This window comes from Saccostrea cucullata, unplaced genomic scaffold (genome assembly GCF_032062105.1).
Source record: "Saccostrea cucullata isolate Sc308-1 unplaced genomic scaffold, CSIRO_AGI_Scuc_v1 ctg724, whole genome shotgun sequence".
Taxonomy (NCBI): domain Eukaryota; kingdom Metazoa; phylum Mollusca; class Bivalvia; order Ostreida; family Ostreidae; genus Saccostrea; species Saccostrea cuccullata.
In genome coordinates this window covers 1-64,898 of record NW_026917996.1, presented here as the reverse complement: position 1 = coordinate 64,898, position 64,898 = coordinate 1, and the positions used below count along the sequence as shown (strand labels likewise).

General features: G+C 33.3%; 2 protein-coding genes, 1 long non-coding RNA gene and 1 pseudogene across 5 annotated transcripts; 3 read left to right on the top strand and 1 right to left on the bottom strand.

Moving 5' to 3' along the window:
• Nucleotides 1-20,282: 20,282 nt before the first annotated feature.
• Nucleotides 20,283-24,672, top strand: LOC134283517 (astacin-like). Its single transcript, XM_062766042.1, has 12 exons — nucleotides 20,283-20,352; nucleotides 21,401-21,413; nucleotides 21,537-21,569; nucleotides 21,659-21,705; nucleotides 21,881-21,959; nucleotides 22,321-22,459; nucleotides 22,552-22,727; nucleotides 22,876-23,184; nucleotides 23,510-23,530; nucleotides 23,630-23,767; nucleotides 24,075-24,322; nucleotides 24,553-24,672. The coding sequence occupies exons 1-12, from the start codon at nucleotides 20,296-20,298 to the stop codon at nucleotides 24,634-24,636; spliced, it is 1,344 nt and encodes a 447-aa protein (XP_062622026.1). The 5' UTR covers nucleotides 20,283-20,295; the 3' UTR covers nucleotides 24,637-24,672.
• Nucleotides 24,673-29,971: 5,299 nt separating this feature from the next.
• On the top strand, nucleotides 29,972-35,658 carry LOC134283441 (zinc metalloproteinase nas-6-like; annotated as a pseudogene).
• Nucleotides 35,659-37,130: 1,472 nt separating this feature from the next.
• On the top strand, nucleotides 37,131-64,137 carry LOC134283694 (atrial natriuretic peptide-converting enzyme-like). 3 transcript variants are annotated; one of them, XM_062766357.1, is made up of 20 exons: nucleotides 37,131-37,226; nucleotides 48,819-49,053; nucleotides 49,245-49,304; nucleotides 49,429-49,559; nucleotides 54,924-54,991; nucleotides 55,090-55,253; nucleotides 55,588-55,623; nucleotides 55,877-56,113; nucleotides 57,031-57,117; nucleotides 57,200-57,466; nucleotides 57,668-57,811; nucleotides 58,012-58,119; nucleotides 58,513-58,629; nucleotides 58,968-59,100; nucleotides 59,371-59,484; nucleotides 59,619-59,668; nucleotides 60,184-60,364; nucleotides 61,421-61,686; nucleotides 61,893-62,054; nucleotides 63,673-64,137. In XM_062766357.1, exons 1-20 carry the CDS (start codon nucleotides 37,191-37,193, stop codon nucleotides 63,861-63,863), a joined length of 2,787 nt encoding a protein of 928 aa, XP_062622341.1. In that variant the 5' UTR covers nucleotides 37,131-37,190; the 3' UTR covers nucleotides 63,864-64,137. The 3 variants fall into 3 exon arrangements, with proteins under 3 accessions (XP_062622341.1, XP_062622255.1, XP_062622191.1); XM_062766271.1 differs by lacking the exon at nucleotides 37,131-37,226 and adding an exon at nucleotides 43,032-43,296; XM_062766207.1 differs by lacking the exon at nucleotides 37,131-37,226 and having other exon boundaries at nucleotides 48,601-49,053.
• On the bottom strand, nucleotides 49,908-55,934 carry LOC134228340 (uncharacterized). The gene is made up of 3 exons (XR_009983976.1): nucleotides 55,863-55,934; nucleotides 50,696-50,786; nucleotides 49,908-50,354 (listed from the first exon to the last, which is right to left on the bottom strand). It is a non-coding gene; the product is annotated as an uncharacterized LOC134228340 (long non-coding RNA).
• Nucleotides 64,138-64,898: the final 761 nt, after the last annotated feature.

The window sequence follows — 64,898 nt, the reverse complement described above, 5'->3', positions numbered from 1 at the left end:
CGTTGTTCCTCTTCCCAGTCCCTGAAAGTATAAAACTGGCACAATGTTAGTAAAACTTCAAAAGAATGCAACAAATCACGAAAAGTTACTTACCACTTTGGGCCATGTTGGCTGCTGTATAGAGATGGGAAATGGACTCGTCATCTCGTCTTCCTCTGTTGGTCGACCCTGCTCCTCCATCGTTGTTCCTCTTCCCAGTCCCTGAAAGTATAAAACTGGCACAATGTTAGTAAAACTTCAAAAGAATGCAACAAATCACGAAAAGTTACTTACCACTTTGGGCCATGTTGGCTGCTGTATAGAGATGGGAAATGGACTCGTCATCTCGTCTTCCTCTGTTGGTCGACCCTGCTCCTCCATCGTTGTTCCTCTTCCCAGTCCCTGAAAGTATAAAACTGGCACAATGTTAGTAAAACTTCAAAAGAATGCAACAAATCACGAAAAGTTACTTACCACTTTGGGCCATGTTGGCTGCTGTATAGAGATGGGAAATGGACTCGTCATCTCGTCTTCCTCTGTTGGTCGACCCTGCTCCTCCATCGTTGTTCCTCTTCCCAGTCCCTGAAAGTATAAAACTGGCACAATGTTAGTAAAACTTCAAAAGAATGCAACAAATCACGAAAAGTTACTTACCACTTTGGGCCATGTTGGCTGCTGTATAGAGATGGGAAATGGACTCGTCATCTCGTCTTCCTCTGTTGGTCGACCCTGCTCCTCCATCGTTGTTCCTCTTCCCAGTCCCTGAAAGTATAAAACTGGCACAATGTTAGTAAAACTTCAAAAGAATGCAACAAATCACGAAAAGTTACTTACCACTTTGGGCCATGTTGGCTGCTGTATAGAGATGGGAAATGGACTCGTCATCTCGTCTTCCTCTGTTGGTCGACCCTGCTCCTCCATCGTTGTTCCTCTTCCCAGTCCCTGAAAGTATAAAACTGGCACAATGTTAGTAAAACTTCAAAAGAATGCAACAAATCACGAAAAGTTACTTACCACTTTGGGCCATGTTGGCTGCTGTATAGAGATGGGAAATGGACTCGTCATCTCGTCTTCCTCTGTTGGTCGACCCTGCTCCTCCATCGTTGTTCCTCTTCCCAGTCCCTGAAAGTATAAAACTGGCACAATGTTAGTAAAACTTCAAAAGAATGCAACAAATCACGAAAAGTTACTTACCACTTTGGGCCATGTTGGCTGCTGTATAGAGATGGGAAATGGACTCGTCATCTCGTCTTCCTCTGTTGGTCGACCCTGCTCCTCCATCGTTGTTCCTCTTCCGAGTCCCTGAAAGTATAAAACTGGCACAATGTTAGTAAAACTTCAAAAGAATGCAACAAATCACGAAAAGTTACTTACCACTTTGGGCCATGTTGGCTGCTGTATAGAGATGGGAAATGGACTCGTCATCTCGTCTTCCTCTGTTGGTCGACCCTGCTCCTCCATCGTTGTTCCTCTTCCCAGTCCCTGAAAGTATAAAACTGGCACAATGTTAGTAAAACTTCAAAAGAATGCAACAAATCACGAAAAGTTACTTACCACTTTGGGCCATGTTGGCTGCTGTATAGAGATGGGAAATGGACTCGTCATCTCGTCTTCCTCTGTTGGTCGACCCTGCTCCTCCATCGTTGTTCCTCTTCCCAGTCCCTGAAAGTATAAAACTGGCACAATGTTAGTAAAACTTCAAAAGAATGCAACAAATCACGAAAAGTTACTTACCACTTTGGGCCATGTTGGCTGCTGTATAGAGATGGGAAATGGACTCGTCATCTCGTCTTCCTCTGTTGGTCGACCCTGCTCCTCCATCGTTGTTCCTCTTCCGAGTCCCTGAAAGTATAAAACTGGCACAATGTTAGTAAAACTTCAAAAGAATGCAACAAATCACGAAAAGTTACTTACCACTTTGGGCCATGTTGGCTGCTGTATAGAGATGGGAAATGGACTCGTCATCTCGTCTTCCTCTGTTGGTCGACCCTGCTCCTCCATCGTTGTTCCTCTTCCCAGTCCCTGAAAGTATAAAACTGGCACAATGTTAGTAAAACTTCAAAAGAATGCAACAAATCACGAAAAGTTACTTACCACTTTGGGCCATGTTGGCTGCTGTATAGAGATGGGAAATGGACTCGTCATCTCGTCTTCCTCTGTTGGTCGACCCTGCTCCTCCATCGTTGTTCCTCTTCCCAGTCCCTGAAAGTATAAAACTGGCACAATGTTAGTAAAACTTCAAAAGAATGCAACAAATCACGAAAAGTTACTTACCACTTTGGGCCATGTTGGCTGCTGTATAGAGATGGGAAATGGACTCGTCATCTCGTCTTCCTCTGTTGGTCGACCCTGCTCCTCCATCGTTGTTCCTCTTCCCAGTCCCTGAAAGTATAAAACTGGCACAATGTTAGTAAAACTTCAAAAGAATGCAACAAATCACGAAAAGTTACTTACCACTTTGGGCCATGTTGGCTGCTGTATAGAGATGGGAAATGGACTCGTCATCTCGTCTTCCTCTGTTGGTCGACCCTGCTCCTCCATCGTTGTTCCTCTTCCCAGTCCCTGAAAGTATAAAACTGGCACAATGTTAGTAAAACTTCAAAAGAATGCAACAAATCACGAAAAGTTACTTACCACTTTGGGCCATGTTGGCTGCTGTATAGAGATGGGAAATGGACTCGTCATCTCGTCTTCCTCTGTTGGTCGACCCTGCTCCTCCATCGTTGTTCCTCTTCCCAGTCCCTGAAAGTATAAAACTGGCACAATGTTAGTAAAACTTCAAAAGAATGCAACAAATCACGAAAAGTTACTTACCACTTTGGGCCATGTTGGCTGCTGTATAGAGATGGGAAATGGACTCGTCATCTCGTCTTCCTCTGTTGGTCGACCCTGCTCCTCCATCGTTGTTCCTCTTCCCAGTCCCTGAAAGTATAAAACTGGCACAATGTTAGTAAAACTTCAAAAGAATGCAACAAATCACGAAAAGTTACTTACCACTTTGGGCCATGTTGGCTGCTGTATAGAGATGGGAAATGGACTCGTCATCTCGTCTTCCTCTGTTGGTCGACCCTGCTCCTCCATCGTTGTTCCTCTTCCGAGTCCCTGAAAGTATAAAACTGGCACAATGTTAGTAAAACTTCAAAAGAATGCAACAAATCACGAAAAGTTACTTACCACTTTGGGCCATGTTGGCTGCTGTATAGAGATGGGAAATGGACTCGTCATCTCGTCTTCCTCTGTTGGTCGACCCTGCTCCTCCATCGTTGTTCCTCTTCCCAGTCCCTGAAAGTATAAAACTGGCACAATGTTAGTAAAACTTCAAAAGAATGCAACAAATCACGAAAAGTTACTTACCACTTTGGGCCATGTTGGCTGCTGTATAGAGATGGGAAATGGACTCGTCATCTCGTCTTCCTCTGTTGGTCGACCCTGCTCCTCCATCGTTGTTCCTCTTCCCAGTCCCTGAAAGTATAAAACTGGCACAATGTTAGTAAAACTTCAAAAGAATGCAACAAATCACGAAAAGTTACTTACCACTTTGGGCCATGTTGGCTGCTGTATAGAGATGGGAAATGGACTCGTCATCTCGTCTTCCTCTGTTGGTCGACCCTGCTCCTCCATCGTTGTTCCTCTTCCGAGTCCCTGAAAGTATAAAACTGGCACAATGTTAGTAAAACTTCAAAAGAATGCAACAAATCACGAAAAGTTACTTACCACTTTGGGCCATGTTGGCTGCTGTATAGAGATGGGAAATGGACTCGTCATCTCGTCTTCCTCTGTTGGTCGACCCTGCTCCTCCATCGTTGTTCCTCTTCCCAGTCCCTGAAAGTATAAAACTGGCACAATGTTAGTAAAACTTCAAAAGAATGCAACAAATCACGAAAAGTTACTTACCACTTTGGGCCATGTTGGCTGCTGTATAGAGATGGGAAATGGACTCGTCATCTCGTCTTCCTCTGTTGGTCGACCCTGCTCCTCCATCGTTGTTCCTCTTCCCAGTCCCTGAAAGTATAAAACTGGCACAATGTTAGTAAAACTTCAAAAGAATGCAACAAATCACGAAAAGTTACTTACCACTTTGGGCCATGTTGGCTGCTGTATAGAGATGGGAAATGGACTCGTCATCTCGTCTTCCTCTGTTGGTCGACCCTGCTCCTCCATCGTTGTTCCTCTTCCCAGTCCCTGAAAGTATAAAACTGGCACAATGTTAGTAAAACTTCAAAAGAATGCAACAAATCACGAAAAGTTACTTACCACTTTGGGCCATGTTGGCTGCTGTATAGAGATGGGAAATGGACTCGTCATCTCGTCTTCCTCTGTTGGTCGACCCTGCTCCTCCATCGTTGTTCCTCTTCCCAGTCCCTGAAAGTATAAAACTGGCACAATGTTAGTAAAACTTCAAAAGAATGCAACAAATCACGAAAAGTTACTTACCACTTTGGGCCATGTTGGCTGCTGTATAGAGATGGGAAATGGACTCGTCATCTCGTCTTCCTCTGTTGGTCGACCCTGCTCCTCCATCGTTGTTCCTCTTCCCAGTCCCTGAAAGTATAAAACTGGCACAATGTTAGTAAAACTTCAAAAGAATGCAACAAATCACGAAAAGTTACTTACCACTTTGGGCCATGTTGGCTGCTGTATAGAGATGGGAAATGGACTCGTCATCTCGTCTTCCTCTGTTGGTCGACCCTGCTCCTCCATCGTTGTTCCTCTTCCGAGTCCCTGAAAGTATAAAACTGGCACAATGTTAGTAAAACTTCAAAAGAATGCAACAAATCACGAAAAGTTACTTACCACTTTGGGCCATGTTGGCTGCTGTATAGAGATGGGAAATGGACTCGTCATCTCGTCTTCCTCTGTTGGTCGACCTTGCTCCTCCATCGTTGTTCCTCTTCCGAGTCCCTGAAAGTATAAACTGGCACAAGATTAGTAAAACTTCAAAACAATGCAACAAATCACAAAAATTCAAGTGAATAAAATCAGTACAACACAATTCATTGAAAAATCAGAAAACAATGACAGTGAATTCAGGAAGACGAATGAGGGGGAAAGGGAAGGGGATGGTTAGTTATGTTAGAGTCAGCAGGGGCCAGGGGGTAGGGGAAAGAAGGAGAAAATCAAAAATACTTCCATATAAGCTTCCTTTGCTGTTGCTGTGGCTTCTGGTGATGTTTCTTCTGAACTGTCTCAGCATTTCTGCTTCCTGTCAATTCAAAATCAATAGGTCAAAGCCTGACAAAGCCAACATCAATTGGAAAGCCAAAATACTGGGAAAAGGTACAAAGAGGTCAAGTATGAATCTTACCCCATTTTCTGCTCATGAATGCTCCTCACTTCAGGATCCTGGTCAGCCTCAAATTTCTTCTGCTCTTATAAAGAGAAAACAGACACATCATAGGTGAGACACTCTCATTTCACATGAAGTATGAAACTTCATTTAAAAGCATAGATAATCAAAGATTATGAAGCTCACCTCGACGAATGTTATCAGTTTAAGTAATGCAAATCTCACATCATATTTCCTTAACAGTCAGTATTTATCCTGACAACAATATTCAAGCAAATTCTGTTTAAATAGGTTTTAAATTCATTGGGATGTCAATTTTCCTCAACGATTTATTCTTTCATGCTACAAGCATTACAAGAAAAAAAAAACCTGGCAAGTTTTATTAGAAATTGAATCATGTTTGTACAAAATAAAAAAAACAACACTCCTCTTGGATTACCTAAAAGGTGTGAAGAGTGTATATCTATTAAAGTAATTTATTTATTTGTTCACTTAATTAGTGGTATAATAGTGTCCAGTACTTATAATCGGCTGCATTTCATTTCCGGAATGTTTGGTAATTATCAACTTTTCATTTCCGACATTTTTTAGTTTTCATTTCCGACATTTGTTTCCGACATTTTTCAAACGCATAAGTAGTACCTATAGTAACAAATTAGATAACTTTACCTATAAAAAAAATTAAAGGAATAAATCATTAAAATCCAATTTTGTAAATCTATCAGTGACTTGGACATAAGTATGGTCAAGTCACTGACATTTAATTTAGTGCAAATTACATTTGGTGATTTTATGCTTCATTCAACTCTTTTATTTAGATTAGTGCTATATGTATGCATATATGTAAGATTTTTTTTTTCTATTTTGGCATAAATATTTTTAATTCCATTTCCTTTTACATAAAAACATTGAATCATAAATTCCGAAATGAAAAAAAAAATATGTTGGAAATGAAAACAAAAAATGTCACAATCATAGTTTTCCGGAAATGAAATGCAGCGCTAATCAGCTTGTATTGTTGTAAAACAGTTTTACAGTATACACACGGACCCTTTGTTTATGTAAATATCATTAAAATCAATCAGGAAATTAAAATTAGCAAAAAGTAATTGTTTTAAATATTTCACCGTTAGGTAGTTGTTCTGCTAGATATAAGTTTGTAGGAGTTATCGATGTAGACTTTAGTAAGACATCCTAAAGAATCCTTTGAATTTTCAAAAAACAATCATTACATTTTGGATATATACTATTCAATAATTTTAAAAAAATGTATAATTGCAGTGCATTTACCGAACTCTACATGAGTGTTTTTATTCCAAAATAATGCAACAAATATTCAAAAACTGCAAATTCTGTTTAAATAGGTTTTAAAGTTCATTGACAATTTTGACATCCCTAGTTTTAAAGTTAATTGAGGATTGACATTTTCCAAATACTTGAACCTGGTCACTCGTTTGAAGAATGCAGGTCAGATCCAGCATCCGAAGCAAGTTTCAAATGTCCATCTTTAGATGCATCATCCATGCAAGTTTGGTCAGGGTAGAGCTGAGTTGGGAATAATTTCATCACTCATCTGGAAAAAGTAGGTCAGATCAAGCATCCGAAGCAAGTCTGGTAGTGTCCATTCCTAGATGCATCATCCATGCTTGTTTGGATCGGGTAGGACTTACAGTTTCTTGGGAATGGACCTGCTCCAAAAACCTTAACCTGGTCACTCATCTGGAAAATGTGGGTCAGATCCAGCATCCGAAGCAAGTCTGGTAGTGTCCATTCCTAAATGCATCATCCATGCAATTTTGGTCCAGGTACGACTTATACTTACTAGAACATGGACTTGCTCCTAAAACTCTACCATGGCACAAATGCTAACCCTGAGGCTGGTGTCAGGGTATAGCATAACTACATCTTGACTTTGTTGAGGTAAGTTCAAGTTCAAAATAAAGCTTTAAGGTAAAAAAAAATTTTGCATTTGAATAACCTTCATCAATATCTCTAATTTGATTGTGATCATTCAACAGGTTAATAGTTATATTAGAATGACTATTTCCAAATATTTCCTTGCTCCAAAAATTTTGACTCTTTCACTCATCCATAAAATGTAGGTTGGATTCAGAATCTAAAGCAAGCCTGGTAATGGATCCATGAAAGATTGGTCAAAATAGGCCTTATAGTTACTTGGAAATGAGACTAGCTCAAAAAACTTTTAACCTAGTCACTCATATTAAAAATAAAGGCCAGATTCAGCATCCGAGGCAAGCCTGGTAGTGTACTTCCATATATTTTATTTTGGATGTACATGTTCGATTCTTGTAAGTTTGGTCAAAATACTTGGAAATGACACCTGCTTCAAAAACATTAACCTGATCATTCTTTTAAATTAGCTGAAATTGCAGTCTCTGAAACCCTGGTTGGTACAATGAAACATACTTGAAGCATCTTACATGCATCCCTTAGGGGCTAGGGCATAGATGTACTTAAAAAGAAGTCTGCTCCAAAAACTTTCATCTGGGACACCAACACTTGCACTGATCCCATGGGTGTTACTAATATTCCTGTCCACTTCATATTGGTGAGCAAAAAAATGATTAAAATGCATATTTTTTATGCCATCTCTGATTTGATGAATAAATTTATGCAAGTAAAATGTCATGCCGACAACCTCATTTGATTTCCAGCAGAATCCGGAAAGGGGGCAAAACATCAATTGGCTGGGCTATTCCATTTGAGAAAAAAGTGACATTTGGTTGAAATTTAAAAAAAAACTATAATTTTGTCATTTTTCTATTTATGTAAATAAATAATAGTTTATCTTTTATTTGCAAGGTACTCATTGACTTTTTTACTTGCATATGATGTATTAAGGTACAGGAGTACCTCCCTCTTTTTCAAAAGGGAGGGGAGTTTAGTGTGGTATGAGTGTGTGCAGGTATGTGTTAACTTGACACTGTGTGCGATGCGCAAGTGTGAGTAAGTTGTCATCTGTTGTGCATGGTGGTGTGTAGATCTAGTCACTTGTATTGCAGGAGAGATTGCGTATTATAATATCGTAAGTCTTGTATGATTAATGCTGAATACAAATATAAACAATTACTATCATTGTCAGTTTATACATACAATACTTCAACATTCACTCAATCAGTATTTGGAGCACGTCGTTTATATATTTATTTGAACATCAATTAGATTATACATTACAGAGTCCAAATATTTTATAACCAAATTTTGTTTGTTTTGATTGTCTGTTGGAAATTTTCTTTGGTGAAATTGGGAAAACACATACTTATGAATGGAGCAAAAAACAGGTCCCTTTGACACCCTAAAAATGCCTGTCAGTAAAAATATTTGCATTAACAATACACAGTTGATTCAGGGCAAAGTTAACCCCACTTAGGATCTGATGTCCCAAACTAATGCAGAGTCTAAAAGCACAATACATTTTCATACAGTATTTCACTTTTTTGTTTTATAGATTAATTCACCTGTAGGTTTTAAGCTGTCCCTTTCCGCAGCTTAAAAATACTTTATCAACGTTTTATCAATACGTGCATCTGAATCCGACAAATGTTATTTCAAATAATGTTAACTGTTTTCCCCCAACCAACTCACCTGACCGTCCACTGACGCCAGTTTTGCTGTTCGCGCCACATGTCAAAATTTAAAACTCACAATTTCGATCCCGATGCAAATAAATTACAAATGCATGCAAGAAACAAATAATAAATTTATGTATTAATCAATCCCCCAATTATAAAACAATTTTAGCAGTTAATCTAGAATATGCTCTACCTCTGGGCAGGACAAAATATTTATGTCTCAAACCTGTCTTGTTATATAAGCGACATTGCTAGGTTACTGGAAGGGGGGGGGGGGTCTGAGATAATTTTTTTAAAGAAATAAATGCGTTTCAATTTTTCATGTATTCGGTTGATTTTTATGGATTCTATTGCATTTTGAAAATGTGAAAAACCTCTTAACCGAAAGCCTTTTTTATTTTAATGCATATTTGCAAGATTAAATGCGACGAATATATCCTGTCCTATTTATTCCCTTGTAACTACATTTCCCCTAAAATTGCAGACTATTTTGTGTCATTTGTAAAACTATCTACAGCTGTCTAAGGAGATCTGGAAGTTGTGTCGTTTGACCACTGACCAGGGAAAATACCCTTTGAAAATGGCGGGGATGTCAAAATATACAACCTTCCTCAGAGAAATTAAACAAATTCTTAAACATTTTTTATTACAACAGCTTTAGAATATTTACCTCAATTTTTGATCATCTCTGGGCTCCTGTAATGCACTTTCGACTGAAAAATGTAATGAACTGATCTGAAAGTCTGCTGCGCAGTTACCTGTTACTGCTTTGTGAATTCAGTTGTGAATTATGTTCAAACATCATGCTCACGTGATTTAATTACGTATTCATCATTCATTACACTACTGCGGTCATTAAATCGTGAAATATAAACTAACGCTGCGACTACACAATTTTTTTATTACATGTATATTGTAAATTTCAACAGAAAATCTTGTGCGTGGGTATTTTAATAAACTTTTTAAAATTACAGTCATGAATTACATTTATATGTAAAAGTTCATTCTCTATCCAGAGTTGTCGTTCCCGCTACGCTCCCACATACACCTCTTTCAACGCTTGTTTTACAAGATACTTGGAAAAATTGTAAATGATTAAAAATTGTATTAATAGTCGTTTATAATTATATTTCTCATCGGAAAACAATATTTTTTATAATTTGTTACACCTTAAAAGGATTTTTTAATTAAGATTTTAATTTTTACTCCGCAAAATAGTTCCCTTAAAACTTTGAAAATAAGTCGTTTTGAGGGAATATATGTTTGAAATAAATGATGAATTATCATCTTTATCAATAATTACACCAATTAATTACGAGTATAACTTCAAATTTTCACCATTTAAAATTTGTACAAGAATCTCAACGAGCACCCAGAGGTGTAGTGAGCTTTGCGGAAGTTCTGGTTAGAGAATGTGTAACAGTTACAACGAAGCGCATTGAAGTGGTAAAATTTTCCGTTTGGAAGAAACGTTCTGAGTCATATTTGGAACGTCAATTATAACATAATGACACGCCAATCGCATCATCTCGGGTTTTTCCGTCAGAGGTCGGAAAAACAACCTCGAATGTATTAACATCACCGGATATTAAAAATTTATACATTTCCTGTTTATTCAAATACAATGAAGCGCATAGAAGTGGTAAAATTTCCCGTTTGAATGGAACGTTTTGAGCTATCTTTAGAATGTTGATTGTCATACAATGACACGCCCATTTCTTAAGAAAGGAAAAACCGGTCAAATGGTTCATTCGAATACCTGTAGAACAAGTATTCCATAAATATAATAACCAATCAAATTGACGGTCTACATAAACACAGAATTAGCACGTGTTCGACCAATACATTTGTTATGGAAACTCCAATAAACATGATAAATTCATAATACAGAAGCTGTAACTCTCTAAATCTCTCTTATAATTTTAAAAATCTCCATTTCAGTGAAACTCATGTTGCTTTTTTGTCCTAAAATATTAAGACGAATACTAAAGAAATGGGCGTGTCATTCTGTAATAATTGACGTTCAAAACATGACTCAGAACGTTTCATTCAAACGGAAAATTTTACCACTTCAATGCGCTTCATTGTATAGGATAGACTGAGTTAGAAGTCCCTTCTATGGTATGTTTTAGGTAATATCATTACATTGAATAAAGTTAAACTCCATATTCCACAGATAAAAGGTCTCCATGCATTTATTTCAAAGATCGTGAAAAGGGAGGGTTGTAATGGCGTCTACCATATACATTCGAGGTCGTTTTTCCGCTAGTCGGAAAGGCCCGAGAAGTTGCGATTGAATGACACGCCCATATTTTTAGAAACAAGAAAGAAATATTCGTCGTAATGTTTTAGGGCACCCCATTCTTCGCGACAAGCAACATAGTAAGTCACACTGAAATGGAGCTTTAAAAAATTAGAAGAGAGAGTGAGAGACTCCCCGCTTCTGTAATACTCAAATTGCAACGAATATGTAGATATTTTTGAACTTATCATGTCTATTTAAGTTACCACAACACATGTTTCGGTCGAACACGTGTTTACTCGGTGTTTATTTAGACCGTCAATTTGATTGGCTATTATATTTATGGAAAACCTGTTATACAGGTATTCAAATAAACAAATTGACCGCTTAATCCATTTCTAAACATTTCTAAAGGAAACGGGCGTGCCCTAAAATGACAATAAACGTTCTAAAGATAGCTCAAAACGTTCCATTTGAATGGAAAATTTTACCACTTCAATGCGCTTCATTGTATATTTATTCAAAATAATATACCGGTATAAACATACATTGTAGACGGTAAAATATTCATGAATATACTTTAATATATATGGCATATCAATCTATAATTGCTTGCATGCTTATTTTGAGTGCAGAATACCAAGTCATAATTATATTATATTTCAAGATTAGAACATAACCTACTTATTCAGCCAATCAAATGCTTCTATTTCTCGCGAAGAATCGATTCTTCATGGTGAAGAATTCTTCTATTTCTGAAATATTTAACGGTGTCTGATTGGTTCAGTTGACAGTTACAGTTATTTGACCAGTTCCGAATAAGAAACGGAATCGGCGGTGCTATCAATATACGAGGCATTATTTCAAAATTTACATTTTCATATGATATTTCACTTTTTTGTCAAGGTAGTTCAGTGAGTTGTTGAATTAAATATTGTTTAATAAAAGTTCAGTCTTCCCCTCCAAAAAAATTTTTCGCAAGTTAACATAGGTGTCTTTTTTACCAGTTACGAATAAGCCGACGAGTTCCGAATAACCCAGCGGTACCCATTCAATTTAACCCTAAATTAACAAATATACTTCCCACACATTATCCTTTGGAATGCCTAAGAAAAGTTAAATTAATTGCTTATCAATAAGTTATTTGTATTTCCAAAGGATAAAGAAAACTAGGGGTACTGTGAACACTGAACTCGCTGATACATGTACCTCACGCCTCCTATATGATTCTTTGGCAGACTCGAAATAAGTGTCAGATCAAAAAGTCAAAATAAGAGGTCACATGTACAATGGCACAATATGTAATAAAGAATCCATTATAGTATCATTAAATTTTATTAAGTGGAATGGAGGAATTGCGGATAAGAGATAGATATACTAGTACCCTTCAATATTAGAAAGAATGGCAGTATCCATGGTATGCTAAGGGAACCCAAATTATGTGCCATATCAAAAAATAAAAACAGAAGGTGTCTTTTGGCACTTTTTAACAAAGATTGTGTGAAAGTTTCATTAAAATTCTGTGAAGCCTCATTTAATTTCATTCAGTGGTAGAAGAGGAGTTGTGGATAAGAAATGGGTACCCTAAAGCCTATCAAGGACGGACGTACAGACAGACGGAGGGACATACAGACGGATAGATGGGCAAAAATAGCATCACTATATACCAATCCCACTGCTTGCCAAGTGGGGTATAATAAGTCACGATTTCAATGAAGAAAACAACGAAGAATAAATTAATGATAGTGTTTAAAATGGGTATCCGGAACTAGTAAATTGATTACACAAAAATGTTCCAATATCTTCCAGTGTTCTAAATATTTAGTTTAAACAAGCTTTTAGTATTTGTTAGAGTACATATCAAACTTACTTTTGATACCTAGAATGTTGTTTTGTGTGAAAAATTGGTGTCTCTACAGAGGTCTTTCTGCAGACTTACGCGTCGCGATGATTCATATTTCTTGCATCGTAAAAGTATGTCGACTCTTTCAAGTACGATAACGAAACCAAACTGACAGCAAAAAGTCAAAACTTGGCATAATTCAAACACTAATAAATAAGCCTTCTTACTATAGGTATCAATTTATTTTTACACCTTTGAATGTATTAATCATCTGCTCTTAAGTTTATAATTATTCGGAACTGGCCAAACGACTGTATATGGGTGTGTCTTCGTTGGATTTTGTTCAGCACACAAAAAGAAACTATTCAAAGCCACGTGCTGTTTACAATGATATTTAAACTTTCTAGGCCTTGCTACACTTTTTTTCCACTGTAATCTTTTGCCGCCTTTCTGAATATTATTTTTTTCACATTTCGGTACAAACAGAAAATACAACCATCGTCATGTATATAAGAGATGAACTTTGTCTTTGAATACAGATTTAAGTCACAATTTTCATCAAATTTTTATTTGACCCTAGACAGCGATACCCTATCCTGCTGAATAGGGTCTTGTCATCTTAACACAATCATTTTTCAAAAATATAGATTCTTGTTACAAGGATATTCATTAGTTCAGTAGCTTTAATATCTTCCCTATACCATTTCCCCAGTTAATCACTTACATAGCATCGTTTTTTTTTCAATACCAATTTCTTCCAGTTCCATTTAACCCCGTACAAAACTACATTACCTTCATATTCATATACTGTAGTAAAAAGTGGCAAGGGGGGTCAGCCTTTCAATGAACATTTTCGATAGTAAAAGTTATGTCTAGAACCCCCCCCCCCCCCCACCCTGTTGCTACGTGCCTGAATCAAGCTATTTCATAAAATCCCGTGCTAACCTGAATAGGTTGGGAGTCCATTCTGAAACCGCGTGTGTTCGATTTTGATTGCGCGCTCGATATGTACAACGAGCGGTCAAGTTGAGCCTTATATCTGACACAGCCGTGGGAGGAGTTTATTTTTAATCCATTCAATTGATTGGCTGAGGTTCTGTTCTAAGTCAGTAAGATCATATGAAGAGAAATCTTCGTGAAAATATAAACTATTCTTCGTGACGAAGATTTCTCTTCATATGATCTTACTATTACTTAAAAGCATGGCCTAGACTCCCAATCATAGTAGGACTAGGACACAATAAATAGGCCAAGATTTTTCCTCAAATTCAATTTTTCTGAAACTTTGATACCAGGTATTTTGTTCTAGGATACAAAATCTCTCTTTATATATGATATGAAAGAAATTCAACCACACATTTTTTGCCTACATAGTCTGAAATATGACCTATCATTTAGTAAAAAAAAGTATTTCTTAAAAAAAAAATAAGTGGTCCATCCGGGACCTGAACTCAGGACCTCTCACATGCGAAGCGAGAAACATACAATGAAGCGCATTGAAGTGGTAAAATTTTCTGTTTGGATGGAACTTTTTGAGCTATTTTTAAATACGCCCATTTCTTTAGAAAGGAAAAATCGGTCAAATGATTCAATCGAATACCTGTAGAACAGGTATTCCATAAATATAATAGCCAATAAAATTGACGGTCTACATAAACACCGAGTAAGCACGTGTTCGACCGATAGATGTATGATGCTTACTCCAATAAACATGATAAAATCATAATTATGTACAAATTCGTTGCAATGCGTGTTTTACAGAAGCGGGGACTCTACATTTAGCTCTTTCTTATTTAAAAATCTTCAGTGTAACTCGTGTTGCTTGTTGTGGAAAGTGGGGTGTCCTAAAATATTACGACGAATATTTCTTTGGTTTATTCCCCGAACGTCTAAAACCTATATAAACAGTATAATTATCACACTCAATTAAGAGGCCCTCTGAGGGGCACAGGTAGAGTTTACCTGTGTTATCTTGATTTGATATTCTAAGTCAAATATATTTATTTTTCTGAGAAAGTTATCTTGATTTAATATTCCAAATCAAATATATTTATTTTTCTGAGAAAGAATATGAACCAAACCATAATTTATTTGATTAAATAACTCTATTTCAAGACACCAAACAAGTGTTTTTTTCATATGAATATTTTTATTTCAGTACATTTCTTTACAAGCACTATGACACAATGTATGTAAAGTGATGACAAGTTTATTATTTACAAATATTTAATTTTTAAAATTCATGAAACACTTTGAGCACTCTTCATTAAAATCACATTTTAAGTACTATTTAATACGCTTTTCATATCTTATATTAATATGGGAAGCAGAGTTTATATCACTTCGGTTCTATACATTTATTAGCACTTTTTTCACATTTTTTGGGTTTAATCTCTCATCTCATAAGCTCAGATTTTGAGGCTGGGACAGGTGTAAAATGAGCCATCACAGAAAAAGTCTTATCTAACTTTCAAAGTGAACTGATCTAACCAGTCTCAATACCAATTATTCATAATTTATGTTGTTAGTTGAAATTATATTCAAAATTCACAGTAGTGATTTGTTTTCAAATTATTGAATGCTACATGTATGCTTCTTTGTACATTTTCACAAATGCATAAAATAAAATTAATAGTCTTAAGATTTAAGTTTTATCATGGAGACTTAAAACGATTTTGAAAATGATAAATTGTTATTACATTAAATGTATTCAGAGTAAATGCTTAAAACTTGAGCTAAAAACGGACATGAAAATTATTAAGTACTATAAAAAAATAAAAGAATTCAACGGATGTATTGAAAAAAATTAAATAAAATATATCTATAATGTCAAGATCAATTAGCACAATAAAATAAACTTTCTTCTAATTTAAATGAAGGTAGTTTTATGCTACAAAATTAAAATAAATACTTTAAAAATTTGAGTAGAAAAATATTTTTAACATTTGAAAAACATTTAATTCAATTTATAGGAATTATTGGTAAGATTTTTGAAACATTGATTAATATAGATTGACCAAAATACCTTGTAAATACTTTGAAATTTGAACAACATTTAATTCATTTTATAGGACTTATCGCTAAGATTTTTCCAATATAACTTACAAGTCTTTGAAACAGTCATATAAATGCAGGTAGTTTATTCATACAGTTTAAGACACAGGTAACACAGGTAAACTCTACCTGTGCCCCTCAGAGGGCTTCTTAATTGAGTGTGATAATTATACTGTTTATATAGGTTTTAGACGTTCGGGGAACACACCATTTCTTTCTCGTTTCTAAAGAAATGGGCGTGTCATTATGTTATAATTGACGTTCAATACATGACTCAGACCGTTTCATCCAAATGGAGAATTTAACCACTTCAATGCGCTTCATTGTACCACTAGACCACGGAATCGCTTTACATGGCATTAAGTATATGTAGAAGTGAAGTCACATACATGTAGATATTCATGTTCGGTATTGTCAAAATTTTACACAAGCCATGGTGTTTGATTTATTTAGCCTTTATTAAATTAAACAGTTCTAATAGATGTAATAAGAACAAAATGTCCGCCGAGAACCTGTTTTATACGCAATAACTCTCCTCATGCCCCTGTGCTAAAAATAGCGACATGTAATACTATAAATACTAATAAAACAAACGGAGCGGGGCACTTTGAGAGGGGTGAGAGAGGTCCTAGGGAGTTTTGGTATAAAATTACATTGCATAAGCTCAAAATCTTCTTGAAATATCGCCCGGAAATGATAGTGTTACACACAGACAGAATGTATAAATACGACCCTGAACTTTGACCTTTTGACCTCAAAATCAATAGGGGTCTTCATTAGGCCACAGGGAGTTGCTATGTAAAATTTCATTGCAACAGCTCAAATGGTTCTAGAGATATCGTGTGGAAACGAAAGTGTTACAACAGACAGAATTTGCTTATTTATGACCTTGACCTTTGACTTTTTGACCTCCAAATCAATAGGGTCTTCTTTAGTCCATAGGGAGTTGCTATGCTAAATTTCACTGGAAAAGCTCAAAGGGTTCTCGAGATATCGTGTGGAAACGAAAGCGTTACAGACAGACAGAAAGACAGACGGACGGACAAACCCAAATTAATATCCCCCACATTTCAAGCGGGGGACAATAATTGGGATGGGCGACCAAGCTCCAAGACCATATAAATTGAAAATAGACTTAAGTCAAAATTTAGATTTTGACTATTTTAATTATTATTAAATGAACATGCCTAAAAACTTTCAAGTTTGTTAGATATTTGAATACAAATATACCTTGAAAATTGTGTTTCACTTTGAAATTTATTTTAAAAGTTACACTTTACACGAAAGGCACTTTTTGGACTAAATCGAAATATTCAAATGTTTGAATTTAATGCAGAAACACATTGTCAATTGTTTGATACATATATATTAAGTGTTTTGAATTATGGTTGTGAAATTTGGGGTTTCCACAAATCACCTGAAATAGAGCGCATACATCTTATGTTCTGTAAAAATTTGCTAGGAGTTAAAAGATCTACATGTAGTTATATGGTTTATCGTGAATTGGGTCGATATCCACTAATCATATCGAGAAAAATCAGAATAATGAAATACTGGTGTAAATTGCTTCATACAAATAATTGTATATTGAAATCTTCCTATGAATATCTATTGCACAATGCAGAAAGTAAATTACATTCTAAAATTAATTGGGCAAGGGATGTTAAAGATGAATTGTTTAGAATGGGACTTGGAAATTTTTGGTTTAAGCAAGATTCTATTAATACAACACAGTTTATATCTTTGTACAAGGAAAGACTGTTGGATAATTACCTTCAAGATTGTAATGCTTTTTTTCGAAAATTCAACAAAATGTTTTTTGTACAAACACATTGTGTGTGACAATTTTTCAAAAATCCATGTATATTTGACAAAATCTATTTATTCTATATTGAAGAAAAATATTACAAGAATAAGGCTTTCTTCCCATAACTTAAGTATAGAAGCAGGAAGATATCAGAAAACTGATAGAAGCAATAGATTATGTCAATTTTGTAATAATCACTGTATAGAAGATGAATATCATGTTTTACTTGAATGTCCTAATTATGAAACTTTAAGGAAAAAATATATCAAACCATATTATTTCAGATCACCAAATATGTACAAGCTTACTCAGTTACTCAGCTCTCATGATGTTAGGGTTTTAATTGGTTTAGGGAAATTTATTCTCCATGCCATGAAATTAAGAAATAATGAATAATATAATCCATATGTATTCATGTATTATATACTATAATAATAGTATTTTTTCATTTAAGAATTGAGAATTAGAAGCATATTGTATATCTGTTACAAGAAACAATGAATAATATAATTCATATATATACATGTACTATATGCTATAATAATTTTTCATGTAATAATGGAGAATTGGAAATATATAATTGTATATCTGTTACAAGAAATAACGAATAATATAATTCATATGTATTCATGTTTTACTGAGTATATCATGCTATAATAATTTTTCATATAATAATGGAGAATTTGAAATATATTGTATATCTGTTGGTGTACCAGTATGGGAGTCAGGCAGATGGAAAGGGGTTCCACCCCCCGAGACTCTCACCTCTCGTTCATTATGTATATTTGTTTATATAAACTGATGAGCCGTATGGCTTAAAGTTATTGAATAAAGAATTATAAAATGGTATTTGAAATTTTGACTTAAGTCTATTCTCAGTTTATGGTCTTGGGGCCAGGTCTGTCTTTGAAATAATAACCAAACATAAAATTTTATTGAAACAATACAAATTTGGACTTTAAAACCACGAGAAGTGGGATTAGGTGCCAGGGAGGAGTTAGCATCCCGTCGACAGGTCACACCCGTCTTTTGCTATTTCTCACGGTCGGACAAACAGAAAAATTGATGAACAATTCAGTGTGTTTAATGATCTAACAATTTGTATGAAAAACGTCAGTCAGCATTTGTTTAAACGATAGTTTGCATTTGCCAAAAATGTCATTGTATCGCCATGAGAATTCGTAGACCATGCTCTTGCGTATTATATTGAATCAATTTTTTGTTTTATTTTTCCGAAGAGCTACAGTTCTGCAGTTAGCTGTTTAAACCTTGGTCTAAATGTCTAGCATGACGACATCGCCACATATTCTTTGATATAGTTCAAGGTCTACTTTTCAATACATTTCATTGTAATGGAAAAAAAATTGACAAGGCAAAATTTCCATTAGAAATAAGATAAATACAAGAATAATTTATAGTTACTAAAACAGCAAGAAAAAATAAATAAATAAACCAGTACAAGGAAATAACTAATAATAAGTTAAGCAATATTGCAGAATTTTTATGGAGACACCTATAGAACAGTATGGAAACATTATCTCGTCTTTGTAAAAAAAAAAAAATAAATAAAATAAAATCAGGAGATATCTTCCAAAACAAAACTAACATTGCAATGGGAGATCTCTTTAACCAATCTTTATTATTCTTTTGGTATAAATAAATAGTAAAATTCTAAGTTATAACCCCCCCCTCCAAAAAAAAAACCGGAATATATTTTGTTTTTAAAATTCTTCATGTGTTGTGAAATACCGAATGCATGGAGTAAAGATTTTCGCATATATATATATATATATGTACTTGTTTCCCACAAGGAATTTGTGCTTTAATCAACAAAATAAAGTATCGTGAGATTACGTTATATGTCATATGTCAGGAATGGAGATGGGATAAGAATATGAATGTTATAGCTCTATTAAACGTGTACATACGGTTAATTGATATTAGTAAGAATTAAATCTTATTTCATGAAGGAACCAAAATGTTGCACATTGTACCTATTAAAAATAAATCCTTGCAATAAAAAGGTCTAAAAGGTGCTATTCATTATAAAAAAAATATATAGCTGAATACGTAGACTAGCCTTGAAATTATTTTAGATTTATTTATGAAATATTCAACTACTACATGTATTATCTGATTATTTACAGAGACCTTTTTATCGCATCTATCCGACTGTAAAATATTTGGGTATTGAAAAAATATGAAAATCTAAATTTTTCAAAAGTCAGATTAAAGCAATGCATTTATAAATCATGTCTGTGTTTCTTTGTTTTTTCTTTTTTGTATCCGAAATTGCATTCTAAAAAAACTCCAACATGTCTAAATAGCCCCTATGTTAATCTAACCATTAATAATATAGCAAAAATAATCACACACTCAAAAATCATGCATACATCTGCAAAGAGCTCTCATACAATCGGGTTTCCATACAATTGCATATCATTCAAAGTGCACTAAAATTTTTACCACTTGGTCATATCGCACACAAGTATGCAGTTGTCTCTGGTAGCAATCGTGATCACTCTGGTGAACGCCAGGCCCCAACTAGTAAGTGCGTCATGGAAATAATTTAACTTTTATTAAAATTAACATTTCAATAGAAACCGATCTTTGTGTATATTTTTTTAATATTTCACATTAATTTTTACACTTTTTGAAACTGTAAATGGGATAAAGTTATGTTTTGTAAATTTAAAATGATTTCTTTAGCATTTTACAAAGAATATAATAGTTTCATTTTAGCTTATTTTATATGTGTCAAAATATTTACCGATTTATTTTAAACATGTCAAGGAGTTACACTCAAATCACATTCTAAAATTGTTCTTACAATATTATTTACATTTTTTCTTTTCTACAATTTTGATAAAAGACTCAAAACAAATAAAAAGAAACATGTTTAATACTAATAATTTTCCCCCTTACCTACCATTAGCTGCACGAGAGTTATGGTTTAAAATAAAGTCTTTGAAATAACGCTATTAATCCCGTAACGCAAAAAAGGACATTGGATTAATATTTTTTGTGACTTTATAGGGAGATTTCTTAGAATATTGGTCAATGACTACCTTTCACTCCCTAATTTTGACACATTCTGTAGCCAATATGTATATCTTGATGTGCCTCCCAACCATTTATATTTCTCACAGGCAAACATCGCTTGAGGTGAATTTTTAGCAATCTAACAAATAATTTTAATCAAGCGAATTTATCACATGTATAGACAATTAACTATAAAGGGTTGGGAGGTGGATAAAACATAAAGATTAGTTAAATAATTTTACAATTAAGGAGTGAAAGGTATTAATTGACCGATTTCTGGAAAGTGGAGAAATTCTAACGAAAAGTGACAAAGAATCTTGCGCCGTAAATTGCACATTTTCTGCATTACGGGATCTGTAGCGTTATGGTCAAAGACAAATATATAAAACCATAACGCTACAGATCTGCAGCTAACCTACCATTAACTTTTAATTTACGATAAACATATTAAAGATAGGGCTATCACAGGGGCGTTGGGGATGATGATGTATGTATGTGGAAAAAAAATGATTTTACGGTTTCATTTTTTACAAAATGAACTTTTATTTTAAAGGAAGTTCCAGTTGGTAAGTTTTTATTGTCTTCTTTCATATCAATAGACTTTTCATATACAATATATTCCAAATGTTATATAAGTTAAGGAAAAAGCAATAAATGTAAAATAATTATTTTTCTTTTCTACTTCGTAGGCTTTGATCCTGCTTATCCAGAGGAAAATCCAGGTTTGAATTGATTCAATTATATTGTGAATACTTGGAAGAATCCAAATACAAATAAAAACAACATTTTGACATCGTTTATTTCTTTCCAGGCTTGTTTGAGGGTGACATTGAATTACAACCTGAACAAGAATCAAATGTGAGTTTCTTTTAAAATTTCCCGACAACCATAAAGGATATACATGTAAATCTATAGTATGGAATTTGCATTTTGAAGATGAGTTTGAATAGAACATGACTGAATTTTCAAATAGTTCATACTTAACTTTCTCCAATATGTAGACATCCTAAAACCATCAACTTTAATTTTACAGTTAAGAAATGCTATAGGTGACACAAGATACCTGTGGCCCCATGGACTGGTTCACTATACAATCGATGCTCATCATGCAGGTAAAAATGTACTTTATAAAACAAATTTTGATGTGCATTTTTTTGTGGACACAACCATGTAAAGCGGGAAAAGTATGTACTTTACTTGTACCGCATCGTCGTAGGCCACGGGATTGCTTCCAATTTCATTTCCATAATAGCAATGTCTTTCCACAAATTTAATTTAAAAATAAACTTTGTTGTTATGACTACTTTAAATAAAATTTGTGGAAGGGCAGCAAGAACACAAACCAGTGTTTTGCAATCAAGTTTACACCGATGTAACTAAAATACAAGTAGCTAAAATTTCATTTCTCTGTTCCAAAAAATATAACAAAAATTGGATAATATCGCAAGTGATCGTCAATGCATTTATTTTCAGCTATTCCATCACATGTTCAGATATTTAAGTCTGCCATGCAGGAAATCATGGATAAAACCATGGTTAATGGCAAGAAGTGCATCGACTTTCAACCAAGGGGAAGCGAGAGTGCCTATATTCAGTTTTCATATGGATCTGGGTATGGTATACATGTATACATATATTTCAGAATAAATTTTCCACTGGCACTTTAAAGGGAATTTGAACTTACAGATACTTTTCTTCATTAAGATGTCATACACCTGTTGGTTACCATGGCAGACGTTCTGACGTCACATTAGGAACAGGATGTTTAAGGAAAGGAACTGTGATGCATGAAATTTTACACGCTCTCGGTTTCTGGCACGAACAAAGTAGAGCCGACAGAGACAACTACGTCAAAATTCACTTTGACAACATTCAACATGGTAAGAATGCATGAAAGTTCAAGGGTAAAATGAAAAAAATAAAACACTTAGACAGAACACTTGCCGATATCAAAAAGTTTTCGAATTGTTGCCATCTTGCAATGTTTTCCCCTCATATATTTATTTACAAAACTTATTGAAAATTAAGGTCACGAAAGGAACTTCGATAAATACCAGGTGGGACCCAAATTGGACATGTTAAACGAACCTTACGACTATGGATCCGTCATGCACTACAGCGCCTATGCTTTCGCCATCAACAGACGACAAGTTACTATTGAGACTCTGCAGCCAGGCGTGACGATCGGCCAACGTGTTCGATTGAGCGACATTGATGCAAAAGAAATTCAGATTCGTTACGGGTGTATTTCCAGACCAGGGTCACCAGCAGGTAGCGCTGTGACAGGAGCTACTTCCCCTCCCCACGTCACAGTTCATCATGAGACAGCAACACCACGTAAGTTTTGCAAATTGATATTGTATAACAACAAATTTATGTACATTTTAATAAACAATGTAAGATTTTTGAATGATGTCTTGAAGGTATTAAGGCTTCAAATATTTTAGTATTGTGATTTTCTCTGCTGCCATATTAGAATTGTTATTTTTATATAACTATGTTTTCATTAAAAACAATGTTATACATTGTCTTCAAATGTGGTACATGTATTCAAAATAAAGGTATTAAAAGTAAGAAAGTAGGTTTATGATTACTCTTAATGTCTACATGTATACAATCTTCCTGAGCCCATATTTGAACACAATTTCTGCCTCCCTTTCAGATACCTTCCCTTCAAATCAAGGTATGTTTCCATTTTTTTTAACAGTCAGTATGTATCGATAATTCTACTTTTAAAAAATATGTATATTATATTGTTTGCAATTGACTGTTTTCTAAATAGCTTCAACATGCACTTTTGACCATGGAACCTGTGGCTGGACCCAATCCACAACAGATAACCTTGACTGGACAGATGGACACGGACGTACACCTAGTTCAAATACCGGGCCTACTGCCGACCACTACGGAAGCACTTCTGGTAGAAATTTCAGAAATTACATTTTTTTGAATTTAACATTCTAGAACATTTGTCTGTTACAAATACTTTTACAATTTCTAAGTAAAACTGGAGTTACATTCACACATGGAAAAGACGGACCGAGTAGAAGGCGTTTAAAGCCAATATGCCACATCACTGCTTACTTGAATAATACATTCCAGAATTCTAAAAATAAAAAAAGAATTATGCTTGAATATATTATCTTGAGCCCGTTAAGGATATGCAAAGCCTACTTACACTTCAACGTATCTAGAAACTATAGAAATCCTTTTTTGTACCCTGTCAGGACACTACCTATACCTGGAGGCCAGCAGCCATCTTCAGAAAACAGCCAAGTTAGATTCGCCTACGTTCCCGGGTGGACAATACTGCTTTAGTGTTTACTTTCACATGTATGGAGCGCAGACTGGGTATTTACAATTCAACATCATTCAACACGGACATGCGTACACGATGAAGAGATACACAGGTGACCATGGTAACAGGTGGCTTCATATGAGGTTGAGTATCAACGTTCGTGCTTCTTCCTTCCAGGTAAGTCATCCTAGATGTTCCAACATTCTTATGTTAAAATAATAATATGTTTATTTTATGTAAAAAATCATGGTCATGTTTTAAAACTAAAATATGGATATAATATGTTTATTAATCTTATATAACTTTTGCCCAAGTTGTGAAATTTATTTAAAAGAAGCATGGCAATTTGTAGTATTAACTATGATCTTTTGGAAGAACATTTGTCATTCAAATTCGTATTGTTGTAGTTTGAAATCACCGGCCACACTGGAAATGGTTACCATAGTGATATTGCTATTGACGATTTATCAGTAACACCAGGTCATTGTTGAATGTTGTAATAGATGTATTATAATAAAACATTTTATAGGATTCTATTCCCTTTGTTTCATTTACTGAAATTTTACCGGATCGATTTTTAAATGTTCAATGAAAATATAAGCACTACATACTATTTAAATGAAATAATAAAAAAAAAACATGCATTTTACTTAGAAGATGAAACTGAAAAGAATATTTTACCAAAGTAAAATATTTGATGATATTATTCTATACTGTATATAGTGAATATCTTACTTAAAAAATGACATAAAATTAACATTTAAAATTAATTTATATGCAACAATTTCATAATAATTTCCATGATTACTAGTATATAATGTATACCTTTTGGTGAATTATACATAATGATAGGGGTTTATGTAGAACAACATCGAAATAAGGTCAATATTTGATGTCAGAATGATAAGGAAATGTGAAGCGCCCCTTTGTCACGATATTTTCACACTGCACAAGTACACGTATTTATTTTTGGCTTTGATAAGGTGGACGTTGATCTAAAGAACCCCTCCCATCCTAATGTCTGAGTTTTTATTTTTCTTTTCTCCCCCCCCCATCTCCTCTCTCCCCCACTGCCATTCCACCCCCAACTTTTACTATATCTTCTTCCACCATTACAACCCCCTCTCTCTTGATTTGACTGATTTTATTTTCCCTGATTATTAAATCTTAAATCTTGAATAAAAATGGTAAATGATCAATTCATACTATGAAATATTAATAAAATCAAAATAGGCGTTTTAATATTACAATCTTTAACATTTTACTTTGTCAAAAAAGCAAGGGAGAGAATTTAAGAGGTAGGTAATGCTCAGTTCGTATATTTCATAACCTCTTCTGATGAATCGCCAAAAAGCACATTAAGGAAGAATGAAAATAAATCTGCAATACACATACTATGTCTTATCGTATAGACAATATAAGAAGGATATAATATTCATTCAGAAATAAGCTACCATTATAGTTATCGAATAGGTCTGAAGTAACATTTGGATCGAAGTGATGAACTCGTTTAAATGTAAAGACACTGCTAAGAAGAATATAGGAATAAGACTACATGTAATATGGAGTCATGCTGATAAGGACGCAATACAGACACCTCATAACACGAAAGGTCGGGAGCTTACTGATAGCAAGAATATTTGTACTTAGATTCAGTACATCTGACATATATAATATAAACAACACTTTATTTGTATAACATTTGAAACAAAGCTCGATTAACTTCTATACTAATATGTGATATTTTTCATGACTAAAACTAAAAGAATCCTTGGTAAATTTCAATTTAATTAAGTATCGATATAAAAAACAAACCACAGATGTAGATTTGTATGATTATGTAAAGTAAGACAAGATAGTAACTGTCACTGATATACAGCAGACTAATGTTGACATAAAATATTACATCAATTCAATTTTTAAAAAGGTTTTACATTCTACCATAATCAAATGATGAACTTCAAAATGATCACTGACGATGAAATACATGTACATAAAATTTGCAATTACAGATGAAGATGATTATCCAAAGTGTGTGGTATCCTGTCTTTACTTTTAGAATCTATCGTTGGAATTTCTCTTTTTTACCACCTAAAACCGTGTTCTGAAAATATACTTTAAAATAGTCCGAACAACCCTCGGAGCAAGAGGAAATGATTCAAAATCACAACTTAAACGGACATAAAGCGAAAATCTTGTCATGCAACATCAAAACTTAGACTAGCAAGATTAATTGACTTTTCACTGAAAAAAAAAACAAGATATGTACAAATAATGAAAGAAATCGTAACTTAATATTGACAGCCAAAATACTAGTACATTTTTCTAAGAACATTAGGTATAATAACGGTAACTTTTGATTGACAAGCTATTACAGAGTCAAAATATCCGTATTTCCAGGAACAATAAAATAAATGGTAACTTAAGATTAAAAGCTTTTACACAGAAAGATATACATGTACATAGTTTAAGTAATACTTAAATGAAATAGTGGAAAGGAATACAAACTTTATATAATAGAGCCGATTACAGAGGCAAATAATGCGTATTTCGAGGAACACTGAAACTAGAAACACAAAGAAATACAAACTATCATTATACATGTACTAGTATTAAGAGCCCAATACACAAACAAGATAGAAATATTTCTAGAAATTTTAGAGAACCTTTTGTAGAGGTAAGATATGCATCATTTTTTTTTCAAAATAGAATAAAAGTAATTTTTGGTTGAAAACTTATTAAACAACCGATCTTTTGGATGAGACCGTATAAATCGAGGTCCCCTTTCACGATAGTTGCTGTCACAAAAAGATCCCTTCAATGCTGAAGACCATAAGTGCCTATTACAGAATTTGCATCCCTCCAATGGCAAGTGATGGCGTCTCAATATGAGTGAAAAAATAAGGGGACGTTAAACAAACAAAGCGAACCCTTTTTCACAAACTGGAGGTGAAAAAAGAATTGGAAAGATTACATGAGCATGATCAATATCGTCTTTAATTTTAAGCCTTATTATTATAGCTAAACTGTAGACCTTCATTTTAAATTTACCCTCTGTAAATCCGACTAATTTCTTATATTTATAGTTCACTTTCTAAGGATGAAATTCTTCAAAATCACATTAACATTCTAGTCAACCAAGATGAATTCGATCTATACTACCTATACTGGATTCCTAACTTCATAAAATCTTGACAAACAAATATACATTGCCGGGTCTAGCCTTATCTTTACTTTTTACAAAATATCAAATGCTGTGTAGGAGAAAATTCAGACTTACTATGCTAAATTACAAATGAGCTATAGGCTTCATTATATAATAGACAACTGCTTCGTCAGCAAAAATTGAACTCGGAAATTTTCATATCTTGTATTTGATCATCAACAAAAAACCTTTTTAAAATACTCTAAATCTACACAAAAATACTCTGGAGTTTATATTTAAAGGGTGCTGGTATTCCACATGAACAGTGTAGTCTTTCGAAACCGATTTTAGCAATATATGTGTTCTTTCATAAGCTGACTCAATGTGTATACATGTATATTCATATGAAGCAAAATTTCTTCAAATACGTCTTCGTGAGAAGAAAACACTGGGTATGGTCATCAATTCGACATTCTGATATAAAGATGACGTTTTGTCAATTTACAATAGTTTTATCAATTCATAGGTCACTTCTATAAATATCCCAGTGAAATTGAAATAAAAGACATTGTAGAGTCTGCCCCATTAGTTTCATACTTCGATGTTTACTGACTCTCAACGATAAGGACCAGCTAACAACTAATTAAAATTGTAAACAAACACAATTTATTTTGATTTCCGATTTTAGTAATAGGCTACATAGACAGAAAGGTTGTAAAACATTGGCAACATTTTGAAGTCCATACTCCTCTACGAAATGTAAAATTTTATGAATACATGAAAATTTACATTAGATAATCTCAAAAAAGTTAACTGTTCACAGTAAGAGAGTCAAAACTGTATATAACGATGTCTCACAAACTACATAAAAAGTTGAACACGGTATGCATATTCAGTTCTTAATCGTTTTTCTATTCTGTACTTTTAGTTTAAAATCGAATTGACAGCAAACATAAAAAAAACAACCTAAGCAATACATTACCTTCATTTAAAAAAGCGTAATGATATGATTAGCACATGAAATATATGGAGGTAACGAACAGAATTCAAGATCAAAATTCCATAAAACAACACAAAATAGGAGCAGAAAAAACACGGACCTCCAAAAAATCAAAAGTGGGATCAGGTGCCATGGAGGAGTGAGCATCCCCTGAGCAGAGACTAAAAGTGGAGTGGCTTAAATAACAAACAGCAAATTTTATCAACAATCACAATGAAACGTTTCACTGAAAAAGGCCATTGGAAAATGCACATTAGAAATAGTTACTATTACAGTTGACTATGTACATTGCCATCTAGCGTCCAAAAAGAACTTTTATTTGGAAAGGAACAAACAAGTTGCAAATAAACAATATATTTTGATGAAACATATAATTTATGTCCTTTTCTCGTTTTAAAATTGCACACATTGGTACCAGTTATTTGTAGGAAGAGTAATGTCAAAATAAATATAAAAAATAATTAATTTATCGAAATAATTGGATCTTACTACATAGAAAAACATAGTAAAACCATGGTCGCATTTTTTAATCACTGTCTACTAAGAATCGTAAAGTCTCTGAAAGCGTAAACCTTTGATACTTCCAAATATGTTACAACGTCCACATTCAGAGTCACAGTTTTCAAACGTTGTACATTCCAAAAAACCCTCTAACTACAGAAAAGGTGTAAGACAGTAAAAATATTCTGTGCATAATCGTCCTTATTTTCTTGACCTGCCGTGTAAACCTGAAATCGAAAACTAACAGGTTCACCAACATCAGCAAACAACCTAAGCAAATATAATATTTTACCTACATGTATACATCTACATGGGATGATTTCTTGTACTCTTATGGTACATATACGAACATAAACTTTACCATGAAGTGTACTTAGTTGACCAATTCATGGTGACGTTATTCTTAATATACTGTGACAGGTTTCTACGTGTTTGGTAACAACACAGCAAAGTATGTGACTATAGCTAAAAAGATTTTGTACTTGTATGGAAACTCATACAGAGCAATATGATTTTATATGGACTTTTACAAAAACCAAATTTAAAATGACATTATTATCTAATTGCATACCAGATTTTTTGCTCGTACTTTGGACATAACAATGAACAATTAAAAAGAGAGATAAACTCGTAACAATGGACTCAGAAGGCTTCATGAAAGACCTGAAAAAGGGCAACGCATGTTTTGTGACGAATTTATTCCATAAATTATTGTATCGATTGTATTTTAATTTTACTGACATTAAAAGAATATTTTAACAATGCATAACGCGTTTATTTTCTATAGCTTAAAGTTTTCCATGATACACTAGTATCTTAATGCAAGAAGGGGCAAATCATTTTGTTTTGTTTTCTGGACAGCCTTAAAAACTATCTTCTCTAAAATGCTTCATCAAAGTCAAAACACTGTTTCTTTAGTGTAAAGTTATGTTTGGATGTCATAGAATAAATATATAAAATCGATTTTAAACAAACTTGTAAAATTTATGTTTCCAGTTTTTCTTTTATTTGTTCACGCAAATTCACATAAAGAAAACAATTTATGCATTTCATTGTTTTTGAAATATGATGCAATGCTTTTCAATCAGCAAACAACATATTTACAGATGACTCTGTAAGTCCTCCATAATCCTCACTCAATTATAAGCCCTTCTGACCTGGCAAGATTTCACTAGTTGATCTCAAATAACACCAGGATGAAGTTGTGGCTTATAGGGTTCTTTGTTACGTTAGTTGTGGCCAGGCCAAAACAGGCTAGTACTTCTTTGTCACCATCACTTATTAACCAATATACAACTAAAAAAAGCTTAACATTATAAATACATGTATTTTTTTTCTAAGAATTGTAAATATTATCCGCGCAACTATTACTATTGTAAACAATATATAAAACAGATATCCTTATATAAAAATACAATTCTTATTAAAATAATGAACGTCACCACTCTGTCTTCTAGGAAGTACCAGATGGTAAGTTCGACTCATTTTCTTTTAAACATTTTTTCTCCTAATCCGAAATTTACTTGTAAATTATATTTTATATATTTTTAGAAGAAAACAATACTCTGTCTATGTACTAGCAGTATTTTATGATAATGAATTATGTTTTTCTTTAAATTAGGATTTGATCCAGCTTATCCTGAGGAGAATCCTGGTAAAAAGTGTTCTTTATCTAATTAATTTAGTAATAAATGAAATTGTATAAACTTATTTATTCATTCTTATTCCTTTAATTTAGCTATATTGTTTAAAATCGCATTTTTAAAAGTATATTTATTCTAATTCCTACATGGTAAAACTATGATATCGATCCTTATTTTCAGGTTTATTCGAAGGAGATATGGAGCTGATGCCTGAACAAGAATCAAATGTATGAAATGTTTAAATTATTGTCAATAACAATATTGAATGCATATGCATTGGCTAATATTTTGAATAATCCTGTAAGAATATAATTATTTTTCAAAATATCTTGTTTAGAAAATGTGCTCTATTTTCAGCTAAGAAACGCTATAGGAGATACGAGATATCTTTGGCCACATGGTCTTGTTCACTATACTATCGATAGCCATCATGCAGGTATGACCTGGTCACTCTCTGCCTTATAAAGACTTCGGTTCCTAGCTTTATCTTTAAAAGATCGGACATTGAACCTGGATTTGGAATCATGAAAGACAATTCAAGAAAACTTTTGTTTCTTAACCGATTTATCCGTGAAAGATAAATATACCGCTGCTGGGAGTGATCCCTAACAAAAATTTACCAAAGTAGACTAATTTTAGTTAACTTTAGTAAATAGTTTGACACTTTGGTATACTATGAAATTTAGACTATTGTTTTAGATTTAATGTTTAAATTTTTTTTTATTCAATACAAACACTGTTAAATTGGCAAATAATAATATGTATATATTGAAGTAATACTTCTATTCTTTAAAAACACATACTAGTATATGCATGTATGAACTATAGAACAAATGCGCATATATGAACAACAGAAAAAATATAAACAAACATAAAATATAACACACTGATATCCATAGAAAAATAATTTCATTCACTATAATGAAATCTTTGATTTACTATCAAGTGTAGACAAAATACTTTCATTTTCCCAATATAAACATCTTTAATTTTGTAATCTTTTTTAAAAGCAAACAAGGGAAACAAAATATTTGAAAGATTTTGACATAACCAAATAGACATAGCCAATGGCGGTCTACACAATTTATACACTCAGTTTCAAATACTAGTATACGAAATAAGTTCCGTCTAATTTTTTTTATTACACGCTTGTCTTCATTTGCCTAAAGTTATCAACTGTTTTCTTGAATTCTCAGCAATTCCATCACACGTCCAGCTCTTCAAAGACGCAATGCAGGAAATCATGGATAAAACCATGGTAAATGGCAAGAAGTGCATCGACTTCAAACCAAGAACAAGTGAAGCCGCCTATATCCAATTCACATATGGATCGGGGTAAAAAATTCATTTCAAAAACTCCTTATCCCATGTTATTTTGCAGTTTTATTGATATCTTAAATCTGCAAAAAGAAAAAAGCATTTTATATTCATCTTGAAATTTCTTTAGCTGTCATACACCTGTTGGTTACCATGGCAGACGTGCTGACGTCACATTAGGAACAGGATGTTTGAGGAAAGGAACTGTGATGCATGAAATTTTACATGCTCTCGGTTTCTGGCACGAACAAAGTAGAGCCGACAGAGACAACTACGTCAAAATTCACTTTGAAAACATTCAACATGGTGGGAATCAATTCTTTCAAGTAGTTAAAATATGTATTCAGAAATGTTTTTATCATTCAGAATTGAGTTTTCGAGTGCTTTATATTGATATTAAAGAAAACATTTGTGTTTGATATATTTAGGACATGAAAGAAACTTTGATAAATACCAGGTTGGACCTCAAATGGACATGTTAAACGAACCTTACGACTATGGATCCGTCATGCACTACAGTGCCTATGCTTTCGCCGTCAACAGACGACAAGTTACTATTGAGACTCTGCAGCCTGGTGTGACGATCGGTCAACGTGTTCGATTGAGCGACATTGATGCCAAAGAAATTCAGATTCGTTACGGGTGTATTCCCAGACCAGGGTCACCACCAGGTGGCGCTGTGACAGGAGCTACCTCTGCTCCTCAAGTGACAGTCCATCATCAGACCGTCACCCCACGTTAGTCTCCTCAGTACTCTACTTCTCGGTGTACATATTGAATATAATATTCATAATATATTATTATAATATGTATATTTGCAAAAAGTGAAATTTAATGTAGAATCTTGATAAATCTACCTCCCATCAAAGTTTCAGGAAGTACAGTATTTGCATAGTTTGCATCACTATTTTTTAACACTCATTTTCAAATTGTTTATTCGATGCATAGAGTATTCTTCACTATCCCAAGGAAAGTGTAAAGCATTTCTTGTTTGGGTGCAATATCAAGAAGCCCATATTTCTTTTGGAATTTTACAAAAATGATTCGTTAATATATACATTTAGACATTTTAACTAAATGATTCATGTAGATATTATCTTTTTATTTTACTTATGTGTCGATTCTGTCTGTTGTGCATGGTCCTATTTTTCTCTTTTAGATACATTCCCATCCAATGGAGGTATGTGTTAAAATTTATTGATCAACTGATACATGAAAGAGAGAGAGAGAGTCGTTTTGTTATATTAAACCCTGCCTAGTGACAATTCGACGATCTTAAACGTCACTGTAATATTGCGCTTAAGTTTTTGATAAACGTTTGATATTGACTTATTCATTTCTTCCCTAGAAATCCCCAAGGGTATACTTATCATATATTTCTGATCTTGAGTGTCAGGTTTTTCTTTTCTTTAATATTTAGTTATTCAATTTGATGTCACATATCTAGAAATCTATGTTTTCACAGGAATGTTTTTAAGCAACAAAATTAAAAAAAATATTCTGATAAAAATACATTTTTAGCAAGTCCTTGAAAGAAATATTTTATATATAGGCCTACTATAAAAATTTAGAGTAAAAATGACTACTTGGATGTCCTTTTGAATGTTTCTCGACGTCTCCTTATATAAGTGAAAAATTCTCAAATAGAAGGTAAAAGAACAATTAATCAATCAACCTAATGCACATTCACAGCTGCTACATGTACTTTCGACCATGGAACTTGTGGATGGACCCAGTCCACAACAGATACCCTTAACTGGACAGACGGACACGGCCGCACACCTAGTGGTAGTACGGGGCCCTCCACTGACCACTACGGAAGTACCTCAGGTGAATCTTTCTCTACTTCTTTTAGTATTTTATGCTATAAAGAGGACAAAAGAAGAATCTAGTATACATGATATATGTGACAATATCAAGTGTGCAGTTATGTTGAGACTGAATGCAAACACCTTGTTAGTTAAAAATCATATCCCGTCATAATAATGAAAAGCCTTTTCCTTGATTAACGGTGGGTTTTTTTTGGATGAAATAAATATTTTTAATGTTGAAATTCATCTCCTTTTTAGGATCCTTAATTTATCTTTCAAATCTTTAAAATTCTCCAACTTTCGGGGTATTTGCCTTTGGCCCCATCCACGACTTTGCTTTGGTACTCTAGACGGAATGCAAAACCTTTTTATGTTCTTCCGTTGTACGTTTGAATCGTTTTGTTTTCCTTAGCCTTTTTGAAAAGGAAAAAAATTGTAGACCAGGTTCTGTTGAAAGATGTGACAGTGAAATGAATAGCCATGTATCTTCATCAATCTGATTCATATTCTTGTGCATGTATGCAATGTTTGTTTGTTTGTTTGTCTATTTCTTATTATATCTTACTATTTCTTATTATATTTAGGACATTACCTATATATGGAGGCCTCTGGCCATTATCAGAAAACAGCAAAATTAGATTCGCCATCTTACCCAGCTGGCCAGTACTGCTTCAGCGCTTACTTCCACATGTATGGACAACAGACCGGGTACCTGTCATTCAACCTTATTCAACACGGTCACACATACCACATGAAGAGGTATACTGGTGACCATGGCAACAGGTGGCTTCATCTTAGACTCAGTGTTAATATCCACGCTACCTTCCAGGTAAAAATATTTTAAATGGTTTCCCCTCCCAAAAGGAATATCTTTATGTCTAAAAGTCTGAGTTTCTTCTTTTTGAAAATGTTTACCGATGCTGTTGCATTAATATTGAAATGAGGAGGGGGTCATTTGCAGTCTTAGTAATAGCTGTTCTCCAAAAACCAATTACAATAATAATAGTTATCGAAAGTATATTTAGACTCGTAATCAAAATAGATTGAAATTGATTATCAGGGATATTGCATAATTTGTGTTGATAACATTGATACAAAAATTTTTTTTCCAAAATATCATGTCACAAGTTTAGAAAAAAAAGATAATTCTTTGATTTTTTTCTCCTAGGAATTGGAAAATGAAATAGATTTGTAAAAAATAATAGTAACATTAAACAAAAAACACATGTAGACAAATCACACTCAGTAAAGGTTTACAGGTGAAAACAAATTTCAGAATATGTTATCTTGGTGCTCAAAGTGTAATATAAATTTAAAATATAAAAAAAATATATATAAATATTAAAAAGTATAACAAGCCAGGTGAATTTTATTAGGAAAAGCAAAATGGTAGAAGTCAGCCTATGTGATATTGCTTATTTTTTGTCATTTTGTTTTTCCTCATAAAATTCACCTGGCTTGGTATATTTTTCTAAAGTTTATTTTACACTTTTAGCACCAATGTAACATATTCTGCAACACGTTTTCACCTGAAACCTTACTGAGTGTGATTTGTCTATATTTTTTTAAAATAGAAATATTACTAATATTTTCCAAGTCTATTTCATTTTGCAGTTCTAATTTTGCTATACTTTATCCTGACTTGATATAAAAGTCATCCAAATAAAAAATGTGTTTGTATCATCTGTCCTTAATGCCTTTATACCTTTTGAAGATTACCATTGTGAAGACAAATACGGCAGTAATCTTTAATACCAAAAGACAGAAAAATATATATATCAAGACATTTATTTCTACACATAAATTATTCCATTTTTAATCGAAAAAAAATTTGCCTATGATAGACAGAATAATACAATCAAATTGATTTTATGTAAGGTGTCATTACATTCTCACATTGATAAGCTTTAAAAGGGGTTTAGTTTGAATCAAATTGATATTCTAGTAAAAATTATATATAATTGTCGTTGAATTGCAGTTTGAGATTGAAGGACATACCGGAAGTGGTTACCATAGTGACATAGCTATTGATGATCTGGCCGTTACACCCGGCCACTGTTAGAAGTTATTATGTATATTAAAATATTCTATGTTGGTGGTTTAATAATGTATATTTTATTTTATAAAAGGCATAACAGATAAACATAAAATGATCAATTGTTTTACACCCTTTGTAAGGAAGAACTTTGACCCTTGCTAAAAAAATTACCCAAAGGTTCATTTTAAACGTTGAATATTGAGGAAAGAAAATGAATATCTTTTTCATGGACGCACTGCATGTTTCAAATATGAAATATATAGAGATAAAGAGCAGTATTCAAGCTCAAAAGTCGATTTAAATAGGAACAGAGCAAACAAGGATCTCTTAAACTCTTAAGGTGGGATCATGTGCAATGGATCTGTGAGCTTCCCCTCTTTTTATTCATGTCTGATTCTTTTTAAAAAAGGAAATACTCAGTACGTGTTTCCATTGGACGGGTCATTCTTTAGCTATGAAGTGTAGCTATCAATATCTAAATTTTGAGGAACTCTTAATAAATCTAAATTAGCAACCTTTTGAAAAAAAGGAAACATTCTCTTTTGTCTCGTCTGATCGACAAACATTGTACTTCGAGATCACTTTATTTTTAAACACATTTAACATCTTATTTGATCATTGACTTTCGGAATTAAACTTGTTCCCTAGTTCTAAGATAGCTATATCAAACATACCTGCAAGTCTTTAAATTGTAGGGATATAGCAGAATATGTCCTTGTAATTCAAGTTCATAGTTTGTTTATCGTACATAAATGATATGTTTTGTTAAATAAGAGCATATAACCCTCGAATCTCTGTATCCTTACATTGACTAGAACTGAAACGAATAACACATCCCCTTAAAGACTTGAGGACTGACGTTATTTTCCTTAAATATCTGTTTTTGTTTCTCATGGTATCAGACAAAAGAATTAATGATGCTGTAATATATGATTTCTGAACTGTTAACATTGAAAATGATTGTATCGGTATAAAAAATATATTTTTGAATCAAAAGCTTGATATCCAATGCCAAAGATTTTTCACTTAAATTATATAGGAAATACCAACAGCTGGAAAAGTTGTACTTATAAAAAAGTTATTTATCAAGAAAACAATCGCGAAAAACGATTGCAAAGATTCAAAAAAAGCCATTCTTCGAAAACTAGTAGGTCAGTTGCTTTATTCATCAGGGTCAGTAGGTTTTCTTTTATTACAAGAGAACATCCCATCCCGCGCTTTAGATTACACACATTTTGCTTGAGGTAAATTAGATTACTTGTAAAATAGCATTGTCTTGATTCGCACCACTGAAAAGGTTTTGACTTCGGGTAAAAGATTTCGACTTTACATTCACAAGCACGCGTGGTTGAACTGGAAAATTGTAGAGGTAAACTACCATTTAAAAAGACCCACATACCAACAACCTCATATACCTGGATGGAAACTGCCTTTTAAAGCCATATTTCAGATATCCTATTGAATTTTCACAGCATGTGAAACCTTTCATGCATTCAAGCTGAACATCATAACATCAGCCATCGGCCACCCATACGTAATCGTCTTCTTACTGCTAAATAATATTCTGTCTATACTCATTTGTTATTGAAAATGGCCACAGCGGATACAAAATCCACAAAAGATAAGGTAAGCCTTGCAACATCTTCTCTTTAAAATGTAGGATCTTCAAGACCTTAAAATAAGAAGAAATATTTCTTTTGAACGCATTGAAGTATTGGGGAAAAGCACAGATGAGTTCAGTTACTGAATTCTTAAAAGATTTAATTATTCTACATGTGTATCCAAATCCCACAAAAAATCTTTATGAAAAGAGAATTAAGTGTTTAGAAATAGAGAAATATCAAAGAAAAAATGCTTATCATCTTACATCTCTATTCATTATATTTTTAATATGGTCAAGAATTATAGTTTCTTGGCGTAGATTTTATAACTAGCATCAACTGCAAATAATGACACTATAAATATACAATTTATTTTGCAGTAAATATCTTGTAAACAATATTTTCTAAGGAAAACCAGTAGGTAGGTGTTCAAATTAAATATTACCAATCAAATTTCATTTATTGTAAAAAAAACTAGAAGTCTCTGTCGAGACTGAAGCTCTACTGGTTTGTACTTATTGCAAAGGAAGAGAAAAGTACTTAAGCAGTTGGGAATTGAAACTTAACAACACAATAAATAGAATAATGATTCTTGATAAAGTCTCTTTATGTTCTTTGTGTAGTCTGCTTGTGTGCCAAGTCATATTGTAATCAGACCAAAACAGTAGGAGGAGTAGCATTTTGAAACAATTTTACAGAAATTTCTATTTTTAGTAACAACGGCAACACTATTCATCGAAATCAAAAACCAATACAAAGAAATATGTATCTTAGTGTAGTCTACTTGTGTGCCAAGTTATATTGAAATTAGACCAAAACTGTAGGAGGAGTAGCATTTTGAAAGATTTTCACAGTAATTTCTATTTTTAGCAACCACAGCAACATCGTTTATCGAAATCAAAAACCAATACAAAGAATTATGTATCTTAATGTAGTCTACTTGTGTGCCAAGTTATATTGAAATCAAACCAAAACTCTAGGAGAAATAGCATTTTGAAAGAATTTCACAGACATTTCTATTTTTAGTTACCACGGCTACACCGTTTATCGAAATCAAAAACCGATACACAGAAATATGTATCTTGGTGTAGTCTACTTGTGTGCCAAAATACATTGAAATCAGACCAAAACTGTAGGAGGAGTAGCATTTTGAAAGAATTTCACAGAAATTTCTATTTTTAGTTAAAAAAAAATCAAAAGCCGATACAAAGAAATATGTATCTTAGTGTAGTCTACTTGTGTGCTAAGTTATATTGAAATCAGACCATATCTGTAGGAGGAGTATCGTTTTAAAAGAATTTCACTGAAATTTCTATTTTTAGTTACCATGGCAAAACCGTTCATTGAAATCAGAAACCGATACACAGAATTATGTATCTTGGTGTAGTCTACTTGTGTGCCAAGTTATACTGAAATCAGACCAAAACTGTAGGAGGAGTAGCATTTTAAAGGAATTTCACAGAAATTTTTATTTTTAGTTACCACGGCAACACCGTTTATCGAAATCAAAAACCGATACACAGAATTATGTATCTTATTGTAGTGTACTTGTGTGCCAAGTTATATTGAAATTAGACCAAAACTGTAGGAGGAGTAGCATTTTGAAAAATTGTTTACAGACAGACAGACAGACAGACGGACGGACGCCGGACGCATTACTATCGCATAAGCTCTTCTGGTAAAAACAAACAAAAAAACAAAAAAACAAAAAAAAACGAGCGGAATACAGTCGTAAAAAGAATACATATAGTGGATAATTTAAATACATCTCTTTTTATATACTAGTAAAAACGGGAGCTGTGCGTGTATCATTATCTATCCACTTACATGTGCCAGAAGGCATGTTTAATTAAGATATTTGATTATGCAGGTACACAGATATAGTATATTTAGAACTACAACTTGACCAAGTTTTCGTTAGTTTTCTACCGCAAAAAATGTGTTCTTTAGTTTAGATTGCTAATAACTTGAAACAACAAATTTTTAAATTTCATGATGGAATAACCACGACACACAAGTTAGTTTCATTATCCTCCTTCGTGTCCTTTGGCAGGCAAGGAGCTTTCTAACTGAGACTAAGATGCAAACATTTTCAGGAATTTGATTATCATTTGCAATCAGATTAACGAATGAACAACTTTCATAAAAGTGTTTTTACTCTCTGTACCGTCAAATGGAGTCAATTAGTTTCAAACCATTGACTCATATGTAACGGTGATTTAGGCAATGTATGCAACTGATGCATCTTCTGAGAGAAAAAAAAATGTTTTGAATGATCTAAGGACAGCCTAAAAGGTATTCTTACATTGCTCTCCTTGATACAGGTATATACAAACAATACTTATATAATCATATTTAAATAAACACAGAAGATACTTTAATCATTAACTTTTTAGATATCTCTTTCCATGCGCTAACCAGCTGAGGAGATATATTTCGTAACTGAACTGACAAAATTGTTTCATTTTCAATCTTCTGTAGAAATTCGTATTCATGAGGCATATCTATATATAAAACGATTAAATATACTGAAAGGAAAAAGAAACGCAGGGTAGCATAATTTTCGATAAAAATTTGACCACATGACCGAAAATTGGTCAGAAGGGAGATTTAGTTACTGTGCATTAAAATCAGTATTCGGAATTACTCAACCGTAAAATTTATGACGTCATGTAGGGAAAACGCTAAAAAGCCCAAAACACGTGCAATTTGATAACGACGAGATTGTCAACAAATCTTGTTGCATTATTTGATGCATATGAGGTATGCACATCGTTTTTCAATATTAAGACACATTATGAATTTATTGCAATCTTGGCTTAGTTTACGGAAGTTCAATGGGGTCTTGTTTTCGAATTGCCTAACTAATGAAAAAGGCAACAACGGTTTACTAAGCAGTCTCTTATAAATTTTCCCCCATAAAACTTTTTACCCGTTGTCAGCGAAGGTCTGGAATGATTTTCAATCAACCGTGACGATGACGATAACGCGAAATAAAGCCATTTTACGAGCGGGTTATTCGCCCTACCATCTCTTAAATCGCCACCTTACTACCACAAAAACAGCCATTTATAGAGTAAACGATTATAATCATTATATTCATACGAAATTTGAAAGAAAACAATTCCGCAATTTGGTTTTTTGAGCCAGTCAACTTACGGTTGTATTCCTCTCACTCGCGCATGCGCGCGCCGTTTGACTTATTTTTTGCGTGGTCACCCATGCTAAATATAGCCAGGGTTTGAAAGATAAACACTCTATTGAAATTCCATGCAAAGGAGAAACAAGACTCTGACAAATGCATGAGATAGACATTGAAGATAATGAGAGTTTTCGATTTTCACTTTTGGGGGGTATCGTCATTTGAGCTTCAATAACACATGAATTATTAGTCAAAATCATATGAGAACTTGGTTATATCTTTTTGAAACATGATTTGAAAAGGTAGATAGAAAAACTAAACAGTATTTTAAGAAAAACAAATTTAATTCACCTCAAAAGTTTACCCTGCGTTTCTTTTTCCTTTTAGTATATATACCTGCAGGGGTACATGAGATGATTTAACCTACCACAACGATATTTGAGTTCGCCTGCGTGGTGCAGTGGTAGCTGCAGACCTGTAACATTATGACAAGATTTTCTGCGAATGGTTGAAGATTTTTCAATCAACTATCTTTCACTAGCTAATTTTAGGCATATTTCTTTACCAACCTGTTTGTTTTATCCGTCTCTTAACCCTTCATAGTCGTCACGACGGACCAATAAACTTTTGCTTTGATTTTTTTAGTCGGATGTCGGAAAAAAAGGAGCCCATTGGTCTGTAGAGAAGACTTTGAAGGGTAAGGATGGGTGTGTTAAATACACAGGTTGATTAAAAAATAAATGTATAAAATAAGGGAATGAAGAGTAGTTGATTGACCTATGTTGGAAAGTGGAGAAAATCTCCCCAACCGTGCGGAGAAAACCATAACGATGCAGTTCTGCAGCTAGTGCAGTGGTTAGAGCGTATGCTCTAGAGTCATTGAATAAAGAGTTGATCCAAACCTCGCAGAATCGAATCCCACGGTGGGACGTGGAGACTGGTACTTCGGATGAACCGTAAAACCGAGGTCCCGTGTCGCAGTAGGTGCTGGTATATAAAAGATCCCTCACTACTCATTTGCCCTGAGTGCCGAGCATAGGTTAAATTTTCAGCTCTCCACTGGAAAATGGTGACGTCTCTATAAGTGTGAAAAATTCTCGAGAGGGACGTTAAAAAACATACAAACAAACAATATTTGAGCGTTCCTTCAAAACATGCCAGTAAAGAAAAGGATTTTTAAATGATATGTTTGACAAACTCAGCCCACACTGAAGTTTAAACCCTGTATTCAGGGGCCAATTATGACACAACAATCTTTGCTTACTATGACAAGTCCAGTTTTGGACTGATTGATAGCCAGGAATAAGTTATTAAGGAAAAGTTATTAATGTTGATGATTGGTCCCAGGGAGTGAGATATTATATACTATTTATAGTATATTATTAATATATATTTTTGTCCCGTTTTATTTTCATGCAAACAATTTCGTCCCATTTAAAATCGCGTTGTCAGAGAAATTATATACATTGTTCTTTGAATTCGTCCTGTTTTAAATTCGCCCATATTATTAGGACAAAAGGGGCGAAGATAAAAAGGGGACGAAATTTTTTCTTTACACAGTAATTCACAATTTTCTATCCTTTTATCATTGGGTGCTCAAAAGACCGAATTTGATAAAATTACCTTAGCCGTTCGAGAGATGCTGAAATCGTTTAACACAATTAATACAAATATTAAGGGACGACCGATTGAGCGTTTAACTAAAAAAAAAGCAATGCGGACTTTGTAAGAAAGGTTGGACACTTATATCGTTAATTTAAAGTTTGGTATGCATGTTCATAATTCCAGTAAATGGGATAACTAGATTAAATTTATGTTTTTTAGAATGCATGTAAATGGTTCCAATAAAGGGGTTGATTAGATTAAATTGGTAAACTTTTGGAATACACGTTAATAGTTCAATAAAAGGAATAACTAGACTAATTTGGCACAATTATGTCTGCAGAAATAAGGTCAAGGCTAGAGATTACTACTACTAAAGAATTCGAAAACAAAATATTTTACCCAAAGACAGCCAATAAAGTCATTTTCCTTTTAGGAAACGAAAGTAAATCACGCAAGACAAATATGAAAATATTTTTTTTTCTAAATAACATTGCAAAGAATGACCCATGCAAAGGTCCTTTGCCTTTTCATTATCGATTCTTCGATAAAATTTCTGCCTTAATTTTCATTGCCAAATCGTTAGAAAATATTTTTCATATAGAGCACTATTCATTTTGGTGACAGTTGTACCATATGTGTCTGTTACCACTTCGTATGGAGAACAAAAACGTTTTTAAATACTAATTACCTCTAACTTCCAAAGCAGTTAACAATCAATCAATCCAGGGTTTTTATTTCTGCTAATGCCTTTTTAAAAAGACTGGGTAATGACATCATAAGCTTGTTTCTTCAGACTCGAGTAGTTAATAGTCATTGGAGCAAGATGTTCACAATTTAGCACATGCATCTGCATACCAACTAAACTACAGAACGGTGTAAATTGATCTAACTAGTCAACGCTGGCCAGAGTCCACTCGAACGACCGTAAAATTCCTCTATCTGCACTTATGACCGAATGTCTGATTTGAAAGGAATTTAAAAAAAGTGCATGTAATTTTGCTAATCAGCGTCCTTTTTATCCGACATCAGAGGTGCAATTTGTCGTTAAGGAGAATTTTTTACTACACTAGAAGAAAGGCTTATCGATTTTGGGATATTACTGTTGTGTTCTACCCTTAGTGGAGATAGCAGTTTTTGTGCAACCGTGTACCAGACATGCGATTTTCTGATCTGCATAATTAACAGCAATTAAAGATCAGCATGTGATAATGAATTATTCAATATCTGGCGATTTATTATTAATAATCAATTTATACTGACCATGTGAACTACAGAAAATAAAAACATTATGCCTCGCATACGGAGGGACCCATCGAGGGAATACTCTTTTATACGTTCATTGTTCCAGGTAAGAAACTACAAATAAAAGTTTTTGATGGGAGATGCATCTAATTTTTAATGTCTGATTTTGGTGTTTATTGAAAACCTGTCCTCAGCGATATAGGATTTGAAAATAATATAACAGATTTCATTAAATATAGAATTTATTGTAATCCTCTCTTTAACCAAGACAGGGCATTTAAATTACAACTTCGACGTATTTTTGCGAAGGAAAATCTGCTCAACATCGTAACAATTGGTTACAAATCATTACCTGAAATTTATTCAATGTAAAGCAAAACGATTATTTGTACATTAAAATCCCAACCATTGTATAATATGTTGTAAATTGATCTTGTTCGTGACTTCAAGGACTAAAAGTCTGTTAGAATAGCTAGTTCCTCAAATTATCGTTCACTATCAGGAAGATCTCCTGAAACGCACTTCATCTTCGATGGACAGTTTCTTGCATAAAAATTGGATATGTAACACATGCAGGGTAATTGCTTCCCATCAGTCTAAACAAATATAAGCAATGTTATACACACAAGTCTACAATGAGCCTATTGATGTCAAAATCACTTCCTCGGCTTGTGCCAGAGCGCGAAAGTATGTTGATTCTGGTAATTAGAGAACCTTACTGCGTTATTATATCCAAACGCTGACCCTAGCTGAGAGTGCTATGTATCATAAGAATTACCCTCTGTCAACCCACGACATTTATTGAAGTGCACGAAATATGCATCAATAGCAAATTAATGCTCGCCCAGCAGGACGAGTGATCTATTTTGCGGAAATGTGCAATTTAACATGCATATAAAACAGAGAATTTTTATAAGAAGTTGCGAAGTGTGTCCGTACCAGTTGATAAAACACGAAAATGTACAATTTTCAAATGCTTTGTGGGACAAAAAGTGATTGAAATGAAAATGATTATATTTTGAAAAAATAAAAAAATATTTATAGAAGAGGAATATCTCAAAAAATCTTAGCATTTTCCCAAAAATGAGTTTCATTCTCTCAAAATCAAGTATATTTTCGAAAAAGTATGTATATGTATAGTCATATCTGTTATAAGCATTGTACAAAAGCGGGTATAAATATAAATAAAAAATGAACATCGCAAACTTTTCTAGCTTTAGTTGCTTTTTTTTTTAAATTCTGTACTGATACTGTAAGAATTTATTTTTCATCGACAAGAAGGGAACAATTAAATTTTTTTAACTGGATCTAAATAATTAAACCAGAGAAACGAGAAAAATAACGAGGTCTTGAACAATATAAAATGGCTAATTATATTTCTTTTATGTTTATTTTTGAATTCATCGCAGAATTGGGCTGTAACCTAAGAATCATATTTTGGGATTTCAAAATAAATTGTAAAATTGCAGAGGTTTATTTATACATACACAAAGAACCAGCAATAAAAAGAAATTTATTACAGGACTGGGCGGTAATCAAAGAAATAAATTCTGGGATTTCAAAAATAAATTGTAGTATATGCAGAGGTTTATTTATACATACGCAAATTAAAGAACCAGAAATAAAAAAAGAAACATGTCAAAATTGAGCAATTAAAAGGCTAAAATATAATGTTTTGGAGAGACACACATATTAATCGAAATTGACGTTGAATGGTTCACATTATTAAGCATATGTTTAGGGAGTTTATATTCGCTACTCGAGAGCTTGCCTTGAGTACGATCTATTTGTACAGTGAAGCATGCTACTCATTAAGAAGTTGATATTACAGGGATTTCAAAAAACCTCTTTTAATGTCAGCATTTCGTAAATTCTATCGTCATTATAATGAACTTGTTAACATCTTGTTATGAACTTTTATTGGGTCGTATTTTGGCATGTTTCATACTAAATGTTATAACTTTGTTTTTATACATTTGACTGTTTAATATATTCTTGATCAATTCATTTCACGGTTGATGTAACCAGTTAAAAGGGAATGCTTATCCCTCCTAGGACCTCTGAATATTTCAGAGGTCCGTGTTTAATTCTCACTTCACAATTCTGCATTGAATACAGATTATTTAAGATCCGCCCACTTCACAATTTTGCATTGAATACAGATTATTTAAGATCCGCCCACTTCACAATTTTGCTTTGAATATAGATAATTTAAGATTGATGACTTTGTTATCTTCAACCTTTCAATTATATATACGACTTGACCAGGTTTCTTAAATTTATGTAAAATTTTATGAAGATATTGCATATTTTAATCCATATAAGTGGAAATTTTAGCGAGATGCAAATTTAGCGATTTGTCCTTAACAATTAGTATTTTATTTTTAGCGTGATGCAATTTTAACGATTTTAAAATACTCACTTAAGAAGCTATTACAAATAAAAAGCAATAAAATTTCAGCGATATTCAATTTTAGCGATCTCAGCACCCTCGCTAATAATGCCAAAATTAAATCCTAGTAAAAAATTTGCTTATTCGGTATATCCTGATAGTAAGATTAAGGGGAAAAAATTGCAAATACTGAGAGTAAAAGAGCAAGCTCGGCACAAATTAAAGATTACATTTTGACCTTAGTTGAACCTTGGTTATTGTTTATATATGCAGAATGTCGTAAAGTAGATTTATATTGGACGTTAGCACCAAATTTTTAGATCTTCGACATTCTTCCCCCATATATTCTTTGTAATGGTTGATCTTAATCATGCGGTCGACATTCAAATAATTGTGATTAGTGCCGTTGAACTATAAGTTATACAACCCTGCAGCCTTAAGTCTCGAGTAATATACATGTGTAGCAACTTCAGAGCGATAATCTATGGTATATCGATGATCTTGGCAAAGCAAGGCCATAAACCCATTCTAGTTTTCACTGGTTTTTAAGACGTTGAATTATTCTACAGCACAGACCTCACATTTGTTATGAATATAAGATAAATGTGTGACACGCCTTTCCTGTAAGTTCGCAAGAAACAAAATTTAAAATACGACTTGAAGGGTAAATGGACAGATAATAAATTATTTTTTATGTTCTCTTTTGCTTCTTATACATACTTAAATTAGTCCGAAATATTTAACGTTTTCGAGGCTTTTTTTCACGATTTTGATATTTTCCTGGCACGTGAAATATCAAAATCATAAAAACGTCAATATTTTGGAATATTATACTTTCATGTAAATTAGTCGAATCTGATTGGTTGAGAAAAATCTGTTAAAAAACACTATTACCCGCTGAATAATCAAGCCACGCTCTCCAGCGTAGCAACAGTCAACATTGCTTGACGACGGGTGATATTCCAAAAAATAGCGACTGCGCAGAATTTATGCGCGCACGGTTCATTGTTATATGTATTTGTATAAAACATTCAGTATAATATAATATTGCATGTAGTTGAGTGTAACATCGAAAAATTTTCACCCCTCGAAAACCATTGTCAACTGCAATATTTATATGCTAACAAACTAGTATACTTAACTCAAAGTCCATATCACCAGGTCAAAAAAGGCGTTTTTTCTTTGTTCTCAGAACTCTGTATATTACAAACAGTTGTCAGTTTATCTTGTGGAATTTGACTGGTCGTAACATTTTAATTTGTCGTATAGTTTAAGAATTCTCCTCTTCTACAGGATCAATAAGAAAAACTTAAAAAAATTCGTTTGCTTTGATTTTCATGAATACCTTGTTTTTCATAACTCCTCTTACATTTCACACAAAGCGAATTTAATTTCAGAATATGAATATCGGTGTTGTTAAGTAGTGCAATTTGGCATCAGAATTTTTCATTTCACCTGAGGATCAATGTGGGTTTCGAGAAATGATTATATACCCCCCCCCTTCCACGAAATCACAAACCATCTTACGTTCTACGCAGCACCATGCAAATTTAAGAGCATGACAGGCGGTGTCTTGTACTCAAGCAATGTCGAATTTTCACTTCATCGAGAAACTTTTTGAACATGAACTAGATGTTACATATCAAAAGTCTCATTTCAAGACAATATTTTGATTTTTTTTTTTCATATGGTTTTGTTAGCAAATGCAATTTATCATTAAGTCAAATGCTGACTAGCGTTTTTCCATAAAAGTGCTTTTTATTCACTGAATTGCTCAGGGGTATTTCCGTTTGCCGCCCTATCATCATAAGTGTGACCATTCGACAAGGTGAATGGTTGTACTCATCAATGGTCCCTGATCCTAACCCTATTTTGTTTGGTAAGAATTCGTGTCTGTCATGCTCCCATTTTGTATTGTTTCGACTTATAAGACTGATATGTTTGTTATCTCTTTATTGCAGACTTTTACTTTTTATATTAAACAGAATTTGTGTATATTTAGATAAAAGACTATTAAGCTACATATCTTCTTTTATTCTTAACTGGTTGCCCAGGTCCAAAGAAAATTAAGTACTTTGTAACCGTAGTCATAGGTTTGGTTTTTAAATGGACACTACTGCCTTTTAACATCTACAGTGTAGTTAACCTTGGATACTGATAGATATGACAACTGTGTAGACACAATTAGAGAGATCACTACCTTGTATCCTTGTCCTTGTTTCAGGACAAAGCGATTAATCAATTCGTTGAAAACTCTTTAATGAAAAACGTGACGATAACGAAATCAATTCAAATTTAGGCATAAACACTTTTAGACTTTTGGAAGTGTTATAGGTGGGGTCAGGTGCTAAGGAGGAGTGAGCATCCCCTGTCCACCGTTCAGAGTCGCAGTATAAGCGCTATGTATTGATCAGGTAGAAGGAATATCCGTTTACTTTGGCAAATTCAATTTTAAAAAAAAATATGGTTAAAATTTGGTAACAAGGTTATCAAAAAGACCATAGAATTTACAATATATTGTCCTTGGCTTTTTTAAGGAGAGGACGTTCTAAACTTCAAGAACTTGTGCCCGATCCTTTTGCTTTAACATCTTATCAAAAAGATATGTTCAAACCAAACCTTGGCTTTGTTTTTCTAAGCTGAATTTGAAATTGGTGTTCAACATAAATTAGGATATTACGTGAGAGATAAGCATGCAGTACAACTTTACACCTTTGCTGTGTTTCCCACTCGTCTCTTCAACTTCCCATGCAATTTTGCAATTTGTTCCTTTAAAACTATCAAGAAATCCTCCTCAAGTGCTTGCTAAAAGCCTTCTGTTTAAGTGATCCATTTTTTTTTTTTACGAAATCTGTAAAGATCACGTAATGATGGCTAAGTAGTATGCACATTCGGACAATAATTACTCTGTACACACAGCTTGAGTTGGTTAGACGGGATCGATCCGTGGAACCAATGAATACTTGATTAGCTTTTTTTCGTTTATCAGAATCTTATGATGGCGCGTCCACTCCAGTTGACAGTCTTTTTAAAAGTCCCTAAGACATTTAGTGTTCGATCATGTGGTTACCTTTCTCTCCTTGAAATAAATCAATGTGAAATGTACTCCCCAAAAATTGATTGAATTTAGCTATTTAAGAGGATAAACCATGAGTGGAACTGTTCATAAAATTCCAATGCAAGTTTTTCATTTAAGAAGTTATAAGGGATGTGATGAAAATGTTACTCTTCTTCAGGCCTGTTACGACAATCCGTTGTTTCAACAAGAGGAGTCAAAGTTCAATCCAGATGGCGTCCTGGAAAAGAAACCACGCGCCAAGGACTACACTCCGGCCGAAGACATTCCGGAAATTGAATTTCAAGAAAAGGATGAGGCCTCGAAAAAAAGAAAGTTGTGCATCATCGGATTCATCATCTGCTGTGTAGCCGTCATTGGATTTTTAGTTGGATATTTAATTAGTTCCGCACAAAGTATGTGTCTATTTATTTTTAATTAATAGTCATGTCGATATTTTAATTCATTTGGACACAGAAAAAAGCGATTTTTTTTGAGAAATAAAAAACATAATTTTTTTTTGTTCCGAAAAATCACATCAATTAAGACATCAGAAAAATTTGTTTCATAACGCCAGGATTAACTTTTATTACATATATTTATTTAGAAAAAGACACGACATATCCCCCTGTTCATACAACCATCACCACAACTCACGTGCCTTCATGTAAGTATAAATTAGGAAATGCAATTTTTAATTGAAATTAAATTAATATATACGAATACACATTATAAAATAAATAAAGAATTATACTATTTGTTTGAAAAAAATGTCCATTTTTTATTTTCAGACTCATTTAAGACAGATACCTTTAATGGAAGTTTGCTTGTATTAGCAGGTCCCTACTCTAATTTTAACACAGAATATTCAGATAAAACTTCAGTTGCATACCAGTATTTTTCTAGGACATTTTTATATCAGGTAGGACTTTTTGTAACACGTATTTTTTTCTGAGTTTTCATCAAAAATTAAATCTCAACTGAATTTCTTAAAAAATCTCTCCGAGCACAATTTTACCTCTTTGCACCAATGAGAACCAATTTTGTTTGTGTCGCTTTTACATGTACTGTGGTATACATACAATCAAGTTGTAAACTTTAATTCTTCAAAAAATTATATCAAAGAGCTTTACTACAAATAAAAACAATAGCTCATGTAATGCATGTTTGTATCAAAAACATGCACCGGAAAATAGTAGTAAAATAAATTGACATGATGTCTAATCTTCATGATATAGTATTTCGGAACAACATTTCCCTCAATTTTCTTACCTAGATAATTCAATACCAATGAAAAAAGACTCAAACGTGTAATAAGATTGCTTCCAATTGAAAATAACTGATTGACATTCATTTCCGCATTAGTTTGGAGTTATTTGGATCCGTATCTTGTAGACTCGGCGAATGTCCTCCCGTCTCTCACTATTGGCCACCTGAGGATCCTACCAATCGCTTTTCTTTATCCTTTTTGCTTCGTAGAAAATTAAAAGTAGACAGGACTTTGAAGACCGATGATATTACCAATAAAGCTTCGTCTTAATGATATTCTTCTTGTTTGGACATATCAAAGCTGGCAGGAAATCCATGTTTTGATCTCATTTTGTAACAAAAGGAAATAGCTTGTTACATGCGATGTGTGCTGTTTCCGAGCCTAATCCCATGCATCACATCAATCCTGTTTTCATTCAAGAGGCATCTTCCAATTTACTTCAATATACTGAGAAAATTCGTACGTCGGAGAATTTAGTTCCGTTTAAATGACGTTTAAATTGTATTTTCTTGTAAAACTGAATGTTATGATAACATCTTACAAGTTTCATTTTTAAACTTATATGTAACAGATAGTATCCTATAAAATCATAATTCAAAGGAATTTTAGACGTTGTAGAAGACATTAATTTAATTTAGGACTAAATCCGTAAACTTCAAATTATAAGTACGAGTTCAAAGTATAACTTCTAATGTTTCTTCTTATCTTAAAATACATGGAGTATTCAAGCTCAAAAGTCAATTGAACTATATTAAACAATACAAATAAGGAGCAGAACAAACACTGACCTTTAAAACATCAGAAGTAGGATCAGGTATCATGGAGGAGTGAGCATACCCTGCCGACCGGTCACACCCGCCATGTGGTCCTTATCATGATCTGGAAAATAATAAAAAAAAATCCTCTACAATTCAGTTTGTAAATAATGGCCAAGCAATAAGTATGAAAAACGTCAGTCAGCATTTGACTTAATGATATATTGTATTTGCTGAAAAACTAGTAAACTGTATCGACAACAGAACTTACGAAAGAAGGGCTTTAAACAGACTGCTCATATTCTTGGTTCATCAACTTGTTTGTCAATAACTTACATCGTTTTAAAAATTGTTCATGCATAGAACTGTCCTTGCGTATCAAATCAACTGAGAGATGTAAACCCCATTTGCAGGTGATATTGGTATTTTGCTGGGAAGTTAACGATTGAAAAGTTAAAGTCTTCAAGTACGTTTATCATAAAGTTTTGTCGTATTACCGTTAACGTCTTTTTTTAGTAAAATATCTTAATATGAAACAGATGTGACCGACTCTGTGGTATCTTTTATTTCAAGCTCACAGAAATATATCGTATCGACATAGGAATGGAAACAATCATTTTTAATTGACATTACGTCGTTGATATATCTTAATGTTGGGTTGAAGGCAAGAGAAAGTGCTTACTTCTCACATATAAGCTTTCGAACAAATTCTGCTCTATATGAATATAAAAAGAGGTCTGCTATAATAACGGGACGCAATTGGTACCTATGGGAATTCCAGTAGATTACTGGAAGACCTGGTTTCCAACAACCAAAGATGCTGTCAATCAGAAACTCAAGCATCTTTAAAATATCAACTTGAGATTGCTTATGTGTACAGTTAGAGTGTTTTTGAGCAAAACAATATTGTAAGTAACCAATGACAAGATGCATGCAAGTAAATTTACGAATTCCATTTTTATTGAAAAAGCAGCTTTCAATGATTTTGAAAAGCCTCGATTTAATTAAATTGTGGTAACCTAAGTGGTAAATTTGGTACAAATTCGTCAAATTTATGCATACTCCGTACGTGGTTTATGTTTTGATTTGCTACTTTTCAAGGGACGAAATATCTATCAAACACGCACGTTCACAGAAAAGATTTTTTCATATCAACACTTTACAGCTCGTGTAAAATTAAATTGAGGCTGCTTTGATATAGTAATATCACACTCAAGCGTTTTCCTCTAAAAATATTCTTCATTGTAATTGGGTAGCTGATCAAGTATTCCTGAAATTACGAATTGTTGTAGAGCCCCTATAAAACCGCTCACTTGGTCACGGTTCAGTAGATACGTTTTTCAGCCTTCGCCTGTATGGACGGTTCGACATAGCCATTTTAAAATTCTCGGTAGTGACAAAAGTAGCGCTGAATACTTCTAAGTAACCTTAGAAGTGTGACGTCAGTTGCCCAGTGTTTTACGAGTCAAGTTCATCTTTTAGTTTCAAAGAAAAACGAGACACAGTATTTTAATCCTTGAGTCTAAATCCCGTGAATTCCACATTAGGACCATTACATGCTGAGTTTGGACTTTCAGTAAGGCGTGGCATTCTCGACGTTACCTAATTAGCTTCTGAAATTTACACAGCTTCCCTTCACTGTTGAAATATACATATGATAGAAATGCGGCCGAATAATTTAACTGGTGTAGTGATTAGCCAATTAAAAGTTCTCTCACGGTACAGAGGTGGGGCATAAGTCGTCTCATCTTTATCAACAGCAATTTTAAGTTCCTGATGTTATTAACTAACCAGTGAGAATCTACTAGTATTCGCCATTACGTAGCGTCGAGAAAGTCACGCCCTACTGAAAGTCCAAAGTAAGGGTAAAATGTCCTAATATTTTTTTAAAAAGTTAAATACAGTGTACCAGTAAAATATTATTTGATTCTTTAAATGATTAAGAAGAGTTTTTTCGTAGACAAACGTCATTTTTTATCACCCTCATTGACTCCCTAGGATGAAAATGAAATGTGGGGCACCTTATTTTACATCTATATAACCACTAATCATATTCCAAAAAAATGAATAATCTACTACGCCAAATATAAGAGAAATTTGAAGAAGCAGATAGTAGGAAAGATGAATAAATGTATTCTGATAACTTAATCTTTAGAACATGCTGGTTTAACAGATTCACATTATTGTGTTTAAACTTTAAAGCCTACTCTCTTCTGAACTCTTTTCTGTACTGTTTTGTGCATCACTAGTCTTTATAACTTGTATTGACTCCATCACTGCATTGCGATGTAAATACATGTAATAAGGATATCAATTTAAGCATTTTTCCTACATTTCACAGTTCAGTTCAATTTATATATCATATATGGGGAAAAGAAAACATTTAAGGTACTCCAATCCTCAGGTTCTGAAAATCAGGCATTGTCTATTTGAAAATGCTCACAAAAATGTCTCTGAATTCTTAAAGTGGCGTGTTCTTACCCACCATAATTCTTCAAACTTCATCTCTCAAGTTAATCATATCATATGTATATAGGGAAAATTAGTAAATCTCAAATAAATTTTCAGGAAATGCGAATAAGAACATCTAATATGCATTTTCCAATTCAAATTTGATCAACAAACACATTTTAGGAATAAAAATCAGGTATCCAGGCTTTCTAAGAAATTGCACAAGTTTTATATATAAGGTACTTTTATTTCTTCTATTTACTTAGATTCTTTTACAATGCATTACTTAGATTCTTTTACAATGCATAGTGTAAAAAGATTTTGCCAAACACCATTAATCACTTCTAATTTCATATCATGTTAATAGACACCGATATCTATTGTTAGATTAAATTGAATCTCAATTTCTTTAAATATGTAATTAAGGTCTTCCGTTTCCAACGGAAGACCTTCTACTGATTCTGTTGGTAAAGATTATTATTCTTTTTTTTTTCTTCTACTTCCTAGACGCCAACTTTGAAGCCTCATATCTCACTCATTTCTGAATTGATTTCGCTAAAATTTTCAGGGGTACTAGAAGTTACTAAACTCTATCATAATGCTTTCTAAAATTTCAAAAAGTCACTTCCGGTTTTGAGTTATTTCCCTTTAAACGAAAATTTATAGGCTTTCGTTTCCAGACAAAGGCTCGGAGACGGCTAAAGCTGGAGCAGAAATTCTACTAATTTTAGATAATAGAAGGATTGAAGTTGTGCACATCGGTTTTTGTTTTTCGATTTCTCTATTCAAAATGGCGCTATATAGGGGTCAAAAATTAGAACGCTTAAAAGAGCCAAAAATTACTCATATTTTGCTTTTTATCTTCTAAACTAAAAATATTTTGTTAAAATATATAAGACAAAATTTGTGCAGAATGGCAAGATCTTTCAAATGATATCTCGAAAAAAGGGCTGGCCCCTATATTAAGGGATCTAGAGGGGCCAAAAGTTTTTTCCAGATATCTCAAAAAGTATTGAGAATTTGTAATACGTCCAAGAAGCAAAGTTGTTCAAAATGACAAGTTTAATCTATTGAAGTCATCAAAATGCGTCCTGCGACTTCACTTCCGGTCAAACCGGAAGTCGAAAAAAAAATGCATATTTTTGCCGTTTTTGACAAGTTTTTGGTTAACATATGTCACTGGAAGCATGAAACTTAATTTTCCGTCCGTCGACATCACTTCTGTTCAAACCGGAAGTAGCTAAATATAGCTTATTTTTTAAGGTTTTGATGCAAAATTGAAATTATAAAGTGACTGGAGACGACTTAGCTCATTGCTTTCTTTGTTGACGTCACATCCGGCACATCCGGTCAAAACAGGACGGAAGACCTACTCGTTGCTTTGCAACGAGCTTTGCTCTAGTTTTAAAATACTTTTATGGGGTAAAAATTCCGACTTTTTATAAGACTTTTCTGAGAACTTCAAAGAACCTTGAAGCACATTCAGAGATATGAAATGAAAATTGTTGCATGAAAAGATTCAATTTTCAAGCTTCATTTTGAGACTTTTTGAATTAAATTATAAGGTAAAGAGTTATCCTTTCTGGCTGAGGATCGGAGTACCTTAAGAATATCCTAGAATGATTGTTTCAAAAGTGCAACTATCTCAATATGTTTTTTATCTAATATAAACCAGAAAATGTAATGCATCGAGATCTTTGATTTTAAATACTTAATTAAATTATCTTCTTTGAACTGCGGGTATTGAAGGTTTCAGAGAGAGAGAGTAGCACAATAAGTTTTATGAAGTCTTGTACTTTTATGATTTCAGATGAAATTAATATTTTCAAAGAGTCCATTCCGATCACAGTACAGCTCTACAATCATTAACGGGATAAGGTATTCATTCAACAATTTCCTATATTATTCTGTAATCACAATCTTATCTTAGATGAAAAGTTGTCCTAATTATTATAAATATATTTTTTGTATTATAGATCTGGAAATGGGCAATTGTCCAGCGTCCTCTATAGCATAAAATTCACTTCGCCAATAAATGTCTTCAATTGGACGGAATCGTCTTTGGTGTCGCTACTTGTTTCCGGTCTTGGTAGCGGGGTGATCCAAGCGTCGCCGGATTCCATTAAAATTACAGCGCTCAGTCAGTTTTATGGGTGTCTTTATCCGTAAATTACCTATTTAAAAAGGACTTAAATCATTTGATTTTCACCGTGCCGATCATGTTTCTTAATTACATAATCATAAATGGCTTGTTAAGTACCGATTAATAATTAATCGAGAATTACGGTACACTTCAAGTGATTTACTTACAATTAAGGGGCAATTGAAGATGATTTTTATTTGTTCCAAGTAACGTTTATTATGAATTATTAGGAAAATGACACCAAAAAATGAAAAGAAAGACCAACAAAATTTTTGTAAATATCAAGGTTTTTAAGTTGTAAGCATAGTAATAATTTTTATTTACTCTGTAGGGAATGAAACAACTGTGCTTCCCTCTGTATCACCAGGTAAAGAACGGCTACAGTACTTTTTTCATGGCAGCCATTTTGTATATTTTCATTTTAAAACAACAAGGATTAACTTTTGCAAAATAGTTAAATTTTATCTTTGCGGATCATACATGTACGAATCATTAGAATTTAGGGAAAATATATCGATAAGCTACAGTAACTACATGTTTTGCTAGGTTACATACTGTAGTAAATTATGAACCAAACGTTCCTTCAGCTGTGTCTGAAATATTCACCTTGTTTCTTCTAGGACAGTGCTTTAAAGTAAGTGTAAATCATTGTGTTAATTACACCACATACACCCTGACAACCCTTCCAAACGCATTTGGGCACAGCACTCTAGGAGAAGTAGCAGAATCTTCGTCAAAGTACCCTGAGATTTTCGATGGATTTTGTTATGGATATGCTAAAGATTTTTGGTGCTCAGCGTATAATCCAGAGTGCAAAAATAACCAACCAGTATTGCCATGTAAACAATATTGCGAAGGTAACTGTTTTGCTTTTTATAGCAAACCATTACTTTTCAGTTTCAGTCACTTTAAATTCCAATACAAATATTCGATAGCTGCAGCAATAAACATTTTCCTTCCTTCTTGTGAAAGGTCTTTAAACTCTTTATATAAAGATATGAAGCAAAATGGCCAATGATGATGGCTGAATCTATATGTGTATAATGCAATAATACTTTTCATTTTAATTATATCGTCAATATTCTTAATGCATTCATGCATATTTTTGCGCCCGGATCGATAGATCCGAGGCGTATATTGTTTTTGTCCTGTCTGTTTGTCTGTCTGTCTGTTGTCAACTTTAACCTTCGCCATAATTTTTGAACCATGAAAGATACAGACTTCATATTTTGTATGCATACTCCACCAATAAAGTTCTTTCGAATGACACCAAGGTCAATGACCTTGTGACGTTGACTATGACCTATTTGCTAAAAATAGCTTTTTTGAATTTTCGCCATATCTTTTGAACCATGAAAGATATAAACTACATATTTGATATGCTTACTCCACCAATGACGGTCTTTCAAATGACACCAAGGTCAATGACCTTTAGACCTTTACTGTGACCTATATGCTAAAAATAGATTTTACAAAATTTTCGCCATAACTTTTGAACCATGAGAGATAGAGACTTCATATTTGGTGTGCATACTCCACTAATGAAGTTCTTCAAATGACACCAAGGTCGATGACCTTGTGACCTTGACTTTCACTTATCTGCTGAAAATACCGGTAGTTTTTTTTAAACTTTGTTGCCACCGGGCGCATAGTGTTTCACAAACACATCTTGTTTGTGACTTATGTAGTTAATTTCCCTAGGAGGACTTATGTAGTAAATTTCCCTAGGAGGAATCTGATAATTGACTTTCATTAAATCTTCACTTTTTTCCAGACGTGAAATCAGCCTGCGAGAATACATCATTTCCTTTAAATTGTAACAGTTTACCAACCTCCAACTGCCGAGAAAACCCATTCAAACGTGAGGATACAATCTTTTTTCTATATCATCTTCATGATATAAAGTAGCCTGACCTGTACTGAGTAGCTTTATTTCTTTTCAGCCGGAAAATGCGTTGATGTTCCCTTTGGACAACATTATAATACCTGCATTAATTTAGGATTTTCCAAGTCTGCTCTTCCAAATTATGATCTCGAAATCAACTTTCCGAAGCCCAATATGGTACTGGATTTAGTTTTCACATTGAAAAGGTTAACAAAGTGTTACAAACATTCAGAGTTGTTCGGATGTTCCGTGTTTGTACCGAAATGTTCTGGATCAGAAGTGGTTCCGAATCATACTATCCCGCCATGTAGATCTCTCTGTGAAGGTTTGCAACTTATTTCCTTGTTTAAATTTTTTACTGAAATAACTTTCTTCAGTAGCCAACCGTTACTTTAAATTTAGTTTAAAGAATATGAAATACTCATACGTAACACATACTTGTATATTTTTAAATGCTTTCATATATAAAGTTAATCCATAGGAGCAATAGTTATGAAATAAAATATGTCTAAATTTCTATTTTAAGAATACATGAAGAACTGTTTTATATTCTGGGAGATCTTTTCTACCCCATGGCCTAAGAATCTGACGTGTTCCTCTTTACCTGATGTCAATGACACGACTGTCTGTATTGGATACAACGAGGCTCACCAACCCCCAGAAATCAAACGTATAGTTTTCCTCTTACACAAACCAGTTTTTACCTATTTCGAAAATTTCTTGATATTGTCATTATCATGTTTCCTCTTTTAAAAATTTTCTCATTAAAAAAAAATATATTTCCATAACATGTTTATTTCATATGTCTTTCAGTAAGAAAGTATAACGTCGCATTCTCTATTATTTTAAATATATTTGATTTTACTGTAGAATGTCAGACAAACCAGATATCATGTGATACTGATCGGTGTATCGATGTATCGTTCTTGTGTGACGGTTATCGCGATTGTGAAGATAACTCTGATGAAGCTCATTGTGGTAATTTTTCTTAATATTATTTGGTTTTGCATATTATAATAAGGAATATTGTAGAATTGAATAGATTTTATTGCTTTTTTAAATATTTTAAGTAATCCATTTGTGATTTTGTCTTTGGGAGGGAGGAATTTGGTTCTGGTCAAAGAGGACACAAGCTAGGACAAATATTTCACCTTGCAAATAATTTCCTTTTCATAAAAATAATTCGGAAATATTAAATCTTTACTAAAAGTAAAAACAGTATTCTTTCTAGGAAAAAACACAGCTGTTGTAAAGCCACATTTGTAAAATCCAGTTTTGTTGTGGAACAAAAAACAACGATTTATAGCTGTAATTTTGGTTTCTCTGTGGATAAGTATACCGGTAACTGATGACCTACCTCTGTACTTTCAGCTGCATGTTCCACAGGGGAATATAAATGTAACCCTGCCTCCAGTCTGTGTATCAAGAGCTCTGAGGTCTGTAACGGTGTCCCGGATTGCTATGAGGAAGTAGAGGAAGCTGAGTGTAGTATGTTAACATTAGAATTTTATGAACAACTTTTATGGATATTTTCCATAAAATTGAACTCTTTGTCTGCAAATGAAGAATACATGTATTTTACCTAAATGAATAATATATTATAAAAAAAAAAAAAAGGGCATGAGTCTAAAGCTATGGACTAACTTTTCCGTCGTCAATTTTCCTTATTTGTTCCACTTTTACATGCCTACGGTGTGTATATCGCCCAAATTATTCGCTACTCAAGAGCTTGCTCTGATTAGGCCTAATTATGATTTGATGAACAAATAAGTAATGAAACTTACCTTCATGTAAATAAAAAGGATAAATAGTGTAATTCTTTACAGTAAAACTGGGGAACGGATCAGATAGTGGCGTTATCCTGGTTTACAACTCGGCATCAGATAACTGGGAAGAAGTGTGTGCAGACGATTGGAATGAAACATTGAGTGACCTTGTCTGTCAACAACTAGGATATAGGTACCCTTGCATAATACGATTTTAAAAAACTCCGTAGCAAGTGATCTAGACAGAAAAAAAATAATTAAAGGGACTCTTAATTTAAGAAAAAATTAGTATGACATTGGAAAGATATGTTGAAAAAAGAACATGTACACAACTGAAAATCATATTTTTCTAAAATTATTTTTGTACTTTTTTCTTCATTGAAAGTTGTAAAGTGAATATATGCAGTGAATCAACTAAAACTTTTATTCATTAAATGTAGTATGGACATTTTAACAATTTCAGGGGAACTAGGACTACCATTTTCAAGACCAAAACTACAACTACGGCAAAATTGGATTTTCAAAATGTAAATGGATCAGCTAACACAAATTGGTTGCAATCATTCCTAAGAAAAGGGTAATTTAGGTCATGGCTTTTCAATTTAAAAAAATATATTTGGTTTCAAAAATTAGATTACTTTCAGTTATTGACATACACTTAAAGAAATGACATGCATGTAAATGATGATCCATTTTTTTTTTCAATCTTAGTTCTACGTGTACCGGAAACAATGTCGTCCATTTAGAGTGTGGTAATCCTGGTAAGCATATTTTAATTGGGGAAATTTATAATGAATTAATTAAATTATTAAATAAAATAAAAAGATGAAGAACTTCGTACTCAAGTTACAAAATTGCCTTAGACCTCCAAAATCTGTCAGAATTTTAAACTTTAACAAATTAGAAAATAAAACCAAGGAATTTCTCTTGTTGGAGTTTTTGCAATTGGGGTCGCATTTTTATATTGTCTGTATAAGTTTATTTTTGTGCATTTACTTATGGGTAAAAGATCAAATCTAAATAATGATTATGTTATGACACTGAATTGCCTAATAAAAATGCATTACATATAAAGAGTAAAATGACTCAAACTCCCAGGAAATACCGGGCAAGTACTCTTTTAAAAAGCTTCTTTTTCGTCTTGGCATCTCTGTACGAGTGAAAATTCTCGAGAGGGACGTTAAACAACATATAATCAATCAATTTTTCTCGTCTTGTTTAAGATACGCTGTATATTAATTTTGAATGTTTCATTGGTTCTGTCATATTTACTTAGTATGTGGGACACGACCAGCCCATTTCCCCTCCGCCCTTCGTATTGTGAATGGAAAACAAGTTAAGCCCGGTACTTGGCCTTTTCACGTGGGTCTATATGGAGGCAGAGGAATGCGATACTTTTGTGGAGGAAGCATTTTAAACCAGAACTGGGTCATTACCGCTGCCCATTGCCTTGGAGGGTAAGTCTACCAGAAGTTAAAATTACATGTATATTCTAGATAACAAAGGTCGTAAGAGCAGTTAAAAGTAAGTCATTTAAAAGCATCTGGGACATGAATTTCAGAATTAAAATAAATAATGTTAGTTGTTTCTTTTTTTTTGTATTCATATGAAGCAGAATTTTCCCAAAATCTTATCCGTGAAAAGAAGAAAACACTTGCTGTGGCCTTCAACTTGACATTTAGATATACCGTCGACGTCAATTAACATAATGGTTGTATCCATTCTTATGTCGACATAATATATCGACGATATATCCCTGCGAGCTTGAGATAAAAGATACCACAGACTCGGTCACATTTGTTTCATATTTGGATAATTTACTTGAAATAGACGTTAATGGTAATCTAACAATCAAGCCCTATGATAAACGTAATGTCTTTAACTTTTCAATCGTCAACTTCCCTTACTTGTGCAACAATATATCTTCATCATCTGCATACGGAGTTCATATCTCTCAGTTGATTCGATACATAAGAGCATGTTCTACATAAGTACATTTCTAAAACGATGTAAATTATTGATAAACAAGTTGCTGAAACAAGAATATCAGCAGTCTCGTTTTAAGTTATCATTTTTGGAAAGTTCTATTGCCGATACAATGACCTTTTCAAAAAAATACAATTTATCATTGGGTCTAATGCTGACTGCCGTTTTTCATACTAATTGTTAGTCCATTATTTACACACTGAATTGACGACAGATTTTTTCCGTTATTTCCTGATCATGACAAGAAGCACACGGCGGGTGTGACCTGTCGCCAGGGCATGATCACTCCTCCATGGCACCTGATCCCACCTGTAATGTTTTGGAGGTCCTTGTTTGCTCTGCTCCTATTTTGTATTATTGTTATGTTTCATGAACTTTCATGAACTTCTTAGCTTGTCAAAACTGTTTTATGAACTTTTGAGCTTGCCGATACTGTATTTCATTAGAAAAAAAACATTCATTGTGAAATTTTAATGAGATGTAATTCTAATAATTGGAAATTATCAGAATCAAACATTTTCTTCCAGCAAAACAACAACCGATGATTTAATCATAATTGTGGGTGACACGAGGCGATTTGCTTATAACAAATACAGACAACTTAAGAAGGCTAAGTCGTTACATGTCCACGAGGCGTATTCCTCCGAGACTGTAAAGAATGATATAGCTCTGATACAGCTGGAGTCACCAGTGTACTTCAGTGACTACGTTAGGCCCCTTTGTTTGCCTGACAACACGACAGCTGTTGGAACTCGCTGCTTTGCCGTAGGCTGGGGTAAAGTCAATGGAAAGGGTAAGTATATTTGCTAAAGCATCTGAATAACGAGAGATGACTCAAAATAATACATTTATACATTATAGGCATTAAATAAGGGTATTTTGAAAAGATGTGATGAATGAAAAAAAGATATATTTTTGTAAATGCAAGTATTAACCTTCTATAACAATTCAAAATGATGCCTCTGTTCCTGTTAGGAGTATTTTTGTTCTTTCATTAAGCTACTGATTATGAGCCGGTCTTGCGACAAGTCAATTTGGATGTAGCGTCCTGGCAAGGATGCAAGCATGCTATAGCTACTTCCGGTATTCAATCTCCTTACAAACTCACAGAAGACATGGTGTGTGCCGGTGGATCTAGAGGCCACGATTCATGCCAGGCGAGTCAAAATTATATTCTGTATTTGATATGGTTTTTTTTACAAAATAGATTTGAAGTATACTAGTAATTTTATCTTTCATACATATTAATTAAATCTGAAATATATATATATATATATCAATAGTATTTATCCTACTAAGGACATACATGTACGCAACGAAGTTTTGACATTTGTTACCTAAAATTCTTGTAATATTGAAGGGTTTCAATAACTTTACGACCTTTTGTTAATAATACAATGCCTAATAATTCTGTATTCCTCTAATTAAACATTCAATGAGAAAATATCAAATATGAATGTATGTTTGGTAATTTGTGTGAAATATTTTCTTTGAAGGACAAGGATTTTCATAAAATGACATCTATTCAAAATTTGTGGAAATATATGCTGAGTTATTTGTCATATAAAATCATATGATACTTTGATTTTTAGTTAAACTAGCAATGTAGATTCTTCTCAAATACCAGCACAGACTACATGAAGGGTATTAAAATATTGATTACACAGAATGACATCTTGAACAATAAGATCACCACTGATCTGTAGCAATGACTATATTCGTTCATTTGTAGACATGCAAAAACGTAGGGTGTATAATTTGTTTTTAATTAATTAATATGACAGAAATATAAGTACTCTATATACAGTGGTTATAATGAATCACCTAGATACAAGAAAACCGATTTCTGCTCAGACTACGAGATAAACTTTCGAAAATGTGAATATGGGAATAGTAAATAGGATAAACATGGAATGAATAGATTAATCCTTAGGTTGGGACATTTCCTTTTAAAAAAATCTCATTTACGGACTTTTGACCGTTGACTGAATTACTCAGTATTGTATAAATATATAGATTCATAGCGCGAATTCTAAATGCTACGTACAGCATGTACTTTATTTCTTATTTTACAATATATGAATGTTTTTATTAAACTTCTGCTAAAATGGTTCTTATGCAAATGACTTGCAATAAAATAACTATCTTGTTAGTCTGAAAGTTTCGTATACAGCATAAGTCGGGGATATAAAAAGCTATCCATCTCTAAGAAAATATTCATTCAAATTTTAATGCCAGTTTTGATTTTCTGTAATACGATTGGTTGACTATTTCTCTAACAGTAAGTGTCACAAAATGCTAGTTTCCGAAGTTTGAAATGTGCAACCATTCATCAGGGCATACGTGTATATATTCATCCGTATTAGAATAACGCTTATCTACTGGATGCGAACAGGGTAACTCTTTCATCAACTTTTACTTTTGGAAATCGCTTGGTGAACTGCTAAAGATTTTGCAAAAGGCTATCAGATTCATAGCCAGTGGTTTCAAATGTATGACGCTTATTAATTCTGGCCTTTTTTGTCATATCTTAACTATTCAGTAAAAGATACTGAAGTAATGTTAAATAATTTGTAGAAATATTAATAAAGACTTCTAAATATATTAAAGGTTGGATCACGTGCCTCGGAGCAGTAACTATCACCTGTCGACCTTCACACCCGCCGTGTGTTTGCTCTCTCTCTCATGGTCGACAAACGTACATGAGATTCTCGATAACCTCTTTTAAACCATCATAAAAATTATAAATGATAATAACACACTATTTACCTATAGGGAGACAGTGGGGGTCCATTGATGTGTCCTATGGAAAACGAGGCTGACACGTGGTATGCAGCGGGAGTGACGTCATGGGGACTTGGTTGTGCTGTTCCAAATGTTCCTGGAATTTACACCGAGGTTTTTAAGTTCATTGACTGGATAAAAAATATCACAAATCTTGAACTTCCTATGGAATACAGCATGAATTGATTTATCATCAACGCAATCATACCAGAATTTGTTGTTTTCTTAATTTCATCCATATTTTAATGAACAGAAATCCGTTTTTATTTGTGATGCAGTGCATGTCACGGACGATCTCATTGTATATTTCTTACATGATAATATATTATTTTCACATTTGTTTTACCATATGTCTATCATTTAGTCCCAAATCCAAAGATGTTTTTTTTCTATACATGTATTTTGTTTATTTTATTATATGCAATGATGTTTATTACACATCAAAAAGATTTGGTTTTTGTGCAAGTTAAATTCATAATAAAGTATTTGTTTATGATTTTACAAAAATATGTATCATCTATCACTTCAAAATACTAGTTGATATAAATTAATGAACATTTTCAAAATAGTAATGATAGATCTACGTGACATGGCGTCCTAAATATTATCCTTCCAACATAGATGCTATGTAAACATGTATTTATCTTGATTAACAAAGACAAAAGAATAAAAATGATTTTAAAATCCTTTGGTATAATTCAATCTATGTATAAAAGCAATGATATATGACCTACCTCAAACACAATACTATTGAAACACTTCTTGGAAGGTACGTTTGTGAGACTTCAACGATATACTATAATGCTGTAAAATAAATATATTAGATTTAAATGATTATTGTAAAATGAATTAAAATCTGGGCATTTTTGCTCGTATGTGAACTCCTGAAATATGTTAATGTATTTTATTTGTATGTGACTGAATATTTTATTTATTTGCTGCCAATTTCGATAAAAGCAATTAGTATTGCATGTACTTATGAAATATAATAAAATAATAGCTAAGCACATTTTATATGGATGTTTATCGAACTATAGTTGTTGGAATATTGTTGCAACATTTATATGTGAAAAGGCTCTTAATACTTTATATTGTTAAACCATACATGTGTTTTATAAGGTAAGAGTATAATTATGGTGAAAAAGAATGTATATAGCATGCACAATATGAATTTTGTTAATAACATAAAAATTATACACTAAGACAATCTCGCTATATTTT

What these genes read in the sequence shown, in the direction of transcription:
- LOC134283517 (XM_062766042.1), top strand. Translation starts at nt 20,296, where the DNA reads ATGCAGTTGTCTCTGGTAGCAATCGTGATCACTCTGGTGAACGCCAGG. An exon ending in TTATCCAGAGGAAAATCCAG is followed by an intron (nt 21,570 to 21,658) that starts GTTTGAATTGAT and finishes ATTTCTTTCCAG; the next exon opens with GCTTGTTTGAGGGTGACATT. An exon ending in CCACTACGGAAGCACTTCTG is followed by an intron (nt 23,768 to 24,074) that starts GTAGAAATTTCA and finishes GTACCCTGTCAG; the next exon opens with GACACTACCTATACCTGGAG.
- LOC134283694 (XM_062766207.1), top strand. Translation starts at nt 48,732, where the DNA reads ATGAGTGGAACTGTTCATAAAATTCCAATGCAAGTTTTTCATTTAAGA. An exon ending in GCTTCCCTCTGTATCACCAG is followed by an intron (nt 55,624 to 55,876) that starts GTAAAGAACGGC and finishes TGTTTCTTCTAG; the next exon opens with GACAGTGCTTTAAAGTAAGT. An exon ending in CCAACCCCCAGAAATCAAAC is followed by an intron (nt 57,812 to 58,011) that starts GTATAGTTTTCC and finishes ATTTTACTGTAG; the next exon opens with AATGTCAGACAAACCAGATA.